At 40.2% G+C, this 72,089-nt stretch overlaps 1 protein-coding gene across 1 annotated transcript; it reads left to right on the top strand.

Annotated features, from left to right (window-relative positions):
• Window positions 1-17,752: 17,752 nt before the first annotated feature.
• On the top strand, window positions 17,753-51,464 carry SLCO4C1 (solute carrier organic anion transporter family member 4C1; the record flags this gene model as incomplete). The annotated part of the gene is made up of 13 exons (XM_082497972.1): window positions 17,753-18,059; window positions 23,325-23,588; window positions 29,730-29,924; window positions 33,061-33,157; window positions 34,065-34,186; window positions 35,082-35,197; window positions 35,512-35,656; window positions 37,563-37,758; window positions 42,526-42,679; window positions 45,186-45,373; window positions 47,447-47,511; window positions 49,344-49,481; window positions 50,608-51,464. 13 exons carry the CDS (start codon window positions 17,753-17,755, stop codon window positions 50,730-50,732), a joined length of 2,112 nt encoding a protein of 703 aa, XP_082354098.1. The 3' UTR covers window positions 50,733-51,464.
• Between the last annotated feature and the right edge of the window lie 20,625 nt (window positions 51,465-72,089).

A 72,089-nucleotide genomic window follows, 5' to 3' on the forward strand; every position in this document is an offset into this window, starting at 1 on the left:
GGACACCATAATATATGGCTGATTTTATTGTAGGCACCACGTGTGAAACATAGTAATAAAGAAATCACCATAATACAGACTATCACAGTGTCCAGCAGACCCTGATGTTCCAAAGAGGAGCTGCACTACTTGCTGAAGCTGGAGCCACAAACATTGTTGAAACTTCTAGCCATTGTGCACGCAACATTAAATTTTCAGTATTTTGGCAGTTCACCTATTTCTCAACAATTTTTACTCATTCTAAAAACATAAATGTCAGAGCTGAGAAAGAATAAATTTCATTCCCTTATGTCCAAACAAAATTCATTTATTATGTGGATGAGAATACGGTATGCAGTTCTTTCTTCATTTACACAATCAGTGGTATATAAATTTGCTCACGTCTGTTGCTTGATACGTTCCTTTTCTTCATGAAGGGCTAAAGGTATCTTTCAATACTATTAACAGCAATTTTTTGAGGTTTTTTAACCTAAGTTCCAATACCAGACTCCTGACTGACCAATAACCAAATGACACTTTGTCCTCCTCCAGTGACTCGATACAGCAATGTGCTTGAGATTCTTTTTGGACTGTGCCTTAGAACCAAATGTCCCAAACGTCTCTGCCACTGGCAGGTGCCAGACAACCTATCCTCGCTTGCTACTCCTTCTCCTTGTCGCAAGTTTTATGAAGCTGTGGTTAAGTTGTCTTCTCTGGAGACACGCACTGAAAAGGCCAGTTTCTCCTGTTGGTCACGTCACTCAGATTTCTGGGGCACAGGCAAGTTCTTCACACACTGCTTCAAGTTTAACAGGGTGATTGCTTTGCAGCTGGCTGAAACACAGATACTGATCTAAGCCCTACTGACTCATAGCACAGACTAGATCTGATGCCTGTGCTTTCAATTTTTGTTGAAATCACGGGGTAATGACCGCTATAATTTAATGTATTATTCACCTTTAGCCATAAGGTGTTCTTAGGCTTTAAAAGCTAGAAATTAAATTCAAATAATAGATAACCGAAAGATATTTTTTTGCATTGAACTCCTTTCTACTTTTTGTAAGAGGTTTTTGTAAGGCAAACTTGCACTTTCAATTTTTTTGTTGAAAACAAATACTATTAAATAAACAAGATGGGAAAAAGAGAAACAGATTCTAAAGTATTTGTTTTATGAAACAACTAAACATTTTCCTAAACTCATTATTAAGAAAAATTTTGTGGTCTAAATCAACTGAAGTGGCTAATCAAGTGTTAGCTTGCAAGCAGATAAAGACCAAAGCAGTAGCAGCAAGTTAAGTATTTTCTGAGTGTGCCAATGTCTGTGAATTCAAAGCTAAACAAAACAGTAGTGAAAGAAAACAACTATTTCAAAATCTGTATGCATCCTATCACACAGAATGTAGAAAGAGTAATAAACCCCTGCAAAAAGTTGTTTTGTTTTTTTTCTTTTCCTCATCTTAGCAGTACAATTTAAAGCCCTCTCCTCGAACTTCCAAGCATCAGGAAGGCCAAGTGAATTTGCAATTAACTTTGTACAGTTGAGATCTCATGCAGCCACTGTTGTCTCTCAGAATCAGTGTGTTTCTTTAGTTCTTTTACTTTATGTGAGTCCCATTTTCATACCAGATTTTCCATCTCAAATAGCCAGACATGCAACAGTTATATTACTTGAAACAGGGACTTAGAAAATTCTCTACCTATTATCTATTTTAGAAAAAAAGAAAACTGATAGCTTGAGACATGCTACTAGTTTATATTTCCTAAAATGTTATACTCTTAATATTAATATGAATCTAATTTTAATTTTATTTTTTGAACAAAAATGGGATTATGCAAAAATACCAGAATGCTTTCTCACACTTCCAAATGATTTTTAAATACCAGAATTGTGAAGTGATATCCATGTATTTGATGAATTAAAAGTAAAAGCTTATTACTTCAACATCTGAATTGAATTTAATACTCACAACATGGAGTCCAAACTTACTGTTACAAAAATTTTTGGAAAAGTTCTCATTCAGTTATTTAGATTTGAAATAAAGCTGCTTTTACTATTTTTCCTTTCTCAATGGATAAATTAAAGACAAGTGAGTCAAAGTGAGTTTGAAATATTATAGAGGAAAATGTTATGCGAATCGTGCCAATAATATGTATTTATAAAAAAATTAAAGTATGTAACAGGTAAAGATGGCTGCACAACCATTTCAACATAAAGGATGAATTGAGAAAGTTAACGGTAGTACAAGTATGGGGTAGGATATGAATAACCCCTTCCTTTAAAACTGTTTTTTTTCCTCTCCCCTTCTCCTTCCTCATCCTCTCCACATATTTGCAGTGGCAGACATGTGCCCTACAGATTTGACTGATCAGATTATTTCTGAAGGTCAAAGCCACAATTTTGGAATGCTTAATCTGGTTCTGAAAGAGAGCCTGAGTCTCTGGGGAATTACCTTGGCATGCACCGTGATGCATGGGTGAACATTGCCTTCAAATTTTATGTGGACTAGATGTTAGTAGTAAACCCATGGGGTCACTGATTCGGTAGATGTTTATTTTTCATAACTGCTACTGTATTTAGTTCTTACTTTCTCATGAACATTCTAAACTTTCACTGCATTTCTGGGTTTAGGGCTGTGGATTTAGCTTAATGTTTATGGCTAAATGAACTAAATGTGATGTAAAATTACAATTTACATATTTCCACAGAACTTATAAACTGGGCAGACTGTATTTATGAACTGAATTTTGAAAGGTTTCATATGTAACCCAGCTTACAGTGATGCTGCCCCTGAAAAATAAATGCCATAATGAGTTGCATAAAAATATCCAGCATCTTTTTTGTTTCATCCCATAAAAACACTTAGATGCTGAGACTGTTTTAAGTTAAATGATTTTTACATTAATTTTTAATATTTGTATATTGGTGTGTATTATATTTTGCAAGCATATATATATATATATAACTTGTAAGCAGATAACTATATTTTGTAATATTTTGTAATATTTTATAGTTTTAAAATATTTTAAAATGTATTTCACCTGGCTTAAACTAACAAATCTTGAAAATTACCAAATTTTTAGGACTATCTTACTTTCCTGTTTCCACGTAATGAATTTATTCCTCACTCACATTACCTGCTACTAGAGGTACACAGATATTTTATTAATATCAAGGGATATTGTCCCTTCACATCCTCTGAAAAGTATTTCCTAAGCAGTTTCAACTACATTTATGGAAAAATATTGCAGTCATCAAGAGTTCATACATTCTTGATGGTGAATACACATTGTAGTGTTCCTACTCACACAGGTGTCCCACTGATGCCCCAATGATTATTAGAGTAGATAAAGTGTTTGAAATGGATATAGTCAAAGGAAAAAAATCCTTGCTCAATGATGTAAATGTCAGGATAACCTTCAGCTTCAATAGTGTCAGGTTTTCATTCTGACTATATTCTTACATCAGGCTTTTAAAATAACTCCAGTCAGTGGGATACCTACTTCTGGCATACTTGAACTGATAATCAGCATTTGTAATTCTACCCTAAAAACCTGCTTGAAAACTTGCTTTTCCCTTCTTCTGGACAATTTAAACTTATCTTTTGGGATTTATACATTTAAGCACATATTTCAAATGTACAGTTATATCAGTTATACTCTGGTTTTTATATGCTTTTAAATGCTTTTCTCAGAAACTTTTGCATAAAGCTATATGCATAGTTCCCCAAGGGAATACATCTCTCAGCAAGATTCGATTTAAAATTCTTTGCTTGTGAAGAATTAGATAATTGTTTAGTGAAAAATATTTGGTGTCACACCAGTTCCAAATGTCAGCTGGGGCATGCGTTAGCATAACTTGTATTTGTGACAGCTAATGTCAGTAGCAAAAATAATGGAATCATAGCAAGGACAAGTTAAGATGGCACCAGATTTGCCAGAAAATTCCTGATGTGTTGTCTCTGTAAAGTAGTTTGAGCTGCTATATTTAAACAAGCTCAGTTTGTTTTCTTTCCCTTACACCCTGGTTGTGACATCTATCTTTTGGATTACTTGCCAGTCTTCATTTATTTAGAATGCTTTCCATTCTGTTTAATTCCTCCTCAAAGTTTCCCTCGGATGACTAGCGCTCTTCCAAAGAGAATATACTCTAAGTGGAATCAGTTTGTCACTTTCTCCTTGGCAGCAATTTAGTATTCTGAAATATTTTTAACGTCAGAGTGAATTTTAACAACTCCTTAAACCTTCTACATCTGCATGGGTGTGAGATGTATGCTTGGAACAACTAAGAGACTATCTAAGGTTCAGTTAAGATTGCTAATAGCTTATATTTGGACGTAAAATGACACGACATTGGAACAGAGTTAAAAAATTGTATCCCCCCAGCTGTTTGTCATTTCCATCTATGCGATGCTGTGAAACAAAGGAAGAAAAGCACATAATAGTAACTAAAGAAATAACAGGTGGGACAGACACATCTGCTGCTATTTAATATGATGTCGTCCAAGAAAATTTGAAAAAATACATGTAACGTGAGTTATTTCTTAATCAGATCAGTCAGGGGCTCCAGTGCACCAGCCTCTTTCCTCGCACCCGTATCTCCTCTGGGTTTCCCCTATGGTGCAGATGTGCTGCCTTGGGTCAGGCCTCTGGGAGCAGAGCTGCGTGAGCAGGAGCTGGGAGAAGCCTTGTGGGGGGCTGCCCCTGCTTCCCCTGGGAGCTGCATCGAGCTCAGGTCCTCCTACCCGTTCTGCCACTGCCCTCCGCGCCCGGCTCCCCAGCCCTTGCACAGCAGCAAGCGCTGCTGCTCCCTGACAAAACCAATCACGAATGTACTGCCATCACCACGTTCATGAGTCTAACAGTGATTTATCTACATTGTCTTCAAGCCTTGGCCACCGCTCACTTTCTTGCCCTCTGTAACAGCTTCTATTATCTTCCCTATTCTTTTTCTTGTGGCAGTCCCCCAGCCAGGCTGCAAAAGTCAATCCTGTGTTTCTGATGGCAAACAGAATGCACCAGGGATCCAGCCACTGGCCGCTGCCGCTCCCTGACCTTAGGGTAAGAGCTATGTTACCTGGTCTCTCAAACAACTGTTACCCCTTAACAGCTCTGTCGAGTGCCATTCAAGACTTTCTGCTAGTCTGGACATGATTTTTGCTCCCTCAGGCCTCCTGAGGTTTCACAACCTCAATGTGTCAGTGCTGATATCTCCACCTGGAGAATTCAGACTTTTTATGGGGAAAACTGAGTACACCAGAAACAGACTGCTAAGTCATTCCTCAGCTGATCCTCACCTGTTGAGAAGTGCTGACTAGTAGCAGATAGGTCCATAGGCTGTGCTGTTCTCCTGGGCCTCCCTTTACAATATACTTTCCTGAGCTGCACGGGCAATAAGAGCATAGCAGCCTTCTAGTCCAGTAAATATGGCGGCCATTGCTCGTAACAAGCCACAGGCTTCGTGCCTAGATGATGAGACAGGCCTCAGGACTTGCCAGGCTTTGCACAGACTTCACTTGGCCTGCCTCAGGATGCTAATGGCTTGCTAGACAATCCGAACTGAAGACATCAACCTTGAGACCCTGAGGGTCTGTGGAAGTGTGAATATAACACCAAAGAAAGGGGTGGACACTAGAAGTTTGTGCATGTCATTTTAACTGTATACAACTTGAACTATAAATGTCAAAACCAGGGTAACTGGACTAGCAATAATTCCTTGATTCGACTGCTAAGACAGTGTGTTTTTTCTGCCCAGAACAAGATTGAGTTTAACGATCTATTGGGAATACAAGCAGGCTACCCTAACTTGGATCCCATGAACCAGTGGCACCATGAAGTGACCCTAGATCTGTCAAAATCTTCCCATACATTGCTGTTGGTGATATGTCTTCTGCCACTTCTGATGTGGGGTGCTATACCCTCTCCTGCTGTATTTAGTGATTTACTGTAAATCCACTGATCCTTTTTCACTCAATTGCTCTTCTGTCACTGTTGTTTGGCTGTCAAATAGATTTAGTATAAAGGGTTTTTCTCCCAATATTTTTCTGAATGCAGCCCTTTCTGCAAGGCTTCTTTAGCATCACCTACTTTAGTTAGTCTATGATGTAAAAATATGAATGTGATTTAGTTGACGGAATGTCATCTGTTTGGCTTACTTCTGTTTTCTCAGAGTTTCAGCTTCCCTACCAGGTCATCTTCAGTAAAATAGGTAATGATGACCAGGATATTTTAGTTACAGAATACAGAAATCTTCTTGTTCCATTACATTTCTCATTAAAAAAGTCCAAACAAAAATCTACTACGTGACTAAACTGTATATGAAGAAACTTTTAAAAAACAGTAGATACAATCCCTCAATCAGAAATTAAGAAATAGAAATGTTTAATTAAGGTTTCTCCTGAACAAATCCTATTTTATGATTCTATGTATAAACTAAGATGTAATTTAAATTATTGTGCTATAGACCTCTTAAATGATAACTTTCTCTGTAACTTCTCCCTAAAAATAAAAATTTAGTGAAGATCAACATTTCTTTTCCAGTCAAATAAATCACTTAATCGCTAGAGAATCTTTGCTAAAAAGAATCCTGTTATGGCTTAAAGTCGTAATTTGGCTACTGCATTTGGTAAGAGCTAACATACAAAGAGTTTGGGTTTTTTTTTCCTTACATCTATTTTTATGTATCCTGTGAATTAAATCTACTTGATCAACCTAATATCCAGTGGACTGCTGAACAGGAAAACTGCTTAATTTGCAGCTAAAAATATCTTAAACTCCAGTGCAAATGACACTGAGTTTTCAATTTCTTTGGGTTTTTTTTTGCATTTACAGCTTTTAATTTTTATATTTGCTTTTTAAAATTAATATGGGTGTTTTGGGCTTTTTTTCTAGGTTAAGAGAAATATAAAAGGCAATCATCAACTGGAAAGCTTCATTTTTAGAGTTTTGTCTGTGCAAGGCAATTTTTTAAAGCTCAATTTGCTAACAGATTTTTTTTTTTTGATGGAGGTATTCCAGGGAGCTCATCGATTTAACAATTTTCATGCAGAAATTATCTATTTTGTAATATGTATTAATACTTTCCAGCTTTTATATTTCACATATATAATTATCATGACTAAGCACATCAGTTAAAAAAGAACTCACAGAACTCACAAGAATCACTCATAGAAACATTATTTTTGGCCAGGAGCATAATAGCTAGTGAATGAAATCATATTTAAGTCTCTTAAACAAACAGAAGTTTTATGTATTTAGAAAGAGGGAAAATCCTTGAAAACCTCTGGGCAAGTTTATGCAGCTTCAATAAAAACATGGAGCAGAATTGTGTAATTTCAGCTTTATTGCACTTAATGGTAAAAATTTCCTGTAAACAGGCTAGAACAGTTTGAAATATTTGACATTAAGACACTTCTGAAAATCAGAACAACAAATTCAGGATTTATACATTTGCTGTGCCCAGCAAGATCATGGATTGGATTCTCTTGGAAACTCTTCTGAGGCACACGGAAAATAAGGAGGTGATTGGTGCCAACCAACATGGCTTCACTAAGGGCAAATTGTGCCTGACAAATCTGGTGGCCTTCTACGATGGAGTTACAGTGTGGGTGGATAAGGGGGGGATCAACAGATGTCATCTACCTGGACTTTGACAGAGTTCTGCACAACATCCTGGTCTCTAAATTGGAGAGGCATGGATTTGACAGATGGACCACTTGGTGGATAAGGAACTGACTGGATGGTCACAGAGGGTTGCGGTCCACGGCTCCATGTCCACATGGTGAGCAGTGACAAGTGGTGCTCCTCAGGGGTCAGTATTGGGATCGGGGCTGTTTAACATCTTTGTTGGTAACATGGATGTTGGGATGGAGTGCACCCTTAGCAAGTTTGCTGACAACACCAAGCTGTGTGGAGCGGTTGACAAGCTGGAGGGGAGGGATGCCATCCAGAGGGACCTGGAGAGGCTGGAGAGCTGGGCCCATGCAAACCTCATGAAGTTCAACAAGGCCAAGTGCAAGGTCCTGCACATGGGCAAGGGCAATCCCATGCACAAATACAGGCTGGGTGGAGAATGGATTGAGAGCAGCTCTGAGGAGAAGGACTTGGGGGTGCTGGTTGATGAGAAACTCAGTATGAGCTGGCAACCTGTGCTTGCAGCCCAGATGGCCAACTGTATCCTGGGCTGCCTCAAAAGAAGCATGGCCAGCAGGTCAAGGGAGGTGATTCTGCCCCTCCGTTCTCATGAGACCCCACCAGCTCTGGAGTGTCCAGCTCTGGAGCCCCCAACATAAGAAGGACATGGACCTGTTGGAGCGGGTCCAGAGGAGGGTCACAAAGATGATCAGAGAGCTGGAGCACCTCTTGTCTGAAGACAGGCTGAGAAAGTTGGGGTTGTTCAGCCTGGAGAAGAGAAGACTCTGGGGAGACCTTATTGTGGCCTTCCAGTACCTAAAGGGGGAGTACAGGAGAGCTGGGGAAGGACCTTTTACAAGGGCGTGTAGTGATAGGATGAGGGGTTATGGCTTCACACTGGAAGAGGGGAAATTTAGATTAGGTATTAGGAAAATAATTTTTACTCTGAGGGTGGTGAGGCACCAGAACAGATTTCCCAGGGAAGTTGTGGAAACCTCATCCCTGTGAGCGTTCACGGTCAGGCTGGATGGGGCTTTTGAGCAACCTGGTCTAGTGGGAGGTGTCCCTGTCCATGGCAGGGAGGTTGGCACTAGATGATCTTTAAGGTCTCTTCCAACCTAAACCATTCTATGATTCTATGATCTGAATATATACTTGACATCTAGACAGAAATATCTAGCTGATAAGAAGTCTTGTTCATGCACTGTATGGCTATAATTTGCAAAAATGCTACAAACCCCATATAATCTTGATCCCTTGAATTACAAAGAATGTCATATCAATTAATAGATCCCTTAAAACACAACAGATTATCCAAAACTGAAAATATCCTTTTCTCAGAAAAATCTGTGATTCCTGAGAAAATTCAGGTATTTCTTCTACCAGTTTTTAACACAGGAGATGTCAAGCATTGTAATAAAACCGCCCAAATCTACCAATCATAGGATTTTTTCATCTAATTTTGAAACTTTAACTATACGGACTGTACAGTCCAATATTGATTGGACTTCTTTTGCACTGATGTCTCTAACATACAAGCCAGTGTTTTTCAGTGATTTTTTTAGAAGCCCAAATGGAGAGACTTGATAAACTCTCTAGATGCACATTCATAGCAGTGTTCTCTGTTAGTAAAATGGCAAAGTCAATAATAACTAAAACTGCACAGGAGAATTATACCATCCCACTCCCCAAAAGGCACTTTTTTTCTGCTGCTGAAATCTTTTTTACGACAGATCACATAATCAAAGAGTGGTCAAGGCTGGCTCTGGAAGTCATCTGGTTTAACTGCCTGCTCAAGCACCACCTATAGCCAGGTGCCCAAGACCATATCCAGGCGGCTTTTGACTACGTCCAAGGATGGAGACTCCACAACCTCTCTGGGCAAGCTGTCCCAGTGCTTGGTCAGCCTCACAGTGAAAAAGTGAGGAACATCCTGGTGTTCTGATGGCACCTCCTGTGTTTCAGTTTGTGTCCATTGCTTCTGGTAATGGACACAAATAGCACACAGTAAATATCATAAAAAACAAAGATGAGCGCTAGTAGTGAGTGACCCTCTGTTAAAGGGCATTGAGATGCTCATCTGCCATCCTGACAGGGAGTCACATGACATGTGCTGCCTTCTGGGAGCTAAGGTTTGAGATGTGGCTGAGAGGGTGCCACAACAGACTACTATCCACTGTTACTCTTTCATGTTGGCATGAATGACAGTGCAAGCCAGAATCTGGGCAAAATCAAGGAGGACTATAAAGCCCTTGGGGGTGCAAGTGAAAAAAAATGGTGCCCAAGTTATCTTTTTCTCCATTTTACCAGTTAGAGAAAAGGGAGAGGCCAGAAATTGGTGGATAATGCATATCAACTCTTGGCTACGTGGCTGGTGCTGCCATAAGGGTTTTGGCTTTTATGACAATGTCGTGGTTTAGGCCGAGCGGCAGATGCTTCCCCCACCCCTCTCTTCAAAGAAAGAGGCAGAGGAGGGGATAAAGAGACTTACGGGTTTAGAAGGAACTAAACTACTTTAATGAAATATTAATAATAAAAGAAAACAATGAAATATATACAAAACCATATCAAGCTCCCAGGATGACAATCACATCAGCAGCTGGCACAGGAGAAGTCCCAGACTGGACTCTGTGACGGATGGGAACTGGATTCCGGAACTGGATTCTGGATGAGGATCAAAGACTGACAAAGAGACAGAGTCCTCCTCAGACGTCAGCCATTGAAGAAAGAGGGCTGACCCTTTGATTCCTCAGCCTTTATACTGAGCATGAGGCAGATGGGATGGAATACCCTGTGGGTCAGTTTTGGGTCACCTGTACTGTCCGCTCCTCCCCGCAGGTGCCACCCCTCTATGCTTTTCCACTTCTGACCCTCCAACGGGGCAAATAACAAAGTTGGTTGGCCTTGGGGGTTATAGCAATAAGTATAAGCAAGAGCCTCTCTGCATACCATTCCTTGGCATCAACTATAAACATTGGTCTTATCACTCTGAGAGCAAATGGTGTCTGCAAAATATGCTGCTAATTTCAGTAGTTAGAAGAGGCCCAGCTAAGCAGCAAAGTTACTGAACAAAATTGGTCCTGTTTTACCTCAAACCAGGACACCAAGGGGAAATCATGCCCGACCAATCTGATAGCCTTCTATGATGGCATGACTGACTGGGTGGATGAGGGAAGAGCAGTGGACACTATCTACCTCGACTTCAGCAAAGTTTTTGACACTGTCTCCCAAAACTTCCTCGTAGATAAGCTTAGGAAATGTGGGTTAGACTAGTGGACAGTGAGGTGTATTGAGAACTGGATGAATCGCAGAACTCAGAGGGTTGTGATCAGCGGTGCTGAGTCTAATTGGAGGTCTGAAACTAGCAGTGTTCCCCAGGGATCAGTACTAGAACCAGTATTGTTCAACATATTAATCAATGACCGGATGAGGGGACAGAGTGTTCCCTCAGCAAGTTTGCTGATGATACAAAACTGTGAGCAGTGGTTGATACGCTGGAAGGTTGTGCTACCATTAAGCAAGACCTGGACAGACTGGAGAGCTGGGTGGAGAGGAACTTCATGAAGTTCAACAAGGGCAAGCATAGGGTCCTGCACCTAGGGAGGATTAACCCATGCATCAGTACGTGTTAGGGTTTGACCTGCTGGAAAGCAGTTCTGCAGAGAGGGACTTGGAAGTCCTGGCAGACAGGTTGACTATGAGACAGCGATTTACCCTTGTGGCAAAGAAGGCCAATGGTATACTGGAGTGCATTTAAAAGAGTGTGGCCAGCAGGTTGAGGCAGGTTATCGTCCCCCTCAACTCTGTCCTAGTGAGACCACATCTGGAGTACTCTGTCTTGTTCGGGGCTCCCCAGTTCAAGAAAGACATGGAACTACTGGAGAGAGTCCAGCAGAGGGCTACCAAGATGATCAAGGGAATGGAGCATCTCTCATGAGGAAAGGCTGAGATACCTGGGTCTGTTTAGCCTGGAGAAAAGAAGACTGAGAGGGGATCTCATCAATGCTTACAAATAGCTAAAGGGCAGTTGCCAAGAGGATGGGGCCAGGCTCTTTTCAGTGGAGCCTGGCAACAGGACAAGGGGCAATGGGCACAAACTGGAACACAGGAGATTCCATCTCAACATGAGGAAGTCTTCTCTACTTTGAGGGTGACAGGGCACTAGAACAGGCTGCCCAGAGAGGTTGTGGAGTCTCCTCTGGAGATATGGAAAACCCTCCTGGATGCGTTCCTGTCCAACCTGCTGTAGGTGAACCTGCTTTGGCAGGGGGATTGGACTAGATGATCTCCAAAGGTCCCTTCCAATCCCTGCCATTATGTGATTCTGTGATCCTGTCGCTGGCCACCACTGAAAAGAGCCTGGCCCTGTCTTCTCTGCATCCTTCCTTCAGGTATTTATAGACATTGATGAGATTCCCCCCCCTAGAGCCTGCTCTTCCCTAGGCTGCACAGTCTGAGCTCTCTCAGCCTTTCCTCACAGCAGAGATGCTCCTGTCTGTTCACCATTGTAGTGGCCCTTTGCTGGACTCTCCATTAGCTCCATTTCTCTCTTGTTCTTGGGAGAACTGGACACCATACTCTAGGTGTGGCCTCACCAGTGATGAGTAGAAGTGATCTGAGAATGAAGCCAGCGAAGCAGAATGAACACAGAGGGAGTGTGCTTTTTCACCTGCCATATGAATGTTATAAATTGATTAAATTCCGTGCTAAAAAATCAGGAATTGCCATCATGGTAAGCACAGCATTTAAGAGAGAAATTTTGTGGATTTACCTGTTCCTGCGCTGTATATGCAAAATTTACTTTACATCATAAATCATTACTAACTGCCTGCCACTAGAGGTCATGTATTTGCCGATGAAACAAACTATGAGATGGATCAAATTTCATTTGTTTTTGTTCAAACTGGGAACGAGGCAGAAAGAAAACAGAAGAGACTGCCCAGTTCTAGAAAACACTGCAACTAGTGTTTCTGAAAAGAAATGAAATAATTAGTTCCTCTCTATTCATCTACTTATCCCAAGGGTAGAAAACAATCCATGGAACTTACTATGTGAAAAATCAATGGCTGTGGTAAGGGATTTGTCACATTAGCTCTGAATATGTTTACAGGTCAAAGAACATTAAGTTTACAGAAAACAGGCGAGGTTTGCTTAGAAGTAAAAGATTACGGTGTTGATATAAAAACAGGAGATGCCTTGACTGTTCACACTGAGGCACATACACAGTTTAACAAATGACGGGAATAAATATAGGAATTAATTGTAGGATACCACTTTAATTCCTTTACTATCACTAACCAAGTAAACAAACCTACGTACACTTAAATGTATTTCACTGCAGAATAAGTTGGTTGGGCTTCCCAAGGATGAAAACAGTTCAAAAGTAAGAATAAGAAGATCCATTACTAATGTCTTAATAGAGATAATAATTCAAGAAAATGCCTCATTTGCCATATATTCAAAACCGGGGAAAAGTTGATGTTGCTTCATTGGGCCTATACTGAGGGCAGAATTAAACACAGGGCAGATTAAGAGCTACATTACCTTAATTAACACAGATACAAGACTCTGAACAACCAGAGAGGTTAATGCTGTATTGGCAGAAGCACATGACTGCCCTGAGACACAATGTAATTTAGAGATACCTTGGGCTAGTTCAGATCCTACAGCAGAACGTACACAGCTGTAGGTTTGCTTTCAAAAGAATAAATGTGTCCAAAAAGAAACAAAACCAGATCATTTTTTTGCATAAATAACTAGAAAACTACATAAAGACAATGCTGTTTTTACATTGTTTCCAAAACAAACATATCATCAGGTCTTAAACAGAAGATTTTACTAGAAACATGAAACAAGGAAGATAATCAAGAGAAAAGATAACTAATGTATTAAATTCCTGGTTCTGCAAGCCAAGCAGGCAGGCTAATTTCTACTCTGTTATGACTCTCACTGGGTGCTAACATATCCCAATCCACATGCCTCCTCAAAACAGGGAAATATACTTGGCAGAGATGTTAATTGCATCTTTAAATGCAATAAAGTAGACAAAAATTCAAGACCCAAAGCTTTTCTTCACTGGAAAAAAAGCAGACACCAAAGATGATTCTTCATTAAAAAAGGTAGTGCTCTTTTCTCACAAATTCCTTTGAGTGAATTCTGACCTAGGCCAAATAACAGTTAGTGATGTGGAGGGAGCTACCACATTAGAGATAAAATAATCCACAGAGGAGAAGGACTTTATTTGGAGCACTCAAGTATCAGAAATAAAGTTGTGGAAGAATTTGACATCTGGAACATTCAGCAAACACTGAAAAGCTGCCTGGAAAATGTGTTGTAAGGATCCCAGGTAATCTACTTTGCATCTTATTTTATAGCTGGTAGGATCAAAGAGAGTATTGTAGTGACAAAATGTTGTGCCATATTTCTGGGAGGTAATCTTCTTACAAGGTGAGAGTGGGTTTGTGCACTGCTTGACCTTTAAATGAGAGGGGATGACTTCAAGGTGCTTGGAAAAAAAATGTTTTAAATATGCATTGTTTTGCCTTATCTGCCTTATCTGATGGCAAAAACTCAATCACTTTCAAAATTCAGAGAATGGCAGTTCTCAGACTTTTAAAAATGCAACTCTATTTCTTAAACAAATCCACAGGTCTTATCTAGCATCCCCACGGTGGATCTATGTCTGATCAAAAACGTGACACACCATGATATCTACCACGCAACAGGAGAACTCTGATGACTCGTGAGGCTGCAGAAGCTGTAGCTGATCAAATACAATACTGTGAAGTTAGAAGATGACTACATTTTACAATACTTCCCCAAATTCTGCAATTTTTTCTTTAAAATACTTGTTTGTGTCTCTGCAAGGTATTCCACTATGAATCCTATTATATTCTTCTGAGTCAACTGTCAGTTTTTCCTAGGATATAGTTTCCCATTCCCACTTCACAGGAACTTTAGATCAGAAAAAGATGTCCTACTTAATCAGTTCTCATGTCCTTATCCTCATGATAGTTTGATCAAGTGCCATCTAAAAGTTTTAGAATTCACTAAATCCATTAGAAGTTGGTTCCAAAACTCTCCTCTGCTGAAGATTAAAAGCCTTCTAATTTTGAAGGGAAAATTAATTATGGTCAGTCTGTTCATTTGTTCTAAAATTTTGTGTTGCCTTTTGTCCTTCTCCTTATGGTTGCTTATTATTTCATGCAGCGCTTCAATTTGGTAGAGTGAACAAGGCTGTTTCTTTCAATTCTCTGTTGGAAAATAAACTTCTCTAGTAATCTTTCTGCACATTTTCTCCTTTAAAAGGGATTTCTGGGAAGCTGAGGATCCAAGTGATATACAGTATGGCAGATAGCAGCTTGGAAACAACTTCAGCAGGTCTTCATTAGCTGTTATAGCAATACACATATAAATTGTAGGTCATATTTGCCAGGCATCTCACAATCTAGTACCATTTTTATCTGAGCACTCGAGATACTTTCCCAGAAACCAGTTGTATTTTGCCATTTTCAGGTAGGTTGTGTATCCAGTCTTGAATGTCAGGAATCTAGACTTCTTTAACAGCTTTAAGTAATGTCTCATATTAAAGCACTTTATAAAAGCTGGTTGGATCTACCACATTTCTCTTTAAATTGCTTGTTGAGGAACAACAGTATCACTCAGGCAACACAACCAGTGCAAAAATGCACGATATTTCATTCTCTCCCTCTCTCCCTATACTGGTGGCATTCTCCTAAAATCTGTATTCTAGTAGCATGGTATAAACTCCCCAGAGTCCACTCCTATTTAGTTCCCTGGGTTATTCGATTCCCTATTTAATTCTCAGACTAGGCCTAGACTGGACACTACAATTCTGCCCTCCCCAATTCTCTTAAAAAATGTTGTTGTCTTCAGCTGAACACGTTATTTTTCATAGCAAGCTCCACTCACTTCCCTTTTTCCCTTCCCTTCTGCCACCTTCCTGTGATGATGAAACCAAAACCATCAGTTGGGAGGGTGACAACTAGATGAAGATAACAACAAACCTAGCTGGCCTGGCAGACCAAGGGAGGTTTTTGTGTCTCCTTAGCGGTATAATAATTCAGCAATTTTGTGGATTATTCTTACTATTCTAGCACATGGGCATTCTAGCAAAGATCAGGATATTATTTCAAATTAATTGCCCTACTTTATTTTAATTAGGGGGAAGAAAAAAACCCCACAATAAAATGCAAACAAACAGGCAAAAGAAGGCTGTACTAATACGCTATTCCTGAATCAGGTTAGCGTGTCAGCTGGTTTAGGCATATCCTTAGATCACTCAAGAGGCTCTTAACCAGGATATATCTTGATAACCAGTTGAGAAAAAAAAAAAAAAAACAAACATTCAGATTATAGCCTGAAGTGAAAAAAAAACCCACCCTAATTTCAGAGTTTGGGGGCTGTCAGTGACCAGCAAGGGAACGCTTCACAGGGAAGCAGATACCTGAGCTCCTGCGGGCTGGGGAAGGTCACTGCTGGCTGTGGGGCTGCGGCAGCGCCTGGGAGGCACCTGGAGGTGACCGAGTTGGAGGGTGGGGAAGGTCCAATTGCCAGGGAAGCCTGTGGACCTCCAGCTCCATCCACCACCCACTGCCCTTAAAAGCTGCAGCAGCAGCAGCAGAAGCAGCCGATTTCTCATTTGCAATTAATCTATACAAATAGGTAGACACATGTTCTCTTCTCTAACCTGCTTTCCTTTCTGCAGAAGGTCATCTCCGTGTAGTTTCCGTGCTGCTAATCAATACCTGTAAATGTGTGTTTCTCTCTGAAGAGCTGTGACAACAGGGGAAGAGAGGATGGTTGGGAACTCAGGAGGATGCCCTGGATTTTGTTGTGAAACCAAAGACACTGCTGATGTCTCCAGTTTCATTTCACTTGTTTCCAAAACATTTTTGACTCTTGAAAGGGCAAGGACCCTCCATGACAAACCTGTATTGCCCAGGGATTAACACCAGTGGTGGCGGTTAATTGTTCCATGGACTCCTTCCCAGTTGTTCTTGTGAAGATGAATAAAATAATTCCCACTATGTGCAAACAAACTTGGTACTTCCTTGTACGCTTGACAAATTCTCATAGTTGATGTCTGCAACTCAATTAACTTTTTCACTAACTGGAACTCCTGCAGGTGGAAACTTTGTGTTACAGCAGGGGAATAATATTTCCAAAGGATGACACTGGCAAATGTCCGGGGTTTCTTTTGTTGGGGACGGCTTTCCACACCCAAGCGGTCATGTGGCGACTCACTTGCCTAAAGTGGGAAAGTACCGTATCGGGGGGGAGGGGACGGGAGGGGATAAAAAAAACCTTTCACTTTTTCCAGCACTTATAAAGAACACTTTGAATTTTTGTGGTTTCTCTTTTTGTGGTTTCTCGGAAGAAACATTCATGGGGACTTTTTTTTTTTCAGGTTCCTGATTTTTTTTTTTTTTCCCCTTATTTATTTATTTATTTCTCTTCCCAGAGCCCGCGTTGCCAGACAAAACCGACGTGACCTTTCTGCGGCCGCTGCCGGGTACGTGCCACCCCCCGCAACCCGCGGAGCGGCCCCGCCGCACCGCCCCACGCCAGCCGCGGGTGGCCCAGTCGCGCGGGCGGGGGGCGCCACGGGACGGCACGCGCCGCTCCCCCCTCACGGGGCAGTTCCACGCAGAACTTCACCGTCACGCGCGGACTCGAAACGAAACGCGCCCCCGGGCTCAGCCGCCCCACGTTCGTGTTAATCGCCGCTAGTAACGTTACGCGGCTGCCGGTGCGGGGGGATCGCCCTTCAGGGAGAGCGCGGCGCCGCTGCCGGCTGCCCCCCGCCTCCCCTCGCCCCCCGCCGGTACCGGCAGAGAGACCCCGGGCCACGGCCCGTCGGGGCTGGAGGCCGTTTACACCCGGCGGCCGAGGGGCAGGTGGCGCTGTGGGGGTGACGGGCGGAGAGGCACCGGCGGCGGCCGCTGCAGCCCCCTCCCCGCCGGGGCGTGGGTTCAGAGGCGGCAACTGCCAAGGCCGGGGTGTGGATGGGCGGCGGGAAGCGGGGGACACGGCCACCAACGGCCCCGGCGGGGCGGGGCAGGGCAGGACCGGGCCGCCCTTCTCGGAAGGGAGGGGGAAAGCGCCGCCACCTGCGCCCGTCATGGCCGGCCCGCCCTCGGGGTATTTAGAGGAGCGTTGCGGCCGGGTACAGCTCGCAGCCAGTGTCGGGCGGCGGCCTCGTAGCGCTATGAAGGGTGGCGGTATCGAGAACCCGGTGTTTGAGCCACCCAGCCCCGACCTCGGCCGCCAGCGCCAGGCCATCCCCGCCGGGGCAGGTGCCGGCGTTCCCGCGGCGGCGGCTGAGGAGGGGCCCTGCGGGTGGGGCCGCTGCGCCCCTAAGGTTCTGCAGCTCTGCAACAACCCAGAGGGCTACCTGGCTGCCTACAGCCTCCTGGCTATCTTCCAAGGTAACCGCTCGCCGGCCGCCTTGCCCAGAGCCGCAGGCAAGCAGCCCTTCTTCCACCACCTTCCCCCTTCCTCGCCCCGGGACCTGGTCCCCGCCGGCCTTCTGCTGCCCCGGGCACGTCCTGGAGCTGCGGGGGAAGCAAAGGGGGGAGCTGGTGGTGATTTGGGTGGTGGGTAAGGGGAGGCAGGGTTCCTCCGACTGCCCAAGTCTGATGCTGTTGCTGATGAGTGGTAGTAGTGGCTTTACTAGGGGTAGAAGGTACCCTTGTGCCCTGGATGGGGAAGTTGGACATTACTCTCTATACTTCACTCTGTTCCTCCTTGCCACCTTTTCCCACCTATCTTTTTGACCACTGCTGAGTCCACAGTGCCATCTGCTCTGTGCTTCATGCTTTTGTCTGTACACTCTGTCCCCATTGCTCACAGGGGAGTAGTGCTCCACATGTGCCTTGCAGGATGAGATGTATGAGGTAAGGAATAAAACACATGATATAAACCAACAGCCAAAGCTGTAATGCCCTACCATGTACTTTACCTGCCTGCCAATTAAAAAGGTGCCTTGGCATGGTTGGGTGGGACTCTGGGTAATTAAGATGGCTTTAAAAAAATCTGGTTTTGTTCTGTGGATCCCTGTGCAGCCATCTTTCTAACAATTGGCTAATGGCTTACCTTAACCTTGGGGGGAACCTGAAGTTTAGCTTGCTTTTAATTTTTATTGTTCAGTTTCTGACATTCTTGTCCATATTTTTGGGTTTCTGTAACAAGATTTGCTAGGGCCTTGGCAAGCCTTAGGCTTAGAGAGAGTAATGATGGCCAAGGGGGAGGGTATGTATTAGTGTACCAAATGTACAAAGTTGAAGTTTGTATTTGTCTGTCAAATGGAGCTATTGGATTTATGTTTAGAAGCCTTCAACTTTATTGGACTAGCTAGAAAAGAAAACTTTTTCCTGAAAAATTATGAGGCTTTAAAGCCTATCCTTGTTGCTCATAAAGAATGAGGCTGCTGTAGTGTGGTGGGGGTAGATGTAGGAGAAGAGATTCAGTGCTAGAAGAGCTGGCAGTGTATGGTGAAGATGTGTGGGATATGGATGGCTGTGTTTCTGCCTGGAAGCACACAGAGGTAACTGGTATGGTCTGAGGAGAACTGAGCAGGAGGTTCTGCTTAAAACCTCAAAGGATCTGACTGCTAATTGTGTTGCTTGGAAAATCCTCAGAAGAACCAGTGTCTCTCAGTATGTTTCTGTAAACCGTTTGTTATTTCAGCCTGTTTAGAATCTTTTCTTAGCATACACGTGTTGTATTAGAAAAGAAGTATCTAGAGAGTTTTGGGCAGAGCCTATTGTTCCTTGCTTGTATTTGAAAGGCCATGCTACAGCTGATAAGAGCCAGGAGGTGATTAGTGTTGCAGTTGTCCTGCTGTTAGCTCAAATTTATTTTCTCTAATATGGTAAAAAGAAAGGGAGGGGTGGAAGAACTTACACAGCAGATTTCCATGGCAGCTGAGCAGTTGAAGATATTTTAAGTCATGCATGTGTGTTCTTGTAGCTTAAGAATATGGGTAGACAACCAAAATGCCCTGAATGTAACACTGTAAAGCTTCAGATCATATTACACTAGACAAAGCGTCTTGAATATTTCCAGCACTTCTAATTTTGCTATAGCAATACTTCTTCAGATCAATTTTCCTTTGGTGATCTGATCACCTGCTCAGCTGAATAATGAATTCAGTGTCATTTAAATTTTATCTCTTATTAGTAGTGTAGATAGGTTCACAGTCATAAAAAGGTCTTGTATCATAGGAATCTCTGTCCTCCTAGGATGCTGTGGGTGTTGGTTATGCCACTTATTGAGGTGTTGGTCCTGTTATCTAACTGGAGATGTATACCAGACCTCAGAGAGGTATCTATCTAATCAAGTTCAGATTTAGGGCCTTAATGTAAGTTCTGATGCTTGTTTTCAAAGTTGATGTAGGCATGGCTATTGTAGACCTTGTGGCATTCTTAATGATGTGTTATTTAGTTTAGTGAACAAGTATCTTCCCTTTGGCTGGATCATAGAAAGGAAATCAGGCACTGAAGACTCACGTTGCAGCTCTTTTTGAGAAGCAGAAAAAACCAAATCATTTTCAGACAAGAAATTCAGTGCTGCGTGTGAGACTGCGAAAATATTCACATCTTGCAGCTTCGAAGCACACAAAACAACTGGGACTTTGAAGTTATGTGAGCTACTACTGTACTCTAGGTTTGAGTCTAATTATTTAATTTACCCTTCAAATTTCAGAAACCATCACTGAGGAAGATGAAAATATATCTATAAAAGTTGCCAATGCTAATATACCTCTAGGAAAGCTTATTTCCTATAGCACTGAAGAATAATGAAGTAATCCTTAACACACTTTTGATGTATGTAAGTTGTTGTACTAGACACAATGAGTGAACATGGTAGGTAGTTATCTGCAGTGACCTGGTACGTGTGTGGAGATTTTTGTAGGTATGTATCTAACTGAAGGCATGTATTTATTAGGTCATTTTTTGGCTGCCCTAGGACAGAGGTTATTGTAATCATTAGCCCCTGATTTGCTGTATTTCAGCTTCTCAGAAGATTCCAGGTGAAACTTAACTCTTCAATTCTGGCTGTTTCTGTTTCAAGTACATGTGAAACCTGTATTTCCAGAATAAGAAACACTTCTTTGCGTAGAACATGATTACATGACTAACACCTGCTTTCTCTGTGGCACTTGCAATCATACATTTATGCAACTCCATCTTGTAATACGGTAACTGGATATACTGCTGTATATATTCATATATATATTCATAGCTGTAGTAGCAAACAAGATAGATGGTATCTCACTATTCTCAGTACAAGGAGTGTTTATTCCTCATGTCAGTAATAATTTTGTTAAACAAAACAACAGAACCACTGTTTGAGACAGGTCCAGTCTAATCTGTCTGGGAACTTTGGATAGCACTAAAATTTTATACCCTGATTAGATTTGTTACTGGAAGGACTTTTTAATTATTTTAGGCTTTTTTCTTTTTTAATAGTGTGTCTGCAAACCACTGCTTTAAAGCCACCGTACTTAGAACAACTGTAGAATGCTTTTTTTTTTTTTTTTGTTAAATGGATGAACAAAATAGTCTTGTTTTTCATTAGAGCAAATGAAGTTGGTTTATGATTAATCTGGATTTTGTGGGTCAGTACACACTGTACCTAAACTTTTAACAGATGGAGCAAGACAATAAGGTTTTTGGATGAGAATAGTTAAAATAATTTCTATACTACTATTTAATTGTTGAAATGGCCTTGTAGGTTTTGTGTATCAGATCAAGTTAGTATCAGCCAGGTTCCATCTTTCCTCAAGAGACTTTAGTGATTAATCCCTAGATGATGGCTTTGGAGGAGTTATACTGTCATTCATCACATCTACATTTTTACAGGTGAAATCTAATTATTCAATAAAATCAACTGCAAGGTTTTATGGCTTTTGGGATGTAAATTAAAGGTGGCAACTTAAACTACAGGTAAAAAACAATGTCTTCTAGTTCTGTAATCAACTTGCTACATAGCACACCTACTTCATGTGAATGTTTTAAGGCCTTAGTAAATGTTTGAAATGCTGGCAAATGGGAAACACTTATTTGTTCATTCCTTCATGCTAGTATTGTTCTTTGGTCAATGCTCCCTTAAGAAGAAAAGAAAACTGCCAAAAATATAAATAATGGCAGTGGAGGAACACCTGAATACTTCTGTTAATCCCGTATGAATTTAAGTCAGACAGGTTAAATTGTGATCCTTGATAAAGGGGCCATAGTAGGGTATTAGAAAAATAAGATTGTACCAAGAGCTGCCTCCTTCTAGAAAGCTGAAGTGTTTAGTTATGGTGGGGATTTCACTTATGAGAAAACAGCTGGTTCATCACAGATTTGGAGTGACTTTTTTTTTTCTAATATGTAGAGTACTTTAGGCAGATCTGTTGAAGTTTAGCCTGTGTAGTTGCACTTCTGGATGGTGCGATGCTTGTTGGAAGCTGATTTAAATCCATTTCTGTCCCTAGTAATCTGTCCTTCAGGTCTGTTCTTTGAATGACAATAGAAATCACATTTGAATTTTAGAAAGAGAAAGGATAACTGTAGGGCCTGTGTCATGAAAGATGCTCATCAGTCACCTGCGAGTTTACAGAACTCTTAATCTTATTTGCAGCTGTGACTCCAAGACTTCCTAACTTTTTTCCAGGGTAAATATTTTATTACGGGCACAATTTAATTGGACTATCATTAAATTATCTGACACAGTTATGAAGTACAGCTATTCATCTCACTTGTAACAGAATCCTATTCTGGGACTGTTAAAATTAAACTTCTGTAAGTTTAACTACTTGATGTCTCACAAACAAACAGAATGTGAAGCAAGGTGGGAGACTCCAGACAACACTTCTGTAAAAATGGACAGCGTGTATAAGCATGCACTGGCAATTGCAGCTTACTTGCTTCTACTGTTTTCTGGAGTTTCTATTAGTTTTCTGGAGTTCACCTGTGCCTAAGTAGGGCAGCTTGTGCAAGGCTTTTTCTCCAGGTTGTCTGATACTTTTGCATCAGGGAACTTCAAGATTTGGAGGGCAAGTTTTTTTTCTCGGCTAAAGTAAATCACTTCAGTTGCTCTGAAACAGTTTCAGAGTATTTTGAAATACCTTTGCCCTTTTTTATATTGTAGGGGAAGGATGTCTGTTCAAAAGCCTTCTTATATCTTCCCTTCATGATGGCACGGCAGAAATTATGTGTGTTTGACAATCATTATATGAAAGCTGTATTCTGAGCTTGCTTCAGTCGTAGCTTGTATTCTAATGCAAGTCATAACCTTGACTAATTTTTTGTTGTGTGTTTTTTTTTTTTTTTTATTTGTGCAGTGTTATAAGATACTCTAATGCATTCTGTTTGAAATTTGTTGGTACTTCAAACTGAATCTGGAACCTTAATACATGTATGGAGTTTGAGGCATGGTATTCTGCTAGCTTAATACTTGAGTGTTGAATCTTTATGCCCACAAGAGAGAACAAAATTGAATAGGTCCTGTGCTGTTTGGGTCACTTAAGTTGGCACTTTATCAATCCACAACATCCCTGGATTTTAAAGCTAATAAGACTTTAAGATGTAGCTTTGTAAATATATTTGTTTTAACCCTTCCATCACACAATGGTAAGTTTAACCTTGCAACACTATCAAATGAAAATATCATTGACTAATTATCTTTTTTTTTTTCTTTTGTAGGTATTGTGGTAAATGGCCTGATTAACATTAGTATTTCAACAATTGAGAAGCGTTATGAATTGAACAGCTCCCTCACTGGCTTAATCTCTGCAAGCTATGACATTGCTTTTTGTATATTGTCGCTTTTTGTATCTTTCTTTGGAGAAAGAGGGCACAAACCACGATGGCTTGCTTTCTCAGCATTTATGCTAGGATTGGGCTCACTTATATTTTCCTTACCACACTTCAGTAGTGGAAAATACCACTATGGAGATAAACTTGAAGGTAAGCTTATCCTTATGTTTTGGAAATAATTGAGACCAAAGTATCTGTAGCGACTTGATGCAACTCTTAATTTGGTACAACATAGTTAATCTCTGTCAAAGTCCTAAAAATAGGGTATTCTCTCTAACACTGAAAATAAAATGATTCTGTGAAATCTGTAAGTTCAAAAGTTGTTTCTCTGCACAGGAAACTTTTCTTCAGAAGAGATCTGAGTGTCAATATAAGCTCTTGCTCATAAGCAACATCTGAATAAAATGTTTTTTTGATTTGTGTTGATGAATGCAATTAAAATTGAGTAAAAAATGATTTGGTGTTTCTTTGTCAATAGGAATGCAAGTTGATGCAAGTGATGTAGAATAAATATTAGAGGAAAGCTGTTACACTTCCTGCCTTCTTGTTGAAAGGTGACTACATGTTGCAGTTCTGGGTTTTGAATTATTGAAGGCATGTTGAGTGATTCATTAACAAGTTTCACTAAGATCTAAAATGTTGATTAGAACTTTTGGGTTTCTTTGAAGTAAAGGGGGAATAAGCAGTACTGAACTATACCGAACAAAGCAGTACTGAAATTGAGGCAGTAGCCAGTTCTCAGACCTTGCATATATTTTTCTCATAAAACAGGACTTTAAGTGCAGTGTGCTTAATGCCAACTATTTGCACCTCAACTTAGCGGCACACCTGTAACTAATAAAGAAATAGCCAGGTATCTTTAAAGTGGTATGACTTAGTCTTTTAGGATTGTCTTAATTGTTATTGCAGTGTTTTATCAGATTTATGTCTTCAATGACTAAGGATATTAGAGTGCTCACTAAAAAAAAGTCAGTAGATATTAAGTAATCTGGCAGAAGGTTCTTAGTCTTCCAGTTGTTGATTCTCAAATTTGTTTTTTAAGCATTACTCATGTCACACACCTCCATGAGCTGTCCAGACATCAACCATTAGATAAATAACTTTGGTAAGCTATTGTTCCCCATCAAATAAATAAGGATCTGAGGCAGAGGTTAATTGAACTTCTAACTGAACTGACAAAGGAAGAACTTTTCAGTGTTTGGAGGCTATAAGCAGATGATTGTTACCACTTAGTAGAGGGGCAACAACTTACTTGCTTCTGACTCTATTACAGTCCCATTTATCTGCAGTTTCAGTATTACCCTCCCTACTTCACTAGTATGGAAGGGAAGCTGAATTTAATAAAGAAGTTCCAACCTGATTGTAGTTTTTCTTATTGCAACAAGATACTAACAGGGTGGGAATGTGAAGGGAGATAGCCAACTATTGCAACTCATCTCTCCCTCCTACCAATTTTAGTTGAAGTCTCAAAGAATCTGTAACTGTTTCATCAAACATCTGCCACTTCGTCAGCCATTAAAACTTTATTAGGGATCATGTTCTACATGGATTTCTGAAATCAAGAAGCTGTAGGGAAAATTATAAATGGAACATTTTCTTTCTTCTCTGTGGCACTGTAAGATGGCTGAATTCATGCTGTTTTGACTGCTGTAATGCAGGTACCTATGCTGTGACTGTGGTGAGCAGATTTAAGGATTTAAGCTGACTTAAACAAAACATTATCAAAGATAAATGACTACAGAGTGCAGGGAATGTCTGCACCATGACAGACTCAATGTAAATCTGCAGGTGCTGTGTGATGGCATCCTTTATGGTTAAGTGGTGGTTAAGTAAACCACAGTACAGGATTTTATAGGATACCTGGTTTAGTTAGTTCTGATATTGCTGAAGCATCGTAACTATACATTTAGTTGCAGAATTAGTAACACCATCCCCCCAGACCCTTCCTTGTTGCTTATTTGTTTGGATGAGTGGTTTTTAGATATTTTAATGGATTGGGAGTAAACTGTTTTATTTGATGCTTTGTATTAAAATGTACCACCTGATTTAGTTTTGAACAGTTCCTAGGTGATTACTTGATTATTTATATTCATCTGTTACATGTAAATACAGTGAGTTTCATCTGCAGGACAACTTCAAAGTATAGTTCAGTGCAACATCTAATATGCCTGCCAGGTTAATTAGTAGATGTGGTCTAGAATACAAAATATATGTAGCTTTCAGTATAAGGCTTATAAACTTCCTGTTTTACCTCGAGATATTAATTTACTTTTATTCTGAGTGTATACATATACTACTTTACAAAACTATTCAATTGGAAATATTTTTCATAATGAACACACTTTAGAAATAGTTTAATCCATTTCATATTGAGAGAGTAGCTAACCAATGGTCTACCTACTTACAAAAATTTTCAGTCGCAGCAACCATGTCTTATCTAATCTCCAGAACGGCTTCAAACTCAAATTTGTAACCTAGATGTAACCAGCTATTTGTTCTGATAGCTTTTTTAGGTTACATAGGGTCGTCAGTGTCTTACCTGGCTCTGATATTTGTAGTCGGGAGCTCCATCTGGTGGTTTGTCTGTAATGAAACCACTCTGTATTTGAATGCTGGTAGACAGTACAGAGGACTATAAAAACTGCAGATGCTATAAGCAATGTACTTTTAAACTTCTGTCTCAGATGTTATTGAAAGATGTTCAAATTTGTGAAAGATGTCTGTCATAGCAAATGTGAAATGTAGATCTTCACTTGACAAAAGGAATATAACTTCATTGGAAAGACAGTCGAGCATTGGAACAGATTACCCAGAAAGACTGTGCAGTCTGTATCTCTGGGGGTTTCCAAGACCCTGCTGAGTGAAGTCCTGAGCAACTTGGTCTGCATTTGGGTTTGACGCTGTTTGGCTTAGGAGTTTGGACTACATGACTCCCTGATGACTCTACCAACCTGAATTATTCTATGAGTCTCTTCAAATGCATCATTTACATCCTGTTATTGGAAATAAGAAATGTCTTTGTTGATGACAAGTCTTAGCCATTTGAGTTGAAATGTGTATGGTGTGATTTGAGAAGAGGGAGAATGACTTGAACACCTTTCTTCAGTTTTCTGTTCTGCTGGAAACTCAGGTGGTGGATAAGTTATTTAGTGTCTGAGAGTTGGTGAATCTTCTCAGAAGGGCATTAGTTGATCGTCCTTCCCAGAACATGTCAAGGAGAACTAAAGAATGAAGAAGACTATGGCATTTGGGTACTAATGGTGATAGAATGTGTGATGCCAGCCTCTAATTTGACTATTTTTGTCTTGTACCATCAGTATTTCTGTGCGTTTTCCTGTTAGTTTTGCTCTCTGAAGAGACTATCTGATTAGCCGAATAATGGGTAGTGCTGCAGTTCTCTACACTGTTTTGTCTGTTTCTCTGTACCACTTAGATATGTAATACTGTAACATCTGCCTTTAGAAACTAAGAACTTTGTCTTCATTCAGCATGTTCATTGAAGCCTTGAGTGACTTTCCTATTCAAGACTTAAAGGGGAGGCAGATTTTTAAGTTTAAAAGAGAGTAGAAACCCAGCTGTTCTTTATTTCTGACTCCTTGCAAATCTCTTTAAACTATTCCCCACCCCCCAAAAGACAAAAAAACCCCACGCCTACTGGCTGCAGTTTAAGATGTGAGTAAAGTTAGTCTTGACCTGTCTTACTTCAATTAATGTAACTGCTAAAGCATCTCACAGTTGGTTTTGCCTTCTTGGCTAGTATATTGCATTAGATATTTAGGAATATTTTGGTCTTTACATAACTTAGATTCAGTTAGATGTGTTTAGATTAAAGCATGCAAGAAGGTTTATAATGACTAATTCTGTTGGATAGCATTGCCTTGAATGCAGTTCTGCTCTTTAAAATGCAAGTCTAATCTACTGACTTTTAGAAGAGAAAATGAGTTTAATGAGAAAAGGTAGTTAAAAATGGTCAGCCACTCATTTTAAACTTCTCCCGGAGCTTGGCTTATCTCAGGTTAGGCTTTCTTGATCATGTAAAAGCAGTGCACTCTCTCTTCACCATTCTTATGACAGTAGCAAACAGGCTTGTGGATCTTATCCAGATTAGGTTTAACCTGTGTCACTTTATCAATCTGCTTAAACCTTGGACTGGTACAAGAAGGGGATGACATGAATGGTGGAGGTAGAGAGAGTAAACTGTTTGATGCAGTTTTGATTTATGCTGTCTTAAACTAATCTTATAGTTTTGTGGTAGATTCTTTGCTTTTAAAATGTTTCTTGGAAACATGAAATATGGTCCATGACTCCACTCAGCAAGTGTACTTGATGACTTAAGAGAGCTTTGATAGCTGATGCAAATAAAAGGATTATAATTGTATTAAAGTGCGTATTGATGGTTCTCTTAATTTTGTAGTTAGACCTGATTATGTGGTTCTGAAAACTAGTGTGAGCTTCTCTCCTTTCAATGTCAGGATAAATTTCCTAGGGCATAGAAATTGAAGAGCTAGAAAACTGAAGGAGAGAGGCTATAACCAATTAGTTACACAGTGACACAGGCTTTTAGATTGACATGAACTGAGACATTGAGGGTGGGGATGGGGATTCTTGACGAACCACAGTCTGCCAGAGTTTGTCATTACCATATGTAATCTGCTTATTTCATGAAGCTATTTCTAGATCCCAAATTAGGCTACACTTTTGTAACTTAACATAGTTCATGGTATTTTATTGCTCTGCATTACTTGTATTTTGTTAAAATATACACAGAAAACTATTATTTGTGTACTACAATAAAATAGCTTACTAAATGCTGTTTTGGACTTGCCCAATGGGTATTGGAGGCTAACTTATAACTGCAGATATATTCTATATATGTGGTATATGTGAATAAGTGTATGTTAACAACATATTGTAGGACATGGTGTCCTTTGATAGTCAGTTTTAGATGTTGTACATGTAAATAGTACAAGGTTAACCTGATTTAAGATGTAGTTTCCTGCAGAAAAGAGGAGTATTGCTAAATAAAGCAGATTGGCAATAGATGAAAAATATACTCTAAAAACTTTAATTTTCAGAGTAGTGATTCATAAGAAAATGTTCTTCCTGTAGCTTCAGTACAGCATTAAAATGAGGATTGTTCCTAAGTGGAATGTAAGGAAAATTTTAATGACTCCTCTGCTTGAATTGCTTAAGTAAAAGCAGAAAAAAAAAATCTTTTACATTATCAAATGTAAAAGAAACTTAGAAAAAAGATGTAGTAACTTTGTAGCAAAGTATTGAGAATTAATCGGTCTACTGGTCTAATCTGAAGGGTGTTTTCACACATTTGCTCAGTATGGCTTGTTTCTACCAAACTGATGGGTTTATCGTCTTTCTTAGGGTTGTACACTCTTCTGTGGCAAAAACGGAAAAGAACCATGCTCTCTTTTTGATCTTGTCACTTGGGACTGTCTGCCACTAAAAGTGCGATGATAGCAAGAGGAAGAAGAGAAAACACACTCCCTGTCTTCAGTTCCTTTTTTCTGTTCCCTCCTCACAGCACCAAACATTATAGGAGCAGATGCAACCTTAGGCTGTTCTACCTCTGCTGCCCTGTTTGTGTGTGTGTTTGGGCAAGTACAGAGGCTTTACATTAACTTCTGATTCTGGAGATATGGCAGTGTGTGCTTTATGAGAGATAGTGGTGTGGGGTTTTAAGGTGGTTTTTTTTTTTTTTTTTAATTTATGGAAACACTTCTCAAAACAGTGTATGAGAAGGGAGGACTGTCTTTGCTTGTGTCTCTGACTGTGCTTTCCTCTCCAGCAGTCCAACTTTTCTTAGATTGTTCGGGCTGCTCTGTCACTTAAGAGTGGAAGTTGTTGTTAGTGCTCCTCAGAATCATTACAAGGTACAAGAACAAAATTAACTGTCTGTTACCTAGGAGTATTCACTAAATGGTTGAATGACCATTTCACAGTTTGGTGTTTGTGGTTGGTTGTTTTTTTTTGCATACATCTGGTCAATAATGCTCTCAACAAGCCAAAACATTTTAATAAGGCTATTTCATCCATCTTGCCTTCCCTGTAAAGAAACAAAAAACAAGCAATGATAGTATTTGTTTTGGAGGATATGATGTTATAGACAGTTATGCCACTGTTATATAGGATATATTAGTAGGTCTGGAAATTAAAATGGGAGCCTGGCACTAACAGCAGTTCACATATAGTTTAGTGTTCTGTACAGGTTTTTCTCCAGTTGGACTGTGATGAGCTGGGTAACAGAATTTTAAAATCTTGCTGTCTCTCTTTCAGACACGTGTCAAATTCCAGGAGCAACCTCTGCTAACTTCACTTGCAATGCCAGCACAAAATCTTCACTTCCAAACTATCTGTATGTCTTTATCCTGGGGCAGCTGCTGCTGGGAGTTGGAGGAACTCCACTATATACTTTGGGGACAGCTTTTATTGATGACAGTGTCCCAAAACACAAGTCTTCCCTTTATATAGGTAACTTCTAAAACTGTTTATAACACATTGTCTGGGTAGATCATAGACTGCAATGCCTTCCGAATATTTTTATGAATTCCTCTAATTAAATCAGTCTTGTCATTGTGTACTTATGTGCATGAAGTGTTTCAATATCAATTACTGTGCAAGTTAGGTATTAGTCTGCTATAAGTATCAAGTCATTTCAACAGTTATTTTGCAGAGCATGGTAAGGCTACTTTGTGCACCTCTACTGCTGTTTTTTTTTGTGTCAGTAACTGAAAGTGATTAAGTGGTTAATGTAGCCTGCCTGTTAACAACAGAATATGGGCTATGAAGATGATTAGGGGATTAGAACATCTTTCGTATGAGGAAAGGCTGAGGAACTTGGGTCTCTTTAGTCTAGAGAAAAGAAGAATGAGGGGGGATCTTATTAATGCTTTCAAATACTTAAAGGGAGGATGCCAGAGGGATGGGAGGAATCTTTTTTCAGTGGTGCCCATTGATAGGATGAGGGTTAATGGGCACAAGCTTGAACATAAGAAGTTCCGTCTTAACATGAGGAGGAACTTCTTCACTTTGAGGGTAGTGGAGCACTGGAACAGGCTGCCCAGAGAGGTTGTGGAGTCTCCCACTCTGGAGAAGCTCAAAACCCGCCTGGACGCTGTCCTGTGCAACCTGTTGTAGGTGACCCTACTGTGACAGGGGGGTTGGACTACAGAGGTCCCTTCCAACCCTGACTATTCTGTGATTCTGTGAATAAGTTGTTGAAAACTACTGGTCAGTAGCCAGACCTTACTGTATCCTTTAACAGTTCTGTTTATTTACCTTATAACAGTAGGCTGTCCCCTCAATGCAGGGATGCTCCTGTGCATCACATGATCAGTGGATTCCTGTAGCCACATACAAATTTGGCACTTCAGGAGGAAATACTGGAAGTATTCTTCCTTAATTCAAAGTAAAGGGATTGCCTAGGAATATGGACAATGTGTTTGTCTTACTGTGGGGTTGTTTGAAAGCTAAGGAATACTATTTCTTAGCAGTGGCTTTTAATCTTTCCAGTCAGCATTCTCTGGGTTACATGCATTTTTACTACCAAGGTCATTGAAGTCTAAGTATTTCCTATGGGTGTGAAGATGTTTGTTTTCCCCATTTTTAGGTGTAAGCTGATAGAAGTATGTTAGCAATACTGGTAACTTGCAAGAGGAATTCAAAGCATCTTAGGTTCCTGGACTGTGTTCCAGACTAAATCAGTATTTTAGGGGGCAAAAATGAAATCATCATCTATTTGAATACAATTCTTGCTTAATTGTTCTAGGCAAGCCACTTCATTTGATGCCAACAAATAGAATAGTTGCATATTTTAAATAACAAACAACAAAAATAAAAGCTGTCATTATTTACATTAAGAGAGATTACTACACTTTTTTTTCTGAGGCCAGTGAAATAAATAGACCAGAATTAGGATTGTCTGCATGATTAGAGGATCAAGAAGTGGCCTGAAAACTCAGGAGAATGGTTTTGGTGTTCATACTTAAAACATAACAGACCAATATAATAAATTAATGCTTGTGCAATCTTCAGACAACTGCTGAGTTCAGAAGAACAAGTGTATTCTTCCTAATATAACAGAACTAGAGTGCAAGTGAGTGGATGGGTAGCTACATTAAGCCTTAATTATTTTTCTTCCTTTCATGCAATGTATTGAGGATGTAAAATATATTGTGTTGCTTTGCCTCATGCAAGAAGGCTTGTGTAAGGCAGCAAAAAAAACCAAAAACAAACTAAAATTTTCTGCTAGTGTCTGTTAACATCTGCTTGCATTGTAGACCATCAGCTTGCAACTCATAAGTTCCTAGTTTCTTACTTGTCTGAAACTGGATGCATTTTCATGAGGACTGTTCTCCTCTTGCTGAGCTGAGGCATCTATGTCTAAAGCCAATGAAAAGTTAAGCAATTCCAAATGGTAACTTAAATTGAATGGTCTGTAGGAGGAAATAGGCACCTTCTAAGATAGGTTTGAAGTTCTGTAGGGTGAATATGTACTTAACTCCAAAAGATCCTATGAGCATGTCATTACTTCCAAAATACAGGAAAACCTGGGATATGTTAATTCAATATTGATTTTTGGTTTCTTGATACCTGAGTGTCCCCTTCTGCATCCCTTCCCCCTCTTGTACCTCTCCCAGTCTGCCCCCCCTCACCCCCACCACCTCCATCCTTCTTTCTTGCTGTCTAAAGACAGTGAAAGAATACTAAATACTCAGGATCCAGGTGCTTTCAAAACAAATGAGAAATCCAGATTCTTCAACCTGGGGAAAAGCATAGAATATCACAGTAAGGATGCATGTCTTACTAATTATTTAGGCAGATCTAGTTACTACTAGCTACAAGCCTTTATCTGTAGAGACTCCTCCCGCCAGCATTGCAACAGAAATCTGGCTGGCCTGGGAGACTATTGTGACATTGAGAAAATCTTGTCTTAAGGCCAAAAAAAGTGGGTAGACTGAAGGGTGCTCTTTAGTAGCACATGGTTGCACCTGCAACTTTGTTTTTTGGGGTTTTGTTTTTGCAGTTTTTTTTTTTTTTTGAACTGTCAGGAGCTGTTAAGAGCCCTGGCTTTGTATTTTAAGGCTTGTATAAATAAATTGTGGTCCATATGATTGAGTTCTCAATGCACATGTGGCAGATATTATTCCAGTCAAAAGCTTTAATGGAACCCTGGCTTCTGGTCTTGGCACATCTAAAAACTAACAAGACTCAAAATAAAAAAAAAAAAAAAAAAACAATTAGGAGGTTCTTAAAGATTGTGGGTGTTTACTATTAGCAACTGGTGCTTGCAAAAACCTCACTTAAACTTTTTCTCAAGCTAGCTTGTGGTTGTAGGCACAAGATGTGCAAAAGGCAATCTAATAATGCATAAAGATGATGTCTGTGAAATGTCATTTGCTGAACCTCTGAGATGCAGCTTTTAATGAGACTTGCAATTTTCTTGTTGAGGGACAAGTAAAAATTTTTTCTTCTATGTGCTGTAGTGGAAATAATGATAGTGGAAGAACAGGTTGAATTACAGAAACCACTTGGTCTGAAGTTTATTTAGGATCTTTTCTAAAAGATTTAAAAATGTATGGTGAACTTGATGTATTTTCTCTTCTAGGAATTGGCTATGCCATGTCACTGCTGGGTCCTGCTATTGGCTATGTCTTAGGAGGGCAGCTACTTAATATTTATATTGATATCCAGATCCCAGAAAGGCAAGATACAACTTAGTCTTTTGTTTTCTATTTTCTTTTCCTAATAACTCAGATGAAAATCTTCAGCTTTTCTCCATGTGAGGAGGAGAAAGAGTTCGTTTGGAAAATACTGCACTTTCAAGAGCTTTTTTAGCTTGGTAACAAGTTGCATTCACAAGGGCTTTTAGTGAGTGAGTTATTTCTACAGTGAGTCACTCCATTGTGTGTTAAAGTTTCTCTGTAGTGCAAATATTTAGTTCTAGCTTTTTGAGATATTGCCTATTGTAAAACCATTTAACAAAAAAATGCGTTTTCTTTTGATTAGTTGTTTATTTAGGGTCAGATTGCAATTAATGATTTATTGTGCAAAAAGTTTCTGTTAGGTGAGATATGAGGGGTAGGATACTGCTACTTACCTCTTGGGGAAAAGCGTGCTAGAAAATCCACCAGTTGAGTAATAGTTCACTATTAAAAAAATAATGTTATAAAATGTACTACTGTCGAAACCAACAACTTCATTTACACTTTTATTTCCTATGTTTTAGGGACTGGATCAGTGCAGTGGCATTCTGAACTTCTGTATTGGCTTTCACATAAATAATTGATTATGAAGATTCTTTCTAAAACCAGCTTTTTCAGTATCTTAAAAATGCTACAGGATCTTGAAGTCAGGGCCAAATAGTGGCACCTAAATCTGTTGAGCTATACTTGGTAGCATGAAGTATTATTATAATAGAGTTGATGAATGTGCTTTAAATAAGCAAACAAATATCATACATATAGAAAGCAAGAAAATGACAATATTCAAAGGCTTTCTGTTAAATCAGTATTTAAAAAAGGAAAATAAAATTCCAGTTCACTAACATCTGAAATTACTGATTTAAATTCATGAATGGTAAACCTGCTTTTCCCAAATTTATTTTTCCAGTACAGAGATGGATCAAGATGACCCACGTTGGCTTGGAGCATGGTGGATAGCATTTGTTGCTTGCTTTTTTGCAATTTGGCTTCTTATAATACCTTTTTCATGCTTTCCAAAACACTTACCAGGTAATTGTTCTAGAACAATGGGCTACTTTGGAAGAGACTTCTGTTTATACTTGATAGACTACTGGACTGCGTGATTGATTCCTCTGTGATTCTGTTTCTCAGTTAACTGTCTTTGGCTGAAACCTGATGATAGATATTTTATTTTTCCAATATGCAGCCTTTAAAAAAAGGCAAATGGGCTAGAGGGACAATCTTGTGTATATAATGATGTACAGTAGGACTAGAAACTGGTAGAGCATGGAAACTGATGGTCAAAGTTTTGGAAGATGCTTGCAGTTAAGGATCCAGGACTGTATTTAAGGCTGCGACATTGCCTGCTAAGTTAATGGAATTCCGTTATGATCCTTAACTCATACATTGTTGTCTTTGAGTTATTGCCTTATTGGTTTTGGTGGAATAATAAAGCATGACTCAAAATATCCCAGAGCAGTTGTCTTAAAAAAAAAAAAATTTCTGTTTGGGCAGATACTATCTAGGATTCCCTTGAAAGGGCATCTAAAGGATCTTAACTATGGTTATCTGGAAAGAGAAATGATGGAGGAAAAAAAAAAAAATGAAGTAGAGAACTGAGGAAAATGTGAGGATGATTTAATAAAAAAATAATTGAACGGGCCTCAGGATAGTCGGAATTTTTTATGGTGTTCCTGATAATATCTTCTTACAGCCAAGGCCTTCTGATGGAAGCATGATGCTTTGAGCCAAATTCTTCTTTCTGGAAAAGTACATTAATGATCTTTTTATGGATCTCTACCAATAAAATATTTAAGAGGACTTGCAATGTCTGAGCTAGTTTTCCAAAGGAAAGGAAACACTTATTTTGCTGCTTTTTCTGAGTTTAAGCCTAAGAGCACAGGTATTAATTGTTTTCATTGTCAATAAATATGCCTATTTGTAGGAACAGCAAAAATACAGGCTGAAAAAATCTCTGAAACTCATAATGATGGAAGTGAGACACTAGTTGAGACCAAGAATATTGGAAAAAGTTTTAAAGACTTTCCCATGGCTCTCCTGGTAAGGAACTATTGAATGTACTGAAACTTACACATTCTGAGAAATGAAATTCTTTTTCGGCTAATGCGTAAGTGTTCAGAAAGGTAATAGCTTCTTTATTATGTTGTGGTAGGGAAGTCTCCAGTGCTACTGATAGTTTAATGCGTATTCATTTTGTTGATGCTTAAGATTCTTAGAGCAAGAAAAGCTTGTTAGTCAAGTTCCACATGAGTATCTGCTTTCAAATATGACTTCTAGTTTAAAATGTGACTTCTAGTTTACATGGTACTACACTTAAATAATTTCCTGAGTGTTATGCTAACTTCCCCCCATAGATACTGTTGAAGAATCCAGTGCTTATGAGCCTAATAATAGCCAGTTCTTCAGAAGCTTTAGTTGCCACTGGCTTTGCCACATTTCTACCAAAGTTTATAGAAAATCAGTTTGGAAAGACATCAAGTTTTTCAGCAACTCTTGGAGGTAATGTGGTTTTTCATCTATAAATCTTAATGAGATGATCAGTACAATATATTTAACCTTATAGGTGGAAGCTTATACAGGTGTCTTGTATTTGTGAATATACTTACATGAAACGCAGTTTTCACAGCAGAAATAGTGTTCTTATATTATTCTTGCCTGCCCTATGAAATCCCTGGTACTTAGTTCATCCAGGGTGCAAATCTACTGGTTGCCTGTAGGTTCAGAAGACTTGATACTCGCATTCAAAGTAGGATTAGAATTTTGTGTGCTGCTGAAACTGTAATTTATTCCTTTCTTATTCTTGGTGAAAAACATTTCATTTTCCTCATTTAAAATCAGCTGAAGGAGCATTAAGCCTTAGTCCCTGCTAAAGGAAGCAAGATGAAGGGGAGATGGGAAAAAAAGCAGTGCTTACTACAAGTAAGGGATTGATATGGCTGTTCCCTTCTTCAATTCCACCATGATGTTACAGTGAGATAGCTTACAATAAAATGACTAATCAGAATATATTAGAAAGCTATTGTGTAACTGCTTTTATAGTTTGCTTACTGTCACTTATTTGTATTATCTGATACGCAGAAGTAATAGGTAGGACAGGGGAAGGTTATGAAAAGCTGAGTGTTGGAGAAACAAATAGGAAAAAAATCTGATGGAAGAGCTGCACTATATAGGGTCACTTGACTAACTCTGATACAGTTACTTCTGAAGAACAGCAGCCAGATCAAGGCAGATAGGCCAACAGATGCTTGCAATATGGCACACTTACTATTTCTGGAACATGTCTTGTTAAATTACTTGGCCTTGCAATATAAACGTGCTAGTTGAAGTGCTCTTTCTCCCAAACACATTTCTGTTGGAGAGACTTTCTGAATGACTTACTCCCCTGCATAGTACTAGATAGTGCTATCACTCTTCAGACGTCATTGCTTCAAAACAAAGTATCTGCAAATTTTACATAGAAGTAAATTGGAATATATGCTCAATTGTTAAACAGTAATTAACAGTGAAGTGGGAAACAATGTTCCTTTTTTTGTCTATAGACCTCGTCTGAATTTTTCATTTGAGTTGAAAATATTGATAGTGTTAATCAAATATAGAGCTTTAAAGAAACACCTACAGTAATGTTGAAAACTAGCTGTACCTGAACTAATGTTGAGCTAGCTAGTCCAAGTGTGTCACCAATGACCTTGTCACCTATTTGAACTACCTTTGACTCTGGGTGTCTGTGGCCTGTGCAGGTCTGCTACTGTACCTGAACTTCCTTTAAAATTAGCTGTCTCAGGTCAGTGCAAGTTAGAGTTTTATTGTAGATTAACCATATAAGAATGCTCAGTTATGTATTTGGAGTCCTAATAGTGCAACGAGGATAAATTATTATGGGCTATACAGACTATGACAGCAAAACTGACCCAGTGATCTAGACTTTTAAAATTTTTCTGTAGATGCCTTATTGTATCTTGTGCTGTCTCTTGTATAATAGTGATTATGTTAAAAAGTTCATAACACAAATGTAACAAAGAACATGGGCATGTGAAAAATACTGAAGCAATGAAAGAGCATTTTGTTTTCATGAAGTAAAAAATCTCTGGTGTTAAGAGATTCCTGCCCAATATGTAGTGCTCTTAAGTAATCAAGTTCTGCTGTGTTGAACTTGAGTTTTGCACAACTATAAATTTTGCTGTCAAGTTGAACTTCTGGAAAGGCCAAAGATAATGTAAGGATAGAATAAATTACTCAAGCCAAAAGATTTTGGTAGGTTTGTTTGAAAAATGACATCATATGGACTGCATCTTAAGGTACAGGTAACTGTTGTGAGTTTTTTCTTAACATTAAATTGCACTCTAAATTGCTTCACTAATTATATCTTGCATTTTTGTGTAATTGCTGGTGTCTTGTTTTCCTCTAGGGCTTGTATTAATTCCAGCAGCAGCACTAGGCCAAATCATAAGTGGCATCTTGGTTTCCAAGTGCAAAATGGATTGCAAAAGCATAATCAAGTTCATGATAGGCACTTGTTCAGTGGCCTTACTATTAAACACAGTGTTTTTATTTGCTAAATGTGGGAATGAACCTTTCGCAGGTGTCTCTGAAACATATAATGGGTAAATATATTTTAATGCACTCTTGGGTTTGGTGTTAATGTTTAAAATAAATAAGCTACATCACAGAATACAAAACCTTTAAAAATGTCATTTTGCCTTGATGTATGAACCTGAATTGTTTTATGGAATTCTAAAACCTTGTTCTTGGAATCTTCATGTAATAGTCTATTAAGAAAATGTAATCATACATTGTCTGCAAAATGTTCTGAGCAGCCTGGTCCTGCTCGGGGGGGGGGGGGTGGGGGGTGGGGGGGGGTGTAAAATCCCAGCTTCTATAACCATTGTAGGTGTAGTAGCCATGCTATTGACTACAGCTAACTTTGTATCTCTGCAGAAGCAGCATGTATTTTGTACCTTGATTTATTAACTAGCTATTGACAATCTGGGCAGTTTGTTCCTGGAAGGAATCTGCCACATGCACCAATTTTGTGAGTGAGCACTGAGGTGCACAGCAACTTAAACTAATTGCAAATTTTTCCTTAGAAAAACGAAGACATTATTGTAGCATCGGGTTCTAGCACATCTAGCCTTCATTTATGAAGGAGGCTTTCTTTTTTCCTGGTAAAATGCCTGATAGAGGTAGAGATTTAATGCAAAGAGTGTAGCTCAGTCAACCCAAGTTGAAGAATAAAGTGGATGGAGTAACACTGTTAACTGAAACATAATTCAAAATATTTTTGGTTAACATATGTAGGAAAGACTTCTCTAAACAACATGTACTTTTCTTTACCTTAAGCAACACAATTATCATTCCTAATAAGAATGCAGTTTATCACTCATTTTTAGATATTTGTAGTAGTTGTAATAATTCTAGGATGAATGTTCCTCCTGTTGCTGTTAACAATGCTTACTCTGCAAACCAGTATGTCACTGGTCAGGAAAGTGAAAGTAAAATCAAAGCAAAATTATAAATATCTGCAAGGATAAGTGTTCTTTAGAGAATGGATTTCTAGGTCCACTTTTAAAATTTCAACGTTGAATGTACGTGATCAAATCACCAACATAGGCACTATGTTGTATAAAATACCCAATCATTCCTTATTAAGGAATTAAATGTAAGATTATAACGTTTCAATTCTCATATTTTTAAATAGTATGCATTTCTGTAGCATAAGCAGTGTTCAAAAGCAGGAGGAAGGCAGCTAGCTGTGCCAAAACTGTGCTCTCAAGTGTTCAGTTACTCTGTTGTGAATTGACAGAGCCAGAGGCAACTCCAGCTGTTTGAAGGTCTGCCAAAGAGTCAGATGCTGTTGTGCAAAATAACTCTAGTAGGCTGATAGCTAGGGACTGCTAGCTGTCATTTAAAAAAATCATAAGCACGAACAGTGTGCTGTGCAACTGAGTGAGTAATTTAACAATACTTTTTCTGTTGTTTTCTCCAAATCCCCCATTTTAGAAAAAGGTTAGGTGCTGCTATCCTGTGCAGAAGCAGAATCTGTAACTTATGTTCCAATGCATAAAAAAATCTTTTGAACCTAAATAGGATGAGGAAGAGGATCTTTGCACTTTACTGACACAATAGCGTGAAGTGCACCGTGAAAATGCAGAAGGTGGGTTGGTGGGGAAATTGGTTCTGTAGCCTCTAAAGCATATGCAAGTTGGTAATACTTCTAGGAAAAAATGATAAACATCTAATCAACAGTTAGGCTTATATGGTTTCTTCACTTGATATTTATCATGCTTTTTGACTGACTTAAAATGAACATACAACTAAAAGAACACAGAAAAATCACATCTTGCTCATGGAGGTAACGTAAGTATACAAATATCATAGCATATGAAGGCTACTAATTTTCCTAGGTCATTTAAGGGAATCGTTGGCATAAACATAAATGACAAATATTACAAAATTTTACCAAAAATGCAAAGAGTGACATGAAAGACTAACCAGATTTTTCAGGTCTCTCATTTAGGTAAATATGAAAACAGTAAAATAGATAACGTTAGAGAGCTTGGAGGCAATAGTGGTTGAAGGTGGTCAGGCTTCCAGTTCTTTAAGAGTAGAAATTTAATGCCATGATACTTTAACTATTCATTTGCACTGCCTTTTCCAGAAGGTGTACAAAGCGAATAAACCATATTTCATACACTGGTGATAAATTCTTAAATCCCATGTTACCATTCATTCTGATTCCATCTTTGCAACTTGCTTTATCAATTGACAGTATACTCAAAGGCGACTGACATTTGACAATTAAAACATGGCTCTGATTCGGTGTCTGAAAAAATGCTAGCTGTAAGGTTACTGTGGACACTTCAGAACTGTGAAAACTAGGATGCAGGCTTTGATTGTGGAGTTTGTAGTTACATATTGAGCAAATGAATCTGTATATAGCAATTCAACACTGAAGAGATTGTATAGACAATAGTATGTGAACCTATCTGTGTTTCTATACCTATGTCATACAATAATGAGCAGCTGATAAAAGGTACAGCTGATTTTTTTCTTTTTTTTTTTTTTTGTCCTAAGCTACATACAGGTAACTTGTGTTTAATAGTTCTGTGTAACTTCAGCAGTTACGTAGTTTAACTGTTGCTGAAGACCTCTTATCTACAGCAATTTGGAGTTAACCAATACTGAAATAACTGTCCATCCAATATCCGTTATAAAAATGGTTCAGTTTTATCTAATTCACTGTTACATCTTGTATTATAGTTTGTTGGACATGTGACCTGGATCAGAATGGTTAGTGGCACTAGTACCAGTTGTGAAACTGCTTTCCATGAAGGAATGAGCAACTAAAATATGTAGTGGTAGCTTTAACGAACTTACAAGCTTCTGGAAGGATATCCAAGTGTCTGACTCCTGCTTATGCTATCAAACAAACGCTTCTGAAAGAACAGATTATGAAAGTGCTCTGAGTTGACTTGGAAATTGATCCAGATCCATTTTTGTGCAATTTTTAAAGAAATCCTTCTTGAAAAGCATTCTCTTTCTATTGAAAAATAGCCTGGAGTTCAGGGGGGCATGGGGTTTAGAAAGCTTTTTGTAAGTGTAGTATCAGGATCACTTTTTAGTTCATGTGTTAATAAACAAAGTATATTGTTTGTAGTAACTCTGTTTATGACTAAATTTGGCTAGAAGCAGAAGTAGTGTGGTTTACTCCATCTAGTAAACACTTCCAAGAATTGTTAACCAAATTCTTTTACCCAATATTTCCTTGAAAACTTGCAGGAACAGAAATACAGTGACTACTTCTGTAGTTCTGTTCATTCCTACAAGGCTCTGGGACTCTTTGTTTTGCTTTGGAAGAATATGCAACCTATAGAGCTTTTAAAGACCATTTAATGCCCTCATCTGCTAGGTTTCTTTAGGGAAGTGATGTTAGAACAAGAAGGTCCATGTCATAGAGAACCTGTGTACACTGAACTGTTTCTTCTGTATTTTAATATTTTTCTCTGACTGTGCATATCTAAAGGTTCAGTCTGTCTTTGTAGGTCAGGAAAGTGAGACATTACCTGAACATGTAAACAGGACAAATGTTGCCACTGAATTGATTAAGTACTTCGAGGCTTGACATGCCTCATAGGCTGACAGTGTGTGAACAGACATGGGCTTAGTGAATTTGCTTCTGGTGCGCTGTAGTGCTTTGTGCCAGAGCAAACTAACTTTGATTCGTCTATGTGTGAAGAATGAACTAATGTAACTTAGGGTTTAGCGTACTACAACCAAATGAAGTATGTAGGTAGTTATGATGTCCCTAATATTCCACGTGCAGTTTGCATTCTATGTCAGTAGAATAATTTAGCTTAATTCCTAGATGAATTATTTCTCCTCTTAGTATTTGTGAGCAGCTTAAATTCTCTTGAAGAAACTGGCCTTTTAGGTAATGAATCTGGAACTTTCAGCTTACAGCACAATATTTAAACTACTGGCAGTGTCAGTATCCTGGTTTCAGCTGACTGAGCTCTTAACCTGTGAAGCTTCTTTACTTATTAATGCACTACTATTAGAAAATCAAAAGGTGTTTTTATTCTCTACAATTATATCTTAAGAAGGTCCCCCCAATATACCAAGATGATTTTTCATACTAATAATATAGTGGGGACTACCTCAAATACAACCATACTATGGCCTGTATTGGAAGTAAACAGCTAAATTGAGAGTAGTTATAGTAAGCAAGAGTTAAATTAAACTCTGTTCTTCATTAGTTATTCCCTAAACAGCCAGAGAAATTCTTTAAGGTCCTTTTGGGTATGATAAGACTTTGTTTATATGTCATGGCACTCTGCATTCAGTATGTGCTCTCATCTTGGTGCTGGAACAAGCTAGATGCCTGCACAGCAGTGTTAAAAATAGTAAAAATGCAGGGTTTGCAACTGGACTTGAATCCAAAACAGGGAAAAAAACTTGGCATATGTCCAGTAGAATAAACAACACTAAATACTGCTTTTAATCTTGTTGCTTTTTTCTTAAAACTGTAAATTGAACAGATTCAAAATTATAAGTGTTGTGGGAGGGAGGAGATGTTATAAGAAAAGAATTGGGTTGACACACAGAATTTAGTCATCTGTTTTGTGAATGCAAGTTGGAGGAATAATCTATACAAGGAATAATAGCACAAAAATAACCAGATATAGGGTAAATGGGAATTCCCTCTAAAGTTGTAACTACTAGGAATATGGCTTATTTTTAAACAATTAAGTACATAAATCACCTGAATTGAATATTTTGAGATTTATTATCCTATAAATACTGCATTACCTATTTACATATCTGATGTTTTATATTACTTTAATAAAAGCCTATTAACTTTTGCCTTTCAGAACAAGCATGCTGTACAATTTAACAGCGCCATGCAATGCTAACTGTGGATGCTTGCGCTCTATGTACTACCCAGTTTGTGGCAGAGATGAAGTCCAGTACTTTTCTCCCTGTTTCGCAGGATGTGCGTCATATGTTTTTAACAACATGAAAAAGGTACTTTATGCTACAAAGATAGCTGATGTGGTCTGTTCTGATTTCCTGCAGAATGCCTTCTGTATCAAAACCAGTCTTCAATTCAGTATTTCTGAATTGAAGTGGTAGTCACTACAAGAAAAATTGGTGTGGATTGGAAACATGTGCTTAAGTAGGATAAATGTTGGTATGCATCAGAGTCTGATACTCTCTGACCAGGTGCTTTTACATATTCCACTTGTGGAGGGTATAATGTTTAAAGTCAAATTTACTTACTTGATGACAGTTGATGTTACACAGGATTTATGATTTAGCAGAGTGATACAAAATATGCTGAAAACACATACAAATGTAAGCCACACTTAGCAAACCTTAGTGACTGCAATACACAGTTCAGTCGCAATACTAGTGTGATTCCCACTATCAGGCTCTATAATATGCTCACTGTCACAATGCTAGGCCTCCCCAGTCATTGAGAAGGCACACATGGTTTGAAGCATACTGAAGCTCATTGCTCTGTGAAATTCTTCTGCTAGTTGCCTGGCTTTTTATAGTCCGTGTTGGGCTGAGCCACACTCCCTCCTTGTTCATCTGCCTAATTTAGGGAGACATTCACACTCTATTAATGAATGCAGGGAGAAACATTTACGCTACCACTTGATCCACTCAAATGACATAGTTGTCTCTTTTCTGCATAGCTTTCTTTGCAACAGCTCTGGTCACTTGCAGCCTGTGTTGTTCTGGGAGCTTCATGGGTACATCACCCTTTTCCATCTCCTCTGAATCATCTTCCATTGTAGGGGTTTATTGGTCAGTTGTCATATTTAATCCTACTAATCTTTCTAATGATGAACATTAAACCTGAACATACTTTAAATAGAATTGACAATCAGAAAAGTAGAAATCAGCAACTGCCTTGACATTAAACTGTAGTTCTTATCTAGATCTTATAAGCATAATCTAATATTTATTGCATGCATGGCAACCTGCTTCTGTGAGTTTCCAAACCTTGAATGCCAGTTTCCCCTGATGTAGGAATGATAAGCCATGAAAGTGACTTTTTATTATCAAGCCTTCCCAGAACTGTAAGACTTTCAGTGCTTGTCTCTAGTAGTACAACACACTTCTGAGCAGGGATGTGGGAGGAGTGTAGAAAGATCCTAGAAGTATGCAAGGTGAACCAGGGGGTGCCTGTGGGGACTCTTTATGCCAGAAAAGGACAACAGTAAATGAGAAGGGGTATTATCTAGAAGAAGATGTAGGAGACTGACTATTTCTTGCTGTGAGAATTTCACACTTCACTGATATATATATCTTTTTTTCTTTGAGAAGAAACTTGTGTGGATTTAAATGAAGGGCATGAAACTATTCCATTTGTTCCCCTACTTACAAAAGCAGTCCAACATTGCTTCTGTTCTTTCCTGCTTAAGTCTTAAGAGTAGAGTTCACCTCTCTTCCTGTCAAGTACAGTGCAGTGTAAAAACAAGCCTGTTTATAGCCAAGGCTGTCAAGCAAGGTGATCTGGGACTTGACAACATCTCTGAAGAATGTGAAATGTGGTTGCCAGTTTGTTCTGCTGCTGTCATAGCTGGATATGTATTATCTGAGCTTGAGGAATAAGTCTTGAGGAAATAGTGGCACAAGTAAATGTGAATCTAAAGAATGAACTTGGTTCAAGTAAGAGTTTTTGTAAGTCAAGACAATTTAAGTTCTTTGGAGTAAAACTTTTGACTTGTACAGAAATAATCAGCAGTTTTGGTTAATAAACTAGGTAACAGTTAACATTAGCTTACTTCAGTATTGGAAAAATGACTTGGACTGTGTAAGATAGCTTCTGCTGTAAGGGAACTACAGCTTTTTGGCTGCCCTTTGTTCAGAATTTACACTTTGCAAATGAAACCAGTCTTATGGGGAAATAGAAGAGGGACACTTCCTCCTTCCTTCATCCCTTGACACTCTTCATGGTGTTTATAACATTGTCAGAGGTAATTTGTTTGAAAATTATTTTGAAAATATTTTCAAATTTTTTAATATCTAAATATTGTTTTAAAAATCTTGTTTTGAACATTGTAGCTTGCCCATTCTTAATTGTATACAGTAACTAGTGTTATCTTCACTGATTTGTAATAAGATTTGAGTGAAAAAGTTGGCATTTCAACAGTTGCTATCTTGGTGTTTTTGTATAATGTTATGTACTGCATATGATTGTGCCTCTAACTCTAAAATCTTCTTTAGTTTCAAGTTTTTTATGCTTGCACCACATGAAATGGAGACTACCATTGTCTTTCTAGATCACAAAACCAAAACCAACTTTTGCTCTGGTGAGATGGATCAGTCAAGTTCTGCTGGACCAGTTTTAAAAATGAGTTAGTGTCATACGATCATTAGGAAGTGGGCTGTTTCCCATAGTGTAAAGTCAGGGTTCATTCTTGTATTCAGTGTGATGCAGACCCAAAGAACATCTACCATATTAGTGCCACTCAGTGTCATTCTTAGAACTAAATTTTGTTTTATAAATTATTTGTAGATGTACCACAACTGTTCCTGTATTGCAAAACCAAAAAGAGAAAATGGTTCAGAAGACTTTTTCTATGAAGCTGTCCCTGGGAAATGTCCAACACAATGTACATTTTTACCTTTATTCTTGACTTTCTTCTTTTTTACCGTTGTTTTTACATTTATGGCTGTTACTCCAACAACTGTGGCCATTCTCAGGTAAGTTTTTTGGGTTGAGAAATAGGTAGCATTCTTGTGAAAACTTAGATCAGTGAAATACTCTAATTTGTTTTGCTTTGGAATGTGGACTTAAATCAATATGCAAGGGATTTCCTGCTGTAGTACTTTGTGTGGTAAGCAGTCAGTATTTGAAGCAGAGGACAGTCATATCACTGTTCACTATCTCTGTAATTACATTTGGTTAGTAGATACTGTTTGAATCTATTAAAAAAAAAAAAATCTTTCCTACTTGCAGCAAAATCTGTCTTTTATGGGAGCACTCCTGAATGCTTTAGTCAAAGCAAGAAGGAATAAATGTACCATGTGCCTGGATGAAGAAAATACTCAACTAGCCTGTGTATTGGTAGTGCCAGGATTTCAAATTGTGCCAAGAAAAGAACAAAATAACAATCAGTCTCATATTCTCAACCTTTGATTCCTGTCCCAGTTCAGAGTTCTGACTTGCAAAATTGTAGTGTGTCAAAAACTGTAGACTACCTTTCATATGATATTGTATGCGTGGTAGTCATTAATATAAAACGTGACAGTGTGTATGTGGCTGTTAACCAGTGGTTTGACTGTCTTTCAAATGCATGAATGCTAGGTACACTTTTTTTCTATGATACATAGTCTGTATCTGAAAGTAGAGCTATTTAACTTTGTGTTGAACTCTGACTTGTACCTCTAATACTTCTAGAGATAAAATGCTCATGTTGCACAGGCGTACATGCACTATACACATGATGGTTTGGGGAGGGTGTGGTTAGATGCTCTTTTTCCAGCCTTCTTGGCGTTGGGCTGGGGAGAGGAATGAAATGCTGAAACAGTGCTTTGTAGTAGCCTCCTGTCCATGGTTGGTGTAAATCTGGAATGAACAGCTTGTCATATTAGTGTGGGGGCAGAATAATGTGAAGTGTTGCATTATCTTCAAATCTGAGCTTACATAATATTATTCAGATAATCTGAAGCAATAACACTTGGAATTTGGAATCCTTGTACACTTCAACTGAGATGGTGAGACAGGTTTTATGGAAGAGAGGATTGTAGAGACATTTAAATGTGCAAACCCTAGTTTAAATAGCTAAATGTGAGGTAAGTTACTACAGTGTACTCTGAGATCTTTTCAGCAGGCCTATTTTGTGCAACTTCAAGTGTAAACCCATGTGTTCATGATAGTGGTCTAGTGCTAGAAATAACCACCCACACTATGCAAAACTCATTCTCCTTCCTCTACTTGCCTTTGTGGGTAGGGGAATCCTAACAGTGACTGCTGATGACTGCCTGTCTTGGATATTTTTTTTTATGGCTAATCCTCATAACTGCTTCAGAATGAGGGAATAACTCCTGAATATTTAAATACTGTCTCTTTTAGCACTGTCAGTGCTTCAATGATACAGTTTATTAAAGAAAACAGTGCAGAAACTGAGTTGTGTAAATTAAGTTAGGCTATATTTAATTTTTATGGTGGTATCTTTAAGACACTATCAGGATAAAATGTTTTTTGCTGGAGAAATATGTGAAAGAAATGGGTAGGAGATAAGGAGGCAAGTTCTGCTAGTTACTAAATCAATATACTGATTTATATAGCATAGGCCAGAACTGATTAATTGTAAGGTCAGGTGACTATATGTAAAGGTTATGGGAAATGCAACACCTTCCGGTGTGCTGAAGCCTAGTCTCAATTCATGTATTCTTCCTTTATGAACAGTAGCTCAGGGTTGTATCCTAGCACTGTCCTTTAATCCTTGGTTGTTCTGTGGAAAAAAAAGTTCAATAATATATCAGGGTGTAAACTATCAGCTGGTAAACTATCTTTTTACTTACAATGTTTTGTTAAACTAGTTAAATCTAAAATTCCTTGATGAGCTATTGGAGTTGCTTTTATCTTTTGTCAGAACGTCTCCTGAAGTTGTTTTGGTTACTTGTTCTGCACAGTGGATTTCTAAAACCCTCTGCAATTAACAGGTTAGAACAGTATATTAAGACAAAGCGTATTCACTGAGGAACAAAGCAGAAAAATGGAACAGTTAAAACATGTTTACCAAGTCCTTAAACTGCAAATCTTGTTTACAGGTGTGTGCCAGATAAGCAGCGCTCATTTGCTCTTGGAGTACAGTCAGTGTTTCTACGACTGCTGGGTATGACTCTTGTTGAAACACTTGCCTCTGAGTAATCTACTTATTTGACATTTTCCTAGACTTAACAATAATGTATTAAGAAGCTTTCAGAAGAGCTTGAAGCAGCCTGTCATGGGCTTATAGGATACACTTGTTATAAGGCAGATGCCGTCTGGATTCAAACTCCTTTTTAAATAAGGCACCCGTACTCATTTTAGCCATTCTTGTTCTTATTGGCATGAACGAAATACAGGTAACTGTCATTCTTTCAGCAAAAGGCACCTGCTGTCAATCCGCCCAGAAGGATGACTATTCTGAAAGTTAAGATAATAAAAAGTGGTATAATAATACCCAGCTTCATGTAGTTCGTATCTGAAGTTCTAGAAGTTGAAAGTGACAATATCATACAGTTGTATCCTTATTAGCCATGCCAGTATATTTTAAAGTGGATAGTTGGAGTCTTTTCTCCCTTCTTTTTCACTTCCTTTGACTAATTTTAGCCTTTATTGAAATCGTAGACACTTGTACATAAATAATTACTGAGTTTTTTATGTGGGAAATCTACTACTTAAATTCTAAATCTAAAGATCTCCAGGATCTGAGTAAGACAGGTGAGTCACCTTAAATAAAACATAAAGCTAAATATAAGTATTCTCTGAACCACTCATTTGAATTTTCTCAGGCATATTTTAAAACTCTTATTTTAGTTTTAGGCACTTTAAATGGCATATGTAATTCAACACTGGGTCAAGGCTGAGATGCCAATTAGACTTTTATGTCAATATTTAGTACTGCACCCATTCCCTGCCCTTTGAGATCAAATATCTAGCAGTGTGAGTTCTGCTTTCCTGTACCTATTGAAACTCCAATTAATCTCAGTCATTCTACCAATAAAGCATAACAAGAGTAAACATCCTCACAGGTAGAAGTTAGCTGGGAGATAGTGCTAAGTGTTGTATGAGGGCTTCTCTGTTTCAGTTTACTCAAAGTTAAGGTGTCTATGGCAGAGTCTTAACTCTTGACTTTACTGTGGAGCTGAGGATAGGAGAACTCTTCTTCAGTCACAGTACAGGCAGTGCAAAGGCAGCAACTAAAAGCATTACTACCAACAAGATATTTATGTTGTAGACTTGAGGAATCACACAGTCCTAGACAGAAGAGCTGCTTGTTAGATCAAGAACCGTTTATGCCTTGAGTAGGTTAGGTAGACATGCAGTGACATATTATAAAATGCTTATTATAAAATTGGCTATACCTGGATGCAAAACACTTGTGCTGTATAAGGCACTGTTATGACAAAAATCCCACAAATCTAATACATTCTATGCAGGAATAATTTTAAACACTACTCATTTTATGTGAAGTTTTTCCTAGGTACTTGGCTACATCTGAGGGATGGAAAAAATATGTAGTTGAATGTATTAACATATTTTAGTTCTCTGCATTTAGAACAGGTTAGTATATGTGATCTGAGAAAAGGGACTTACTTGCCTTCAGTTAATCCTGCTTCCTTCATTAGCTGCTTTCCCTCCTAATTTTAATCACATTTTTCTTTTCCAATGAAAACCAAGGAAGTTATGAGAAGCTCGTCTTTCAACAAACTTCTTGTTTGATAAAGTGAGAGCTGTATAAATACTTAACTCACACGCTCTGTGCATCCTACCTATTAATTGAAAGCAATGGAAGAGCCACAGTTGCTGTGTAATATGACTCTGATTAAAATGTTATGTTTAGTGTGTGGCTCTCCCATTTTATCTTCCCCACCAGCCTGGCATTTCACTGTATGTTAATGCATACCAGGTAAGACTATTCCAAGTAAGTTGAATGTTCTAATGTGTTACTGTGTTTTTTAGGTACTATTCCTGGACCAATTTTGTTTGGTGTTGCTATAGACAATAGTTGTACTCTGTGGGATATTAATGAATGTAAAACTAAAGGAGCCTGTTGGGTTTATGACAATGAAAGAATGGCCTATCTGCTGATGGGCATAAGTAAGTGACTTCTTCATAATAAGTACACATGCAAGGAACTAGATATACTGGCCTTGATTGCTGGATGGGAATTACTTTAAAATAAAACCTTAAACTTTTATTTTTTAGCAGCAGGTTTTTTTTTTTTAAACACTTTATTTTTTCATAAATAATGAAAAGCAAAATATCATGGAAGGAGCAAGACCACAATAAGTGGCTCTTTTAAAAATGACCTAGAAAACTTTTAATAACATTAATACAAAATAGTTTTGCTCTTCATTGCCACACTTCATGTACTGAGTTTTAAGGGATTGGTACACGTTTCAGTCTTATCTGGCTTGGTCCGTTGGCAGCTTAAGGTCTGAGGAGCTTTCTTCCTCTTGTCATATTTAAGTTCTTTTCCTTAAATTAATATCAAGATCTTGAAAATATCTCTGAACACTAGTAAAAAAAATTCCCAACTTATTTAACAATCTGTTGCCTTCAAGTGTTTGACAGTTGGATGTCTGGGAGAAGAAAGGCAGGCAAAGTTTGCATCTGTGGTAACTGCTGCTGTCTTGTCTTCTAGCAACTGTGATGCTTGCATTGCGTAAACTGAACTGCTAGCATCCAATCTGGAAACTGAAAAAGCAGGAGTCACAACTTCAGGTTTCAGTATCTCTAAGGCATATTTGTGATAAAATACAATCCCTGCTCTTTTACCCCATTCCTTGCACCCCCAAATTGCACAAACACCACTATATATCAGTGATAAACCTTTTAAGGTAGCTGAATACTTAACAGGGTTGTACGTGGGGAGGTTTATTTTGTGGCAAAGAGAATATTGATGCAATGAAGAACAGTACTGAAACAAGAAATATGGAAGACTTGCGCTTCAGGCTAGACTGGGGTGAAGAAATACGGAACTGAAGTAATAGCAATAGCTGCTACAAGCAAGAACTGGCAGGCAGGTGAGGGGTCTGAAGTCAGTTGGAACACTGCCTTTACCTGCCCTTTGCAGTTCATGTAAAATACATTGAAATTCGCAGCATCCGTCTAAAAGTCTTACAGTGTAATTCACCATGTGAAACTTTTGTAAATGACTGAAGTGCTCTTGTCTACTATTGAAGATGACTGCAACAACCACTCTTCTGTTCTTTGCATTTAGGTGCTGCTTGCAAAATCATCACGATCATCTTTGTAGTCATGGCAGTATGTTTGTATAAGCCTCCACCGGCAAGTGCAGCCCTGTCACAGAAGGATTCAGAAGTGGTATCTGCTGTACGCACATAAATGATGAGCAAATCAGCACATAAATGATGAGCAAATCAGGGGGGGATTGAAAGAAGCCAATAAGAATAAGCACTGTTGCAACACTTGTACCAAAGTTCTTGTACACTAATACCTAAATACAAAACATCATAATCAGTTCTTGAACAGCTTAAAATATTTCTGAATGTGTAGTGTTCTCTAACTTGCTAAACATACTCTTTAGGAAAAAGTGACACTTAAATTTGCAGTCTAATTTTTAACTTAAGTGAAACAAGGTAGAATACTCTGATCAAAAGAAAAAAATGGGAAAAATGAACTGAACTGAGCTGACTGTGAGACCCATGTCCCTCTGCTTACAAAGGAATACTGAAGTGAGACTGTAGTGGGAGAAAACAAGTAACCTGGTATATTAAAAGGAACTGTGGATGTTTAAAATGGACTTATTTTAATGTGCACATAGTCTGGGCTAGTGCCTTAGTTGGGGATTTTAACTGTAGATACACTTGGGGATGTGCAACTATGGATATGTATTAAAAATATTTTTACGTGTTATCTTAAAGGCATAAGTTGACTTCTTAGTATTTGTAAGAAAATGTAAATAGTTATTACAGGATCGCTGGGTTTCTAACAGCAAAATACTTGTTAAATTAAGTGCCTGAGTTTCTAGCTGGAATATGTATAGCAGTTGGACAGCAACTTTCTTTAAGCATTGTTAACATTTTTCTATAAAACTTGAAAATAAAACCTATTTTCTTACTATTTCTGTGTATGCTATGTCATTTTGATGTGACTGAGTTCTAGGCTTCTCAACTCCAAGAAAGACAATCCTGAAAACTAGCAAAGAGTAGATATACAAGCATCAAAAGTAGGAAAATACAGCTTTACTTGTTCCTTTTGACTTATACACTATGCTATTAAAACTGTATTTCTATAGCACAACAGATTTGCTATACAAATTAGCTGCTCTTACCAGAGATGGAACTATATTTGCCTGCCATGGAAATAATTCAGTATTGACTGGAGATTTTTAATGAGGCAAGATATCCTCTGCACTTGTTTTACTTTGTTAATGTAAATTCCCTTTCTGTTGCACTGGCTATGCATGGTCACGTGTGCCCTTCTCGTCTACACATTGACTCTGCCAAGATTTTTTTAAACAAGTGCTACAGCAAAAGATTATGGCATATGTGTCAAGTCTCACCTATTTCTCTAAATGCAGCAGTTCTACAGCAGAACTTCTACCTAGTTTAAGTATACAACTCAAGAAAGGGTTCCTCTATAACTGTTTAGAAAGAACTATTCAGGAAATAAAGCAAAATAGACTGCACCCCCTTGAAAGCACAAGACTTCATGGCTCTTAAGGCAGAGAAGGAAAGGGGCAGAATACAACAACTGAATTTATGCTTGTTATATTTATCTGAATGTTTCCTGATAACATAGTTTCCTGATAAATGGGCTCAGGGCAAGATGGGTAACTTCCCTTGAAAGAACTAAATGTTGATCTTCCATGAAGTTTGGCAATATGGCCTAAAACGCTGAATTCAGTTTCCAGCTCCAACACGGGTTGTGTGGGGTGTAGCAAATCACTTAATAGTAGTAAAAACATGCAAGTTTACCCATTTAGCTAACATACTGCTTCTCTTGCTCTGTCTTAGGCTGTGAGATCATAGTTTACAGTTTCTGCTGCTTAACGAGATTGCACAGATTACAAAACTTGTGGGGCAGAGCAACAGGAGCTGCTTCTTCTGAGGAAGTTATCAGCACTCTTAGTTGCACTGGTGTGGTTATTTGGGTGGAGAAGGAAGGAAGTATTGCCATTGTGTAAAATTACAGTAAATGCTGAAGGCTGTTGCAATTTATAATCTAGCCTATGACTTGTTAAAGACTACTCTTGGTAGTTTAGGAGGAGCAGCACAGTTATTATAAGAGAGAACAAATACTTAGAACTGAGTTTACTCATTTACCTTGTGTCATAGTGATGTTACATTAATAGATACAGTGATAGATAACAGAGGGCAGTAGATGTTGTGTTAAAGGTTTTACTGGGCAAAGGTAAACATCACAGACAAGCTGAACAAGTGCGTGTTAGGTATTTGGCCAGGGAGGGTGAATTAAAGTCTGCCCAAATGTCTGGGCCCAGAGGGTCAAAGCACAAAGTCCAGTTTGAGTGAAGACAAGAGATCAATAGTAGAGCTGATCCAATTCAGCCTCTTCATTGATGACCTGAATGATGGGATAGGTTGTGCTCCAGAGGAGTGGTTGGTAGAAGAGGTGGTTGTGCTGCCACCCAGAGGAGCCTTGACGAGATGGAGAAACGGGCAAATGGGAAGTCTCATAAAGTTCAAAGGGAAATGCAAAGACCTCCACCCAGGAACAAATAATCCCATGCACCAGTAACATGCAGGGGGGCACCCAGTTGGAAAGCAGCTCTTCAGAGAAGGTCTTTGGTTTCATGGTGGACAAGCTGATCACAAGGCAGTAAAAAACCCTTTCTGCAAAGAAGACCAATAGCACCCTGGGCTGCATTAAAGCAAAGCACTGCCAGCAGGTTGAGGGTGGTGGTCCTTCCCCTCTGCTCAGCACTGGTGAGAACACAGCTGGAGTGCTGGGATCTCCAGAACAGGAGCGTTACAGATCTACTGGAGGGGGTGTGGTGCAGGGCTACAAAGATGATTAAGGGACTGGAGTATCTTTCATACTGAGAGAGCTTGGGAAACTCTCTTCAGCCAGGAGAACTGAAGGCTCAGGGGAACTGAGCCTCGAAGAAGGGGAAGCCAGGCTGCTCTTATTAATGCCCAAAGGTAGATCAGGTGGAATCAAGTGTAAAAGAAATTACTGAAAAAGCATCTTTCAGGTCTGAAAGTCTTCAAAGGGGTCATGGGTTGAATTGTATTTCATGCTGGGAATTAATGAGTGTGAAATACCTCTGTAATCTTTTGTTATGGTAGCAGAACATACGGTTATGATTTAACATATGACTAGGAGACTGGGGTGGGTGGTTGTTTTTTTCTGTTGTTGTTGTTGTTGGTTTTTTTTTCCAGCAGATGGCTCTATTTCTGCTAACAAAAATCAGTTGAGGTTTTTTTGGTTGTGGGGATTTTTTTGTGGTTTTTTTTTTTTTTTTTTTTCTCCTGGAAAATTATGGGTCTTTAGCGTGCAGAGCAGAAAATATGCAGCTTTTTCAAAAATATTTTGTTAATGGAAGTGTTATCGGTGTCTTTTGTCTGCCTGATTTCTGGTTTTGCAGTGGCAGTGACTTTATTATTGTGGTAAATGCATGAATATGCCTGTTTATATTTACTTTTCTTTTTATGACATGTCTGTGCAGCACTCTATACACTAGTTTTGTGGGGGTTCTTGTGGGTTTTTTTCCTCACAGACAGAAATCCTCAGGCAACAATGTCGGTGTTAGATTAGAGAAGCCTTACGGAAATATAGAGGGAGTCAATTAATCTTATATCTCAGTAATAAATGATGCAAAAAAGCTGGAATACATTATTTGTATGCTGCTCCCATGGCAAATAAACCCAGAAGAGTGAGTCTGCTATACAGAGGAGTCTTATGAATTTAGCCTGCCTACTACTGTGTATGTGTTTCAAAATATGTATAATGTGAGTGCTGGTAACTGGTTATAAAACACCTTGTCCTCTCCAGTCTACAGAATACCTTAGTAAATGCACAAAAATGAAGTCCCTGGGGAACATATAAAGTTTTTTACGATCATTATTAAACTTTAAACATTCATATTGAATACGTGAATTTTTAGCATGAATTGGAGCTCTTGAGCAGAGGTGAAATATAAACCAGGAAAATAAAATCCAAGCTGAGTAGGGAGATTGTCATTCCCTCCAAATTATTCAGGAACTTGTAATAATGGCTGGGTTAACTTGAGACCTGTTTTGCCCCAGGTATTTTGCTCTGAGATTGTCTTTAAAGGAGCAAAGTGAGTGCTTAACTTGTTTGGAAATAAAACCAAAATCATGAAGTAGGTTCAGTTGGTTTGAAGACAGTGAAGGTTTTGCTATTTATTTAAAGGGAGTCAGGGTGCTTAGACAGATTGCAAGATAATTGTTTAATGTTTGATGCACTTACCATATATCCAGCTGGAGGAAGATGGTGTCACAAAATTGAAACCTATAAACCTTTAAGAAATGACTGAGCTATGACAGAAATGCCATCCAGAGAGAGAAAATTAGTGCTTTTCAGAAGGTTTTTTCCTAACTAGTCATCTTTTAAAAATGTCTCACTTGTCGTGTTTTAATTGACTAGATGTAGAGATTAGTTTCATGGATCAGGAAAAGCCTGCCAATTAATGCAAATCCACATCTCCACCTTTGCACTTTGCTTTTCTCGGGCATCTGTTGCCATTCCTTCAAACGGCAAACTGTCAGGCAACAGATAATGGAGGCTCCAAAACACTGAAGTAATTACCTGCAATAAGTGAACTGAAGCAGTTCCAGCAAGATATTGGCAAATAAACATACTAAAACAGCTATAGCAGGAGACATGAAATGAGACAAAAGAAATGAGGGCTGCAAATGTGACACGTGGAAGGAAATTCATACAGGAGATGAAGCGGATTACGTTGCTATTGTATTTCGTTCTAGTCAAAGTGAACGACTTTCATTTGAAATGCTTTATAAATCAGTTATTTGTGCCTATGGGAACACAAGGACACAGTGGTTGATTGCATAGGGGCATAACCTCCTGGAAACAAAACCTAGAAACAAATCAGGTTCTGTATGCACATTACGATATGTGGTAGAATAGCTAGAAGGGGAAAGAAAGATATATGCAATTTAAAGAAGTTTAACTTTGTGATGCTGTAAAAATGATTTACTCTCTTTTAAGGCTGTATCTTCCACGTGCATATGCTAATATAATTTTTGTGATTTTTGCTTACCAGGTAATATGCCAATATTTCCTCTCTAGCTATCTGGGTTTGACTTTATAACATTCTCTTGAGTGTGGCTCTGCTTTTCTTTGAGTGTCCCATCACTTGAAACAACACTGCAATGAGGAATCTCTAACTTGACCTTCTAAGAAAACAAGACAAATGTGACCTGTTCTTGTCATTCCGCTTCTTGCTTAAGATTTCCTCTATGTCCTCCTTGAGAATTTTTTGGCTGTGAGTAAATCTGTACCAAATTTAACAGACACAGAGGACACAAATATGTGAAACTTCCAGAAAAGTTCATCAAACTTCATCAGAAGGGACAGCTGGGTGCCATCCACTAAAGAGAGTTATAACTCAGCCATTTACCCCTTTTCACAGCTGGAGGTCAGCCAGGTGATTGCATGTAAATCGGGAGAAGTAACTGCTGCTCATAGGTGCCCAGTGAGACAGCACTGGGAAGGCTGGGAGCTGTGCTGAGGGTGTAGGACAAGTCCACAGGAAAACAGGCTTGGTTGATCCAATCTCATTGATCAACATCTTCCTAGTTGTGAAACCCTTTGCTTTCCTTTCATTTACAGTTCTTGTTTACTTTCTTGTGTGACCACATATCTCTCTGCTCTTGTCTTATTCTGATCGTTTCTCCAGAAAAAAGAATCTTGAGAACCCTGTAAAAAGCAACTTTATTTTTTCAAAATTGTTCCCTAAGAAGTGGATAACAAAATGAAGTTTTCTGGTTTAAACCTGCAGTAACCAATACTGGGAGTAATCCAGGCAATTATTTTTATATTTAAAAATCTTCCAGCTCACACAAATTTCAGATTCACTTAGTTTTAATTCAAACAAGGCTCTGACTTCATACAAGTACTTAGCACTTGATGTTGAAGAACTGTCTCTTGCACACCCTGTTCACTGGAATAGGGGGAAAAGGTCTTGCCTAGCGTTTTGACTATACGACTCTTTGTACAACTATTTAGCTTCTGAGGCAGTGGGTTCTAACATGAAATGGTTTGCTCATCATGTTCATGCCTTCAGAAAAACATGCTCTCATTTAAAGAACAAAGCCCATAGGAAAGGCAAAGCTATTAAAAACAATTGCAAAAGCTGTTATTAATTAATTAATTAATTCAGTTCCTCTATAAGTTAGTCTTTCCTACTTTATGGATCTCCCTGCATCTGTCAGTAGAACTTTTTACAACCCTTTTGGGACACTTCTGTTTACCTGAATCTTCAGATGTTACGGAAAGTCTACCTCAGAGTCTTTTGGAGGTAGAATTTTTTTATTGGTATATTACAAAAAGCACTTTTTGTTTTCTTACCTTCTTTGTTAATAAGCTGAAGTATATTGGCAGTTTTTTGAATACTGAAGCTACAGATCAGAGAATAGTTAAATAGATATTTTATTTAGCTTTTTCGTTATCTTTCAAAATTGTAAGGCTATGTATGCGAAGAGAACTAACAAGTGCCTCAGCTTTGCTAACGTTAAAAATTACCCAAGTTTAATGAAATAGGTAGAGTCTGGCGTTAAAGCATTGAAAAGGTCTAAATGTCTAAGCCCAGTCAGTCTAAGAAGCTACTAAAGGGTTTTTTGTATGTTGTTACTTGGTCTCCCATGCAAACTTTGAAGTGCCTTACAGAGTTGGCCAGTGAGCAGTCAAATTAACTGGAAGGGTATTGAATAATACAATGAAAGTTTTCCTGTTTTATGTATCAGTCTGTTATCTTTTTTTTCCAAGGCATGCGAACTGAAAGAAAAGTTGAGATTATGTGTGAAAAGCAAACAATACATGTTTTCTGGGGTTTCCTGCTTTACACTCAAACAACTCAGTGTTAAGTGGTCTACTGGAGAAAAACTGCTATCCAAACATGCTGCGTAAAAAAATCTTCAGAGTGCAACAGTCAATTTGCAGAAGACTAAGTAGGTAAGATGGGCAAGAATTCAGCCAATCAGTAGTAGATGCCAAGTATTTTGATTTTCTTTTTTTTTCCCTGTGAACTTGTTCAGTGTGCATGCTGTGCTGAAGATGTACTTGATTTAAAGTAATTTTAAAGCTTTTGTAAGTCAATTCAGAATCATGCTGTTCTAAACAAATTGCTATAATGGATGCATTTGGGATGATACAGATGTGTGGAATGCATAGTGTTGTTAAATAACAGTTCCACTTACTAACCTGGTTGAGCTTTGCATTTCTTTGTATTCTTTGCTATGCACAGTTGTGAGGTGTTTTTCTTTTCTGGTTTGGGTTTTTTGGTTTTGGGTAGTTTTTTTTTTTTGCGTGCTTGTGGCAGGTATGATGGCTGTCGCTGGAGGCTGCATGCATTAATTGAGAAAAAAACCTTTTTTTTTTCCCCTCCCCCTTTTAATTAAAATACCAAATATAAAACTGCTTGGAACAGCATGGGAACTTCTAACTAAAATTTCTGTAAAACTCAAAAACCATAATGAGCAGCTGCTATGATGACCGTGTGAAATATTTATGGAGATATCACTGCTGGGCCAGAAAGTGTATCCCATAATGGGATGGCTTGATGTGCATGTTGAAGCCCTTAAGCAACAGTTTGTTGACAATAAAATGTGATGAAAATCAATGTGGACTGGACAGAATTTGATCCAGTAGAACATCTGTCCTGAGCACTAGAAGAAAGAAATAATTGTCTTAGCTACATACAAAAGCTACATAAATAATGGAGACTTGGAAACCCATAGGTAAATTTTAGTACATTATTACTTAATCAAAGTACTTAGTGGCCATGAAGATAAAAGTTGTTCAAGAATAAAATATGAACCAACCAAGATGTCTATTCCCAGGATAATATAATTGAATGAACAGGGAAAAAGATCTATATGCATTTCAATTAGGTGTTTTTATATTCAAATAGCTTTGTGCTAGTGGTGTTTCCTGCTCAGCTAGAATATATTGTTATATGCTATTGGTTAATGAAGATTATTGTACCACAAAGACAATTTCAGGAGAAGCCTTAGACAGAAGAGATGGAATCCTGCAGTCATAAATCTGGAAAAAAAATGTGCAATAGGTTGAGCGGACATTCTGTGTAGTACCTTGCTTATATATAATTGCATATTAATGGGTCTTTTGGAACTTACTCTTCAATTTCGGTGTTTGGGGGAACTTTGCTTTTTGAGCATTGTCTTCTGATGGCATTTGATACTGAAATAAGTACATTTCAACATGATAACCCTTGTGTACATAATTGGCAATATTAAAGTTGGTATGGGCACAGTGATTAAGTTTGCCTCTTTCTGAGGAATTAAAAAACTAAACTAGACTGACAGCAGTGATCTAGTTAATTCTTCCATTTGTTGGTTTGTGTGGTTTGTTTATATTAGACAGTCTCTGCAAATACTGTGGGTTTTAAATCATCAGCAGAACTGGCTGACCTGGGCTCAATAGGGCTCAATGCTGTCACTATGTGCTCTGTGGAAAAAGCGTGAATTCTTTTTATACACACAGTGAATAGGCTATAGTGTCTCATTTATAAGAATATTTTTTTAATAAAGTCAGACTTACTTCGAATTGTATTTAATTCACCTGTGAACTCTGTAGCAGTTTGCATGGATTGCTTGGTGCATTCGTTATATATTTTGTTGTCCTTCGTGTTTGCATTGGAATAAATAAAGCAGAAGGTGATGGTTACTAGTTTTGTCTTGCAACTTTTTCACATTATTTATGGCAGCCAAAATATTTTTCTTTCATTTCCATTTTAAAATTTGATTTACACAGTAGCAATGTCTCACACATTCCATACAGAATTAGAAATTGGAAGCGTTCATTACTTTTTGATGTAAAGAAGCAAAACTATCAGAAAGATGTGTTGATTAGGTTTATTAGTATTTGCCTGAAAAATAATGTCCTTTTAGCATACTGCATAACGTCACTTGTAGATGGTAAGAGAACGTTATTAGGAGGCTAGCAAATTACGTATTTTAACATGGGCATTGCTAGAAGGAGCTATGTGTTTCTTTGTGGAGACTATTCAGAGTGTCCAGGGGATGCTCTGATGAAATTTTTCTGTCCTCGGCAATCAGAAAAATAAGACCATTTAATAAGATACCTGAAGGGACTATCTATATATCCAACTGCAGCAGGATTTAGAGGTACCTGAGCTCTGTTTAAAATACTGAAGGTAGAAGCTCCAGCATGGACTAATTTATCCAATATTTCAGCTCTTACGCTTGTTCAGCCAACTTTAGGTGAATAGGAGTCACAGAATAATAGAATCATATAATGGTTCAGGTAGCCAACCCCCCTGCCATGGGCAGAGACACCTTCACTACACCACGTTACTCAGAGCCCCATCACACCTGGCCTTGAACACTTCCAGGGATGGATCATCAACAGCTCATTTGGGCATCCTGTACCAGTGCCTCACCATCATCACAGTAAAGAATTTCTTCCTCATGTCTAATCTAAATCTACCCTCTTTCAATTTAAAACACTTACCCCTTGTCCTGTCACTACACTCCCAGATAAAGGGTCCCTCCCCATCAGTCCCGGAGGCCCCCTTCAGATACTGGCAGGCTGCTATAAGGTCTTCTCTTCTCCAGGCTGAACAACCCCAACTCTCTCAGCCTGTCTTCAGAGGAGAGGCGCTCCAGCCCTCTGATCGTCTTTGTGGCCCTCCTCCAGACCCGCTCCAACAGCTCCGTGTCCTTCTTATGCTGGGGGCTCCAGAGCTGGACGCAGGATCCCAGGTGGGGTCTGACGAGAGTGGGGTAGAGGGGCAGAATCACCTCCCTTGACCTGCTGGCCACGCTTCTTTTGAGGCAGCCCAGGATGCAGTTGGCTTTCTGGGCTGTGAGCGCACATTGCCGCCTCGTGCTGAGCAGGTTCTCATCAACCAGCACCCCCAAGTCCTTCTCGGCGGCGCTGCTCCCAATCCATTCTCCTCCCAGCCTGTATTTGTGCATGGGATTGCCCTGATCCACGTGCAGGGCCTTGCACTTGGCCTTGTTGTACGTCATGAGGTCGGCACAGGCCCGCCTCTCCAGCCTCTCCAGGTCCCTCTGGATGGCATCCCTTCCCTCCAGCGTGTCGACTGCAACACGCAGCTGGGTGCCATTGGCAAACTTGCTGGGGGTGCGCTCCATCCCAACACCCATGTCACCGGCAAAGATGCTAAACGGTGCCAGTCCCAATACCGACGCCTGTGGAACGCCACTCGTCACTGGTCTCCACTTGGACATTGGTCAGTTGACCACAACTCTTTGAGTGCAGCCACCCAGCCAATTCCTTGTCCACCGAGTAGTCCACCCGTGGAACCCACGTCTCTCCAATTTGGAGACGTGAACGTTGTGTGTGACAGTGTCAAATCCTTTCCGGGTAGGTGATAGCTGCTCTTCCCTTATCCACCAACGCTGTAATGCTACATTTACCGTTCTGTGCTCTCGAGCACTAGAGAAAATGTGGGCCCATTGCTGAACGAGGGACCCCAAACAAGACGCAGTGCCCAGATGAGGCCTGATGGGTGCTGAGCAGAGGTGATCAGCCTTGTGCCCTCTGGCTAGGGGAGAAAGATTGGAAAAACTCCCTGCAAGCGAGCCAAGTGCTGCCCTTGACTCCCCGTGGAAGGAACCAGGGGAGCCTAGGAGGGCCGGCCAGCGGTGCTGAAGCGTGGGGAGAGACTGTGCGACTTTGCTTGCTGGCTTGTTTTTCTTGTCTTTGTTGGTTGCTTTGTGCCCACGTGCACAGCAGGTTACAACGATACCATCAAATTAGAGGACGGCTTCTGATAGTGTAAGGCATTCGGTCTTTTTCCTATATGTTTCCCGATGCGGAAACATATATTAGACGATTATCATGTTAGAAAAGGAGGCACCATAGGTTAGAATGTCAGACTCAAATAAAGAACCTGGGGATATAGAAACAGGTAGAGGCCATGCTTTGCTTCCAGACTCCCTGTATCACACTGTATTCATTCAACTGTCCTGGAGCGTGTGGCCAGCCTGTGGGACTTTGTCCTGCAGCCTCCCAGGGAGGCATGGGACGTTATCAAATGAACCCTCTTGCGGTGTGTGCCTGGAGATGTGTACCACGGCCACCGGAACCTGACGGGACCCTGGGAAGACACAGCCAAGACCTCACTGACTGGCATGAAACACCGATGCCGAGCACGGGACCAGAGGTGGCAGACGGAATGGGCAGTGGCGTTGCGGTAACCCCCGAGGGACGTGATGGGTCCGCAGCACTGCCGGGGCAAGCGCCGTGGGCAAGGACAGCCCATTGCAATGTCCCCGAGGAACGGACTGTGACATCACTGAGCGATGGGTTCTGGCTTCACCGAGGGACGGACTGTGACCAGGCAGAGAGTCTCACCCAGCCTTCAGTCCAGCCGAGCAACTGCGCGAGGTTGGGAGCATCGAGCGAGGCTTTCGGTCGGCGCTGCTGTCGTGGCCGGAGAGGTGTTGACTGCAACTCCCGGTGCCCGTGCCAGAGCCATCATCGGTTTTCCCCGGCCCTGCCAGGTTCGGGCAGCCGGGGCAGCCAGGAGGCGTGCTTGCAGCAGCAGAGGTGAGCTGTACGGGGAAACTTCACCCTGGGCAACTGGGAGGGTTTCCCTCTCGAGGGGCCTGGGCATTTCCTCCAGCCCTGCCCAGGCCAGCCAACGAGCGTGGCCTCTCTTCCTTTTCTAGTGCGACATCTGCTGCTGCGAGAACCTGTGAGAGGGTGCAGCTCGTGATCGCTGGCTCTCCCCAGCCCACCGCCCCAGACAGACAGCATGGCCACAGAGCTGCACGACCGCTGTCCCATATGCCTGGACAGCTGGGAGGAAGCCGGCTATGTGTTGCCATGCTGCCACCGCTTCTGTCTCGCCTGCTTGCGGCGGTGGGCTGAGATAAAGCTCGAGTGTCCCCTCTGCAGGAGGGAGTTGGATGGCATCATACCCTCGGTGCAGACGGACTACTACTTCCCAAAGTATCCCGTCAGACCACCTCCAGCGGCACTAGACGACCCGTACCAGGCCCCCCACAGCCCTGCAGCTTCTCCACCACGGGCTGCCGGACAGCTGCCCATGGCTGTAGTGGACAGCCTCGAGGCTCACGAATGGGCGAGCCTTTTTTCGGAGTACCCGCTTCTCCTGCAACACCTGCTGCCCTGGCTGCGCCAGGTGCTGGAGCTGATGTTTGAGGACCACCATCAGCAGGCGTCCATCGCAGAGGACGTTATCTTGTCCTGCCTCGTCAACTTTGGGCCGGACGAAGATCTCCTGGTCCCGCTCCTGCGGCTCTTGCTACGTGAGCACACAGCGAATTTTGTGAGCGATCTCGTCAACGCTGTGACGCGCCTGTGCGGCAGGGGGGCCCACCATGTGCTGGAGCTGGAGGGCATCCATGCTCCCGGGGGGTGGGAGACCAGCCCTGCTGCCTCCCGGGCAGGGTCTCCTGCACCCAGCCCAGCCCCCTCCGGCAGCCCTGCCACACACAACGTGGACCAGCTCCCCAGCACCTCCACAGCTGCCCTTGCTGGGGATGCCGGCAGCTCCGCCTCGGCCCCCATTCCCATCCCGGAGGAGCAAGAAGAGCCGCAGGAGGAGCCAGAGGACCCTGCGCCACGTCCCTCTACTTCCAGCCAGGGCAGGGAACGCTCCCCTGGCAAGACACAGCGACCCGCAAAGAGGAGGGCTGGCAGCCCTGAGGACTCCTCCCCACCCAACAAGAGGCCAGCCCGCCAGCAACGCTAGAAGAACATCCCAGGAGCTGCTGAAACCAGGGCTGGGCCATCATCCGGGGCATGTGCCAACCCCCGAGATCAGAAGCCTCTCCTTAGTAGTTTAGATGTAGTGATCAGACAGAGGAAATAAAGGCGCGAAAGCTCCAGAAACAGTCTCCGTGTTCCTAACAATGCAGGTGGTGTTGCTATCCTCACCCGGGCTGTCTTTTCCCGCTGCTATACCCGCTGTTTCCTCTCTGTGTTCTTAGAAGAGCAGCACGGGGCTTCTCCCTCTGGTCTGGCACAACCTCGTTACCCTGCTTGGACTACCCCAGGGTAGTTACTCCCCTGTTACTCTCGGAGTGCATCTCTCCCCAGAGCACAGCCCCCTGGGTCTTGGCCCTCTGCTCTTGCAGGGCCCATTTCCCTTGAGCACGGTGCCATGGCACCCGGCCCCGTGCTCTTGCAGTGGCCCTACTTGAATTCCATGGCGTGGATTTTTCTGTTTGTTTGTTTTTTGTTTTTTTTTTTTTCAAGTGAGTCTGCCAGTCTGAGGAAAGGAAGATGCAAGTTTTCCAGTAGGGTATATTCAGACTACCTGTGCATGTTTCACGGAATCACGGACTCACGGAATTTTCAGAGTTGGAAGGCACCTCTAGAGATCATCTAGTCCAACTCCCCAGCTAAAGCAGGATTGCCCAGAGCACATTACTCAGGACTGCATCCAGGCGCGTCTTGCAAATCTCCAGAGAAGGGGACTCCACAGCCTCCCTGGGCAGCCTGTGCCAGTGCTCTGTCACCCTCACCGTAAAGAAGTGTTTCCGTGTATTTGAACGGAACTTCCTGTGTTCTAACTTGTGCCCATTGCCCCTCGTCCTGTTACTGGGAACCATTGAAAAGAGCCTGGCTCCATCCTCCTTCAACCCACCCTTTAGGTACTTGTACGCCATATTAAGGTACTTGTATACCATATTAAGGTACTTGTATGCCATATTAAGAGGAGGGCTTGCAGCCCTGAGAACTCGTCCCCACTCAACAAGAGGCCAGCCCACCAGTAATGTTAAAAGAACGTCCCAGGACCTCTGGATGGCATCCCTTCCCTCCAGCGTGTCGACTGCAACATGCAGCTGGGTGCCATTGGCAAACTTGCTGAGGGTGCGCTCCATCCCAACATCCATGTCACCAGCATAGATGCTAAACAGTGCCAGTCCCAGTACCGACGCCTGTGGAACGCCACTCGTCACTGGTCTCCACTTGGACATTGATCAACAACTCTGAGTGCAGCCACCCAGCCAATTCCTTATCCACCGAGTCATCCATCCATGGAATCCATGTCTCTCCAATTTGGAGACATGAATGCTGTTTGACATTGTGAATTGCTTTGCCGAAATCTGGGTAGGTGATGCCAGTTGCTCTTTCCTTATCCACCAACACTGTGATGCTGTCATAGTAAGCCACCAAATTTGTCAGGCATGATTTGCCTGTAGTGAAACCATGTTGGCTGTCACCAATCACCTCCTTATTTTCCATGCGCCTTAGCAGAGTTTCCAGGAGGATCTACTCCATGATCTTGCTGGGCACAGAGGTGAGACTTACTGGCCTTATTTCCCTGGTTTTTCCTTTTTTCCTTTTTTAAAATGGTGGCTATGTTCTCCTTTTCCGGTTATGGGGAACTTCCCAGACTACCACAACTTCTCAAATGTGATGGATAGTGGCTCAGCAACTTCATTCTCCAGTTCCCTCAGGACCTGCGGATGCATCTCATCAGATTCCATGGACTTGTGCACCTTCAGGTTCCTTGGATGGTCTCAGACCTGGTCTTCTCCTAACAGTGGGCGCTTCCTCATTCCCTCAGTCCCTGCCTTTGCCTTCTGTGACTTGGGTGGTGTAACTAGTGCAATTGACTGTGAAAACTGAGGCAAAAAGTCATGGACTACCACAGCCTTGTCCATGTCCTGGGTGACTAGATCTCCTGTTTCCTTCCAGAATGGGCCCACATTTTCCCTAGTAAGGGAATTCCTCAGGGGATCCTAAACTTCAACTTGCATTAAAAAGCAAAGCCTTCTGTTACTCCTGTATGTGCCCTTTTAAGTGTGTATTTGCTGTTGTCGCAAGGAGACGTGTCTAGTTGTTCTTGAATGAGTAATTTTTTTCATAAAGGATATTAGGAGAGTAAGAGTAACTGAGGTAGATAAAATGGGGCTCTGAGGTCCCCTTCTTCCCCTCCCCCTATATGCTTCTAAATTATCTTTTTAACTACACTCTAGTGACTACATGAGCTAACAATACAAGTATAAGCAGTTGCTGCTCTCTTAAAATTATGATCCTAATGGGAGTTTATTTCTTCAAGCAGCAAATTCATTTGCTGAGATCAGCATATTGGTAGCAGAAAATTAATATGAAAGCAAAATTGTAACTGTCAGCGTCTGATGCAGAGCATTACACCAGTAACCATTAAATCTTATTGTTCTCTCTGCAGAGGGAAAGTGATGATTATGATGACTTTTTTTAACGCTTCCAATTTAACCCTGCTGCAGAGCCTGTGTTTTAAAGAATTATGTGCCTGTACAAAACACTCTTTGCCTTCTACAATATTAACCTCAGATTCCTGGGTTTGTATTTTCCTGATAATTCTCATGGAGTGTTCTAGCCCTGTGAAGCTTCTTACAATCTTAGGTTTATATTTTTCACAGTCTAAACAGGAGTCAAATCTAAAACATGCCATGTGAGCTGCACCATGCTAGAAAGGTTTTCTGCCCTTTTTCCTAGACAAATTATAATGTTATTGTAATGGTGTACAGTTCAGCAGTGACCCAGTAACAAAAGTCTTGGTAGGTCCTTCATGCAGTATTTGTGTCTATGGACCCGGCATGAAGGTGAGCCTCTGTTTGGCACAGTGTGTGTGTGGGCTCCAAATGGTTCTTGAGAAGCTATGGAAGGTGGCACACACTGATACTGCATGCTTGGCAGGGATTCAAAAGGTTTGGTTTGCTGCATTAGTAGTGGAAACTGGCAGGTTGAATTTTTCAAGGGTCCAAGTCCTGTGCCGTACTGTATTTTTTTACATAATAATGAACTTAATTTTAGAGAAAATAGTAAATCTTTCAGAATGCTGGGTACCTAGTTAGCCTATTTCAGGTCTTGGGACAACAGATAGAAAACTTATCTTTTCTTAAATTGTGGCTCTTAGAAAATGTGACTTTGAGCACTGGATATATATGCTAAAAGCTAAAATAAATCTGCTGGTAACAGGCTACGAACACCTTTCATATGGTACTATACCTTATTGTATTTAGAGATGCATCCCATTAAAGTGATTGTTGAGGTTGCAATAATAGGCCTTAAGGTGACAAGAAAGTACAAATCTGTAGCTGTTCCTGCCATGCTCAAAAGAGTGAAACGAGCCATTCCATCCTTTATGAGCACTGGTTGAGGTTTTTGCCCCTTACTTTGTTCTTCAATCTTATATCTTTTATAATTTCCTGATTTTATCTTCAGGATACTGCAAATACAACCAAGTTAGAGAATGGCTAGAGCAACCTCTGGGTACTATGGAAGTATTTTTGCTTGGTGTTGGGCTTTACTGTGAAACAACATGATTGCAGATGGGTTAGAGAAATGAACTAGGACACAGTCTTGGTTGTAATGTGTTTTTTCTAACCAAGTTCATTAATGGCTATCTTAATTCATGGATGATTTAAGCCATCCCATGAGGGATAATTTTATACTTTTGAATGCAGACCAGTTCATAGTATCTCCATTTTACAGTAGGTAACACTGTGCTTATACGTCAGAAGACAAAGTTAGATAAGAGAAGTGTGTTTTGTGATTTGGGATTCTTTCCTTCTTTCTTCAGTGCAACTTGCACAGTCATATCATGCTCCACTTGTGGAAGTATTATCTGGGCTTTCAACACCACTGGGGGTAGCCATGGGTCTGTCTTTGTCTTGATCACAGTGATGGATCAGTTTTAATTTTCAAGCTTTCAAGCCAGTTGTCCATATCACATCTACAAAGAGGCTCATTGATGGTAATACTCACTTCCTCTTTAGTTTAGGAAAACCAATAAAACCACATTTTTGTATTGCCATAATGGCTTTAATTGTTGATGTAATTCAGAAAGCCCTTTGCCCATTTTGGAAAGCCATTGAGCACACAGGGGCAGCCACACTCATTCAGTCTGAGAGGAGTGCAACGTCTACACAAGGGTAACAAAACTGAGCCAGAGGTAGGACCTGCAGGAATAAAGTTGTGTTTGGGGCAGAAGTCCAATTTTTAGATTCTTGAAATCCCTGAGTGGTTGCTGTCTATCTCAGGAAATGTACAAAGTCTAGAAGCACTTCAAGTTCTGTTTGCTAGCTTCTCCAGATGCTTGAAGATGCACCTTTGGGTAAGTCTCATTAATTGTATTTGAACTAATTGTATTTCCATGCTAATTGGAGCTGGAATACACATCTCCTACCTTCCAGCTAATTGTTGTAACAGAGGTTTTGATGAATTCATTGTCATGGTGTGTCGCAAGCAGCTGGAAACTAGTTCTGCTCCTGTTCTGATTTGACCAAAAGACATATGATTTTAATTAATGGGACGTTAAACTCAAGTTAATAAGCTCTGCTGAAAGAAAAGGCATTGTAGCTCAGCCTTAGCACCATGCTAATACGATTACATGGCTCAGCACACACAGGGCACTTTACGTGTCTGCAATTCTGGTACCTCCAATCTCTCAGAGCAGAAAATACCAAATGGTTCCATACATAAGGGATTATACTGAAGAGGAAAGGACGAATATTCTCTATGTGCTGCAAAATTTGTTCTTTCTTTTTTTTTCTTCATATTCTATAAATGGGGAAACAACTTTACTTTCAGGAGAAAATACAATGGAGAAACAGACAATGAAAAGAAGAAACAGCAACATGTCTGTAAAACAATCGTGCAAAGCATGGTTGGAAGAGTATTTCTGTGAATATGACGTCTTGGCGCTCCATATTTATTTTCTGTTGAAGCTTACAGATTAGATGTGCTCAGGTAATAAGTCAGAGCAAGATTTTTCTAACAGCCCACACAGCATGCCCAGTGATTTATCTGAAATTCAAGCTGTGTTCATTCCACTTCCTACATCATCGCTAATATAAACAGTCTGGAGTCAGAATAACATTGGCAAGCCTGCTGATGCAATTTTCAAATGAAACATCTTTCTTTTCCTCAGTTAATTTGGCTCTAAGACATTGACAGTGTACGTTACCATGCACTTGATTTGGGCACTGAAGTAAACAGTTGTATCTCAGAAGGCAGAAAAGGAGAATATATGTGCAAATGACAAGGTTACTTTTTTTTTTCAAAATCATTTGATCAGAGTTGTAAACAAAACAAACTGGTTTGGAGGCAGTATATAAGAATCTCTTTTGACAGACACCTAAAATGTCAGTGCGCATCCTAAGTTTTGGTCTGTCCCTGTTCAAAATCAAACTGAAACTTTTACTTTATGGTGCAGAGAATGGCTAAAATCTCAGAAATGCAGCCAAGCATCTCCTTCCAATTAGTGATTGCAAGTAATGAGAATATTTAGAAGGATCATGGTCATTGTTATGTATAAAGTAAATCTACGTGCTGCTTTTAAAACATGACACAATTCTTTATTTATTATACTGCAATAGTACTGAGAGACCACGGATCAGGACAGACCACCTTTTGTGTGCAAAGAGGTTCAGTCCAGAATTAAAGGACGTATAGGGCAGGGCTGCAGTTTTGCAGTTACTTCAAGATGCAATCGTCACATTCCCCAAAAGTTTACCTGTCTATCAGCTAAATAGTTTTAACCTGGTCACTTCTCTGATTTGATTTCCTGACTGAAATGTTATGCTGGTAAAAAGAAGTGGCTGTTTCAGACACAAACAAAGGTGGTGGGATGTGGGGGTGAGTTAGGAGGAGGATGAAGGGATGACCTTCTGACGGTATTTGATGGAGTTAGCGTGAATTCTTTGCATGTCAGTGGAACGATAGGCACCCCGACATGGAGGGTGGGGAATCTGGTGTTGTATCTGACTGAGTCAAGATGTAAAGTTGTTCACGTATCATTTGGCATTGTTTAATCTTATTTAACTTGTGACTGTTGATTTACATTTAAGAAAAACTTCTATTGAAACAGGAATAAAAGTGGATAAAAGGGGGTTTTATGTTATTTTTTCTGTAAGGAGGCAAGTGAAATGCACATTCCAAGGAATAAAAACCACTTTATAATGAGACAGGGCAATGACGCTGAACAGGCAGTTGGGAGAGGCTGTGAACCCTTGAAGGTTTTAAAAACTTGTCTGGACAAATTGGCTCATACAAAAACTTGCCTAAAGAAATTAGTTTAGTTTTTGAACTGGGGTTTGGAATAAGAAGTTATATATAAGATAACCTCCAAAAGTTCCTTCCAAGCCTATGACCCTATGATAACACTGTAAGTGACAACTCCAAAATTATATATTAAGGATGTGGTAAAATTTGGTGTTTTTTTCCCCTAATCTTCTAGAGAAAACATGTCTTACAATTCAGTGGGAAGTAGTCTATGCAGTCTGTCCATTTTTCTTCACTAAATGATCTGAACCTAACCATTAGAAACATTTTCTTTCTTCCCTTTAATCCTCTTTGGTGATCTACAAATGTTGACAGCTTAATGATGATGATTCTTTGTGGATGGTGGTTCTCCTTTCTTTAAACTTTAATTGAAAAAACAGGAAAGCTAAATTCCTTGTGTTTTAACGTTTGTGTGTGAAGAAGGTGACTTAGTATCCAAAGAGCTAAACGAATGATTCTTAATCACAGCTGGATTCTTGTTCTTTTGCTAGTTAATGACCAGTTGGGAGGAGTTAATGGTCCTCAGCTGCATCTTGGACCATTAACCACTGAGGATATTATTTCTTAGTAAGTGCCTGCCATTAAGAATTTTACTGTTACAAGCTAAATATATTTTAATGTCTTCTGAAATGCTTGTGGATTTTTTCCCTGAGCTAGTTTTGTACATGTGCTGCCATTGCCCAGATTTGACTTTTTACTTAGAATAGAATCATAGAATCATAGAATCAGTGAGGTTGGAAGGGACCTTTAAGATCATCAAGTCCAACCATTAACCTACCCTGATAAAAACACCACCACTCCTAAACCATGTCCCTAAGCACCTCATCTACCCTTTTCTTAAACACCTCCAGGGATGGTGAATCCACCACCTCTCTGGGCAGCTTATTCCAATGTTTAATAACCCTTTCAGTGAAAAAATGCTTCCTAATATCCAATCTAAACCTGCCCTGACATAACTTGAACCCGTTTCCTCTTGTCCTATCACTTGTCGCCAGGGAGAAGAGGTCAGCTCCCATCTCTCTAAAACCTCCTTTCAGGTAGTTGTAGAGGGTGATAAGGTCTCCCCTCAGCCTCCTCTTCTCCAGGCTAAACAACCCCAGATCCCTCAGTCGTTCCTCATAAGGTTTGTCCTCCAGACCCTTCACCAGCTTTGTAGCCCTTCTCTGGACACGCTCCAACACCTCAATGTCCTTCTTGTAGTGAGGGGCCCAAAACTGAACACAGTACTCGAGGTGAGGCCTCACCAGTGCCGAGTACAGGGGGATGATTACTTCCCTAGTCCGGCTCACCACACTATTCCTGATGCAGGCCAGGATGGTGTTGGCCTTCTTGGCTGCCTGGGCACACTGCTGGCTCATACTCAGCCGGCTGTCCACCAACACCCCCAGGTCCTTTTCTGCCAGGCAGCTTTTGAGCCACTCCGCCCCCAGTCTGTAGCGCTGCATGGGGTTGTTGTGACCCAAGTGCAGGACCCGACACTTGGCCTTGTTGAACCTCATACCATTGGCCTCAGCCCATCTGTCCAGCCTGTCCAGATCCCTCTGCAGAGCCAATCTACCCTCAAGCAGATCAACACGCCCCCCTAGTTTAGTGTCGCCTGCGAACTTACTGAGGGTGCATTCGATCCCCTCATCCAGATCATTGATAAAGATATTAAAGAGAATGGGCCCCAGCACCGATCCCTGGGGGACACCACTCGTGACTGGACACCAACTGGATTTAACTCCATTTACCACCACTCTCTGGACACGGCCATCCAGCCAGTTTTTCACCCAGCGAAGAGTATACCTGTCCAGGCCATGAGCAGCCAGTTTCTCCAGGAGAATGCTATGGGAAACGGTGTCAAAAGCCTTGCAAAAATCCAGGTAGATAACATCCACAGCTTTTCCCTTGTCCACCAAGTGGGTCACCTTGTCATAGAAGGAGATCAGGTTTGACAGGCATGACCTGCCTTTCACAAACCCATGCTGACTGGGCCTGATCACCCTGTTCTCTTGCATGTGCCGTGTGATGGCACTGAGGATGATCTGCTCCATGACCTTCCCAGGCACCGATGTCAGACTGACTGGCCTGTAGTTCCCTGGATCCTCCTTCCGGCCCTTCTTATGGATGGGTGTCACATTTGCCAACCTCCAGTCAGCTGGGACCTCCCCGGTTATCCAGGACTGTTCATAAATGATGCAGAGTGGCCTGGTGAGCTCTTCCGCCAGCTCCTTCAGTACCCTTGGATGGATCCCATCCGGCCCCATAGATTTGTGCACTTCCAGGTGCTGAAGCAGGTCCCTCACCATTTCCCTTTGGATTACAGGGGCTTCATTCTGCTCCCCATCCCTGTCTTCTAGCTCAGGGGTCGGGGAACTCAAGGAACAACTGGTCCTACTGCTGAAGACTGAGGCAAAGACGGCATTAAGTACCTCAGCCTTTTCCTCATCCTTGGTTACTACGTTACCAGCCCCTTGATACCGCTTAAACTGC

Source organism: Vanellus vanellus (genome assembly GCF_965231255.1).
Source record: "Vanellus vanellus genome assembly, chromosome: Z".
Taxonomy (NCBI): Eukaryota; Metazoa; Chordata; class Aves; order Charadriiformes; family Charadriidae; genus Vanellus; species Vanellus vanellus.